Here is a 52,170-nt window from a genome sequence, read left to right as displayed (position 1 = left end):
GATATATTTAACAATAATATTAATAATATAATAATACAGGAGAATCGCCTCAAATGTATTTTTTACTTAAATTTTTTAAACTATGCTACAAACACTTAGCATAAAATCTATTCCCCTTGACAAATGGTTAAGTGTACATATAGCAGGTCTCTAAACTTTAATTATCTCATATAAGAATTGAAACCAGACTCTACATCCATGTTCACCGCAGCATTATTCACAATGTCCTAATACGGAATGAACCTAATATCCCGCAATAAATAAATGGACAAAGGAACATACATATATATATATATATATATATATATATATGCCAGACTACAATTCACCCTTTATTCCTTAAATCATTAATTTTTCTGGGGGAACATTTGCAACAACATTATGAACCTGGATGACCTTATGCTAAATGAAATAACTGAACACAAAGGACAAGACTAGAAAATTTAGATCAGAAGTTGGCCTGCTAGAATGTAAGAATGTAGAGTGTGGAAATTGAATACAGGAAACAAACAAGCAATGGGAAGTGTGGGTGTGTGAAGTAATCACACACCCTGAGAGAAACAGCCTAACTCATCTAAGGACAAAGGGGCAGAGATGTGAGTGGCAGCAGTGGAAACAGGCATGGTGTCAGGGTGTCAGGCTTCGGGAGTTCAGACAGGGCTCTGCACAGGCCTGGAAACTTGAAATGCTTCCTTCTTCCCACCATGAAGTAAGCCTAGTGGTTGTCACTGTTGGTTTCTTGTTTTCTTTTGGATCTGGTTCACCACTGACATTTCCAGACCCTACTTGAAACACAAATTAAATAGGCCTTCCAGAAAACAATTTTGGAGTCTATAAAACAAGATCTATAAAAGGTTTCCACATTCTAGCCAGACACCAATAACTCACTCCTCTATTCTTAGCTACTCTGGAGGCTGAGATCAGAGGCTCAATTCAAAGCCAGCTCAGACAGGAAAGTCTGGGAGACACCTCTTATCCCCAATTAACCACCAAAAAACCAGAATTGAAGCTTGAGTGAAAAACCTAAGTGCCTGGATCCTGAGTTCAAGCCACAGTTCTGGCCCACATACAAAGTCAGTTTTATTTACATTCTAAATAATTCTACTTTGAGGTAGACTTTTAAAGATGACCTAGAATAATATGGGGTGGCGGGATTTAGATGGGCAGAATTGGTAAAGAAACTGCAACTAAAGTCAGAAACAGAAAGTCTGTTTTTCCAAAAGAACTGAAGGAAAAATCATTTTTTGAAGATCTCAGAACAGAATTTTTTGAAGGCATTGTAGGCAAAAGTACTCAGTAAAAACCAGAATGAGGCTGGGCACTGGTGACTCACGCCTGTAATCCTAGCTACTCAGGAGGCTGAGATCTCAGGATCGCAATTCAAAGCCAGCCCAGGCAGGAAACTCCATGAGACTTTTCCCTCTAATAAACTACCAGAAAACTGGAAATAGTGCTGTGGATCATACTGTTAGAACCTTAGCCTTGAGTGGAAAAGCTCAGGGACAGAGCCTAAGCCCTGAGTTCAAGCCCCATCACTGACCAAAAGAAAAAAAAAAAGATAAAACAGAATAAACCATAGCCAGGATGAAACAAAATTGTCCTTGAAAATCCTGAGGGATTTCCCTTTGCAACACAGAAACAAAATCCAAGTAATCCTTATTGTAGGGCTTGCTATTTCAACAGGCCAATGGAACAATTTGAATAAGCAGCCAACATCAGAAGTTCTGTGAGGTCCATTTCACTTTATTAAGGGAGCTTGCAAAATGGGTGTGGTAGTTGCGTGAGAGAGTTTTGGTTTCATTGAGTATATGGATTGCCATGCTCGTAGGGCACCATTCTTCCACTGCTGTTCGTTTCTAAGATGGCATCCAGGTCTATGTTTCAGATAAAGCAGCTTCTTTCACTGAAGTAGTGTTTCTGCGGCTTCTGAAATGCTGTCTTCCCAAAGCAATCATGCTGTTAGGATCAAAAACTTCCCCATGGACCACATTTCCTTCCATTCCCAGTAAAGATGGTCATTTTCTGAGCGCTATCGAAAAAGAAGCCACTTCTTTTCCATTTTAAAACCTTAAAAAAAAAAGGCACAGATATAGACGTTGGGTTTGGCGTTGTTTATTATGCTGATTGTGGGCTGAAACTGTCCCTTTAGAAGCCAAAACGAATGGAGGAATGTATCTCACCTCATATAAGAAAGACTGTTTAACTTAGTACCAGTAATGCACGATGGCTGGACAGAAAATTGGAGCTTGAGTTAACCTTTAGATAACAGTCCAAATTCCAAAAGACACTTGAATTGTGTGGTGACTCAGAATGAGAATTTTAGATTTTTTTTTTTTTTTTTTTTTGCCAGTCCTGGGCTTGAGCTCAGAGCCTGAGCGCTGTCCTTGGACTCTTTCTCAAGGCTAGAGCTCTACCACTTGAGCCTCAGCACCATTTCCGGCTTTTTTCTATGTATGTGGTTCCGAGGAATCGAACCTGGGTCTCCATGCATGCTAGGCAAGCACTTTAACCACTAGGCCAAACTCCCGGCCCGAGAATTTTAGATTTTTATTGAAACAGCTCCTCATGATAAGGAAATCTTTTCCAGTATATAGTGAGTGCTCTGGTGCTGTCAAGAGCCTAGAATGGGGGACCTGTCAAACACAGGTTATCCAGAGGCAAAACACCAGAGTCAATGCTGCAAATGTAAGCAAAACTCATCCCGTGAAGGGTATTGCTGAGAAAGTGCATCCTACCACCTACTCTCATAAAGCTATTGACTGTGTCAGGGATGCTGGTCCAGCACAGATGAGTAGCATGGAATGACTGAGATTGTGGAGGAGGGGGACATGAGAGGTGAGGTCTATCTAGGTGGCCAACATAGGGGATTGCCTGAGGATGGAGAGAATGTGAAGGTCTAGTTGAGTGACCTGGGTTACAATGCACACACCTGCCTGTGCAGGCCCAAAACAGAGTGTGGAAGATCCATTTGACTTTGTTAACTAAGAAGCAGAAGCTGAACAACAGCTCTTTGTGAAAGTGAAAGAAGTCAGGATGGCGCTGACCTTCTGGCAGGGCACAGGATGGAGTTATCAGTGAGTCTCAATCAGGGAAAAGGTCAGTTCACGGTCCCTGATGTCTGGTGGTTCAGTGAGGGCCCAGGCTCCTGCAGCTCCACAGCCAGATCAGTTAGCTCATGTGCTTGGAAAACATCACCCTACATCATGCCAGTGTTCCTGTCGTTGGTTTTTGGGTTTTTTTTTTTTTTTTTTTTTTTAGCATTTCTTTGTTGTTGTGCCAGGATGGGACACGTCACATCAGGGAAATGGAAACCTATGCTGTAAAAGGAGGCCTAACTCATGGCCCAGTGCTCATTTCCTGGTTTGGGGACCCAACCTGCCTGTCACCTGGTTGGAAGGCTTGGCTGTGGTTTGTGATGTAAAGTAAGGCTACCTCTGGGATTGGCCCCGAACCCATCTGCCCTCTGGGACAGCACCTGATTCCATTTCTTTACCTACCTCCCACCACCCTGCCCACCTTTGTGCTGATAGGCTCCTGCAACCTATATTAGCTGAATGAACTTCCTCAATAAATGTGTTCCTGCCTTGACAGGTCTCCCTGACACATCTGATTGTCCTCCGGTGGGGGAAGGCTGGGGTGGGGGCCATCAGTCAGCCCTCTCCTTTCTCTGCTCGTCCTGGTCGGGACGTGTTTTCTCTGTCCCTCTTGCAGATCGGGAGGGACGGAGGACTAAAAACCCCAACATGCCAGCTCTGGGGCTTGAACTCCAGGCCCATGCACTGTCCCTAGCTTTTTTTCTCAAGGTTACCACTCTACCACTTGAGCCACAGTGCCACTTCTGGCTTTGGGGTGGTTGACTGGAGATAAGAGTCTTAATAATGCTCCTGGCCCAGCTAACTTCCAATCACAGTGCTCAGCTCTCAGCCTCCTGTGGAGTTAGGAGTTCAGGTGGGAGCCACCAGCTCGGGGCTAGCTGAGTGTTTCTTCATCAGCCCTCTCAGAGGGATGTGGAGCACAATGAAAGATCCTATCAAGCTGGTATCACTGAGTTACCACATCCACCAAGGAGGATTCTGATGAAGAGTTCTGAATCTCTTCCTGTTCATCCCTTCCAAATTCCAGAATACTCATTCTATCAGGCAGTATTACACCAAAGCTTTCCTCTTGTTATGTTTGGAAAGTGTAGTAAACTTAAGAATGTTTTTTAATTAGTGAAAGAAGCAAAACACAAAATAATGCAAATGTGCATATGTGATGTCTTTTCTATGACGCCCAAACAGGCCAATACATGTAGCTCAGTGATTCTCAGCAAAATAGCTGAGGCCCCCAGTGGACACTTGGTACTGCTTGGAGACACTGGAGGTTACCCCAGCTCCTGGCAGCCTATGGAAAGTAGTCAGGATACCACTAGACACCCTGCCATACACAGAAGAATTATATGGCTTCAGAAGTCAATAGTATGAGGTTGTCCTTTCCTAAATCAAATCCATTGTGTCCCGAACCACACTGAAGTTGTATGAGGGGGTGATACATTGAAAGGAATAGGAAGAAAACATTCGGGATGCTCAGAAATATTTCCTATCTTGACTATGGTGGTCCTTACCCCACTAGACACCCTGATCAAAAATAATGGAAGTGCATATTACATTTTATCATATGTAAGTTATAAAAAGGAAAAGAAAAAGGGGAAAATGTACATGTGGGGCCAGCAGCGTGGTCTAGTGGTAGAGTGCTTGCATAGCATGCACAGAGCCTTGGGTTCAATTCCTGGGTAACACACACAAACACACACACACACACACACACACACACACACACACACACACAACTGGAAGTGGTGCTGTAGCTCAAATGGTAGAACATTAACCTTGAGGAAGCCCAAGGACAATGCTCAGTCCCTGAGTTCAAGCCTGAGTACTGGCAAAAAAATAAAATAAAATAAAAAATGGGAGAGGGAAGGGGGGGCAAAAATGTGAGATAGGGTATCAGTGCTCAAGAAAGAATGCACCCACTACCTGACGAATATAACTGTAACCCCACTATACATTACCCCAACAATAAAAACAATTGTACATGTGTGCACACACATACATACACCCATTTTCTGTGTAGCCAAGTGAAACAGTGCCACCTAGTGGCATGATTCCCAATGTGGCTTCCCAAATAAAAAACAAGAAAAAAAATGAATTCAGCCTAACTTGCAGGCAGATGTCAAAGCTCCAAAGAAATTGTAAATCAAATAGGAAAGCCATTAACTCTCAGGTCAAGTCTCCAATGAAAATGCAGCCAGGCACTGGTGGCTATAACCTGTGATCCCAGTTTCTCAGGAGGCTGAAATCTGAGGATCACAGTTTGAAGCTAATCTTGGCAGAAAAGTCCATGAAACTCTTCTCTTTGATGAACTGCCAAAAAGTCAGAAGTGGAGCTGTGGCTCAAGTGGTAGCCTTGAGCAAAAAAGCTTTGGGACAGCACCCATACTCCGTTCAAACTCCAGGACCACTACCAAAAATAAAATAAAAATTCTCCACTCATCCTAAAATTATCCTTTTTCACAAATATAAAATCAGAAAGCACATACAAAAAAATTAAATCACATAAATAAATTTGGCAAAATTTCAGGACATAAAGAATACCTCCAACAATAAGATTGCTAACAAAGACAAAATAAGAAAATAATTTCATTTGCAATAGTATTTTTAAAAAATTAAGGGACCCCGAGTTTGGCCTAGTGCTAGAGTGCTTGCCTAACATGCAACCCAGGTTCGATTCCTTGGTATCACATACACAGAAAAAGCCAGAAGTGGTGCTACGGCTCAAGTGGTAGAGCTCTAGCCTTGAGAAAGCCTAAGGACAGTGCTCAGGCCCTGAACTCAAGTCCTAAGTCTGGAAAAAAATTAATACTTAGAAATATGTGGAGTCTGGGAGTGGCACACACTGCAATGGTTGAACTTATGTCCAGAAATAAACAGGGTATGTAGTACACTGAAATTACAACATGTCAGTGAAGTAAATAAAAATCTTACATAAATGGAAAACATCTCATATTCCTGAATTTGATCGCTTGGTATTAATAAATACTACTCGGAAGAACAGCGCCGGAGGAATTTCAATTCCAAACTTTAGACTCTATTACAGAGTTATAATTATCAAATCAGCTTGGTACTGGCACAAGAACAGGCCTGAAGACCAATGGAATAGAACTGAGGACCCAGATATTAAACCACAGACCTATGGCCACTTAATTTTGACAAGGGAGCCAAAAAAATAGAATGGAAGAAAGACAGCCTCTTCAACAAGTTGTGCAGGCAGAACTGGTTAAGCACCTGCAGAAAACTTAAGTTGGATCCTTCTTTGTCACCTTGCACTAGAATTAACTCCAAATGGATCAAAGACCTGGAGGTAAAAGCTGACACACTGAAAACTTTACAGGAAGGAATAGGAGATACACTAGGCCTCCTTGGCACAGGTCGAAACTTTCTTAATAAGGACCAAGAATCACAACAAATCAGAGAAAGGCTGGATAAGTGGGACTGCATTAAACTGCAGAGCTTTTGTATGGCAAAGGACATAGCTAGTAAATTAATTAGGAAGCCTACAGAGTGGGAGAAGATCTTCACCAACCAAACAACGGACAAAGGCCTCATATCTAAAATATATCAACAACTCAAAAAATTGAATCACTCCAAAACTAATCTCCAAAGTAACAACCATCCCATTAAAAAATGGGCCAAAGACTTAAAAGAGAGTCTTCTCTGAAGAAGAAACAAAAATGGCCTATAGACACATGAAGAAATGCTTGACATCTCTGGTCATAAAAGAAATGCAAATCAAAACAACTCTAAGATTCCACCTCACTCCAGTTAAAATGGCCTGGATCAGGAAAATGAATAATAACAGATGCTGGAGGGGATGTGGCCAGGAGGGATCACTAGTACACTGTTGGTGGGAGTGCAAACTCATTCAACCACTATGGAAAGCAGTGTGGCAGTGCCTCAAAATGGTAAACATAGAACTCCCCTATGACCCAGCAATTCCACTACTTGGCATTTACCCAACCATCCAGAAACAAGGGCGTACTAAATCCACTAGCACAACAATGTTCATTGCAGCACTATTCACCATAGCAAAGATATGGAACCAACCTAGATGTCCCTCAGTTGATGAGTGGATCAACAAGATGTGGTATTTGTACACAATGGAATTCTATGCTGCTGTCAGAAAGAATGACATCGTCCCATTTGTTAGGAAATGGAAAGACTTAGAAAAAATCATATTAAGTGAAGTAAGCCAGACTCAAAGGAACTTAGGCTCAATGGTTTCCCTCATTCGTCATAATCAATAGAAACCTTGGGCTCTACTAGCAGAGATCTGCAATAGAGCTAAATCTTGATACATAAGGCCATATAGTGTGAAGCTAATTGAAAGGACCTCCAGGATATTGAAACAAAAGCCATGTAATGAATGATTGTTGTCCTTAATGTACTATGTTGTCTCTCATCTCCTTTGCTGTCCCTTGGTTATCTCATATTGGTATAGTATCTCACTTTGTTATCTGATATATTGAATTTATTTGTATTTGGATATTTGAAATTTGATAGGGAAGGGGGGAAAACCAAGACGGGTGGGGGGTGTGGGGGGGAGGGAAATGGGTACCAAGACATGTGAAAGGTATCAATGTATGTGAATTAATGCACCTTCTATCTGGCAAATATCATGTAACCCTTTTACTAATTATAATTAAAAAATGCAAAAAAAAAAAAAAAAGAAATACTACTCGGGCTGTGAACCTGGCCTAGTGGTAGAGTGCTTGCCTAGAATGCACGAAGTCCTGGATTCAGTTCCTTGGTACCACATATACAGAAGGAAAAAAAAAGCTGCAAGTGGTGTTGTGGCTCAAGTGGTAGAGTGCTAGCCTTGAGAAAGCCCAAGGACAGTGCCCAGGCCCTGAGTTCAAGCCCCAGGACTGGCAAAAAGAAAAGAAAAAAAATATTACCCAAAGTAACCTACAGATTTATAATAATAAAAAAAAAGAAAACTCAGGGGAGGGGCACTATTTTACCTTGTTATCTGATATATTGTATGTATGTTTATTTGGTTATTTGAAATAGAATAGGGAAGGGGGGAAAACAAGATGAGGGGTGGGGGTGGGAGGAGGGAAATGGGGACCAAGACACGAGAAAGAGTTCAGTGTTTGTGAAGTAATGCACCTTCTATCTGGTGAATATAATGTAACCCTTCTATTAATTACAATAAAAATATATGAAAAAGCCCCCTTCTTAGAACATGCTGGGAACAAAGACACTAGCACAGGAAAAAGAAGGGACATGTAACAATAAAGAACATTTTTGCAGATGGAAAAGTAAGAGACAAGACCACAGATAGAAAGTAGTTTGGGCTAGCTTCACAGGTCTGTGCACAGAATGCATCAAGAACTCTGAGGTTGGGTGAAAATATTGAAAGTGACATTGATTTAGATGCATGGTTTTCATGAACTGCTTTGTTAAATGGCAACTCCTTTTGAAATGACCTAAAGACAAGTTTAAAAATTAAAAATTAATAAAAGCTATTTATGAGGTTGCAACTACAAGAATGCCTAAACTATGAGATTTTCCAAACACAACCAATCAATCAGCAAAGCCCATCTAGACTGAAGCACAACCAAACAACCATAACAGCCTCCTCAAACCCCATACCTGCACGGTAGAAATACTCCTTGGCCACTCAGCTACCCAGAGCACCCCTTAAGCTGTGTACTAACAAGCCTCTTGCTTTTCCTACTTTACTTTTTTTTTTTTTTGCTAAGTCTAAACTCCAAAATCCACAATACTCAGCCTGTCCATCCACTGAGGAAGCAACATGGCAATACGCAGACTCCCTGTTCTTCTCAAGTTGTCTTTTCACAACTGCCTTGAGTCCTGTAGAAAATGATACTAGAGGTCAAGACACCATTGTGATAAAGAGATTCCAGAGCTATCAGTGTGGAAGAACCCATGGGATAGCAAGGCCACCATCTGACAGATTAGATTAGGAACTCAGACAGAGGAAGCAGACTCCTACAGACACATAGCTAGCTACCTGTTTGGAGCTATGACCCCTGCACAAAGCCTTTTCCACAGTATGAAGTAACTATATCCCATCCAGAGCTGCCTTGCTAGTTGTGTAGTCTTGAAAAAAAGCTCTTGGCCTCTGCGAACCTCAGTTTGCTCATCTGGAAAACAGGGAGGTGTGTAATTGCTACTTCTTTGACTTATCATAAGAAGAAAATGTGGCACACAGCCAGCGACTCAGAGCAAGTGCTGGCTCCCGCCCACACCTGGCATCAAAGAGGTACTGGTTCTGAGTTGACTCCAGATCACACAGGAAGAATGTGGTCTATCCCCGAACCAGGGGAGTTAATGTGTCATGAGACCTTCTTTTTCCTGGTTCTGGCTTCCTACCCCTGACTATTTGACTTCCTCACAGTCCCTCTCTAACCCACAAATACCCTCATGAAGTATTAGATTACTGTGTGACTCTGAGCACAAGTTCAAGGAAATAGGTGATTCTTCAAGGATTTGACTTTATGACAGATCTTGTGGAAAGTCTCTATAAAAAAAAACTATTCTTATTGTAGAACTGCTATACAGAAGGGTTACAGTTATATGGGTTAGATAATGAGTAATGGGCATAGTTCTTTTTGAATCTTCCCTCACTCTCCTGTTTTCCCTCCCATCCCCACCCACAAGATGTACAGTTAATTTTCCACATAGTGTCTAGTGAATGCCACTGTTGTATTTGTTCACCATGTTACACCTTTTCTGTGCCCTGCTCCCTATTGCAGCATTGTTTGCCATAGTCAATATATGGAATCAACTCAGATGTCCCTCAGTGGACAAATGGATTAAGAAAATGTGGTATATATTCACAATCGAATTCTACCCATCCATCAGAAACAATGATATTATACCAGTCATAAGGAAATGGGAAAAAAGTATATTAAGTGAAGTAAGGCATAGCCAAAGAAACAAAGGCTACATTGTTTCCCTCATTTGGGATAACTAGAATGTGCCTATAAATCCACAAGGAAAGTCCCAACTCGCTGTTCCCAGCATTACTCTGTGTGTGGGACTTCCATGAGGGAAGCTAGAGACCCACCTCCAGCACAGGGGTGATGTGGAAGGGCCTGAAAAAGTCCCATTTCATTCTCCTTTCACCTAAGCCAGGTGCTTGTGGCTCATCTCTGTAATCCTAGATACTCAACAGGTGAGATCTGAGGGTCTTAGTGCAAAGTCATCCTGGATAGCAAAGTTTGTAAAGATGCTTATCTCCAATTAATTACCCAAAAAACCAGAAGTGGAGCTGTGACATAAGTGGTAGAACACTACCCTTGAACAAAAAAAGCTCAAGGACCAGGCCCTGAATTTGAGCTTCAGGACGAGCACAAAAATTATTGTTGTTGTTGTTGTTGTTATTGCTATTATAAAATAAAACTAGCTCCTTCTAGAGCTGGGAAGGGTAAGAGTAGGCAGGAAAGGGAAAGGGTGGTGTACAGGTACTACAGGTAAGCAGGAGAACTCAATTCGGCTACTCTACTGCACAGATGGGTGACTACAAGTAAGGACAAGGTACTGAATACTTCAAAATAAAAACTTAAAAGTCTGAGGGGCTGGGAGTTTGGCCTAGTGGTAGAGTGCTTGCCTGGTATGCATGAAGACCCAGGTTCAATTCTTTGGTACAACATACATAGAAAAAGGCCTGGGCACTGTCTTTAGGCTTTCTCAAGACTAGCACTCTACCACTTGAGCCACAGCACCATTTCCAGCTTTGTTTTTCTGTGTATGTGGTACCAAGGAATCAAATCCAGGGCTTCATGCATGCATGGTGAGTACTCTACCACCACTAGGCCGTGCTCCCCGTTCTTAACTTTCACTTTTTAAATTGTACTTATTTACATCCAGAAACAAGGACATACTAAATCCACTAGCACAACAATGTTCATTGCAGCACTATTTACCATAGCAAAGATATGGAACCAACCCAAATTCCCCTCAGTTGATGAGTGGATCAACAAGATGTGCTATTTATACACAATGGAATTCTGTGCTGCTGTCAGAAAGGACAACATCGCCCTGTTTGTAAGGAAATGGAAAGACTTAGAAAAATCACATTAAGTGAAGTAAGCCAGACTCAAAGGAACACAGGCTCAATGGTTTCCCTCATTTGTCATAATCAGTAGAAATCTTGGGCTCTCCTAGCAGAGATTTACAATAGAGCAAAACCTAGATACATAAGGCCATATAGTATGATGCTAAATGAAAGGACCTCTAGGATATATCAGATAACAAGATGAAATACTGTAACAATATGAGATAGCCAAGGGACAGCAAAAGAGATGAGTGATAACACAGTACATTAAGGAAAACAATCACTCATTATATGGCTATTTTTTTTTTACCAGTCCTGGGCTTGAGCTCAGGGCCTGAGCACTGTCCTTGGACTTTTTCTCAAGGCTAGAGCTCTACCACTTGAGCCTCAACACCACATCCGGCTTTTTTCTATGTATGTGGTACCTAGGAATTGAACCGGGTCTTCATGCATGCTAAGCAAGCACTCTACTACTAGGCCAAATTCCCAGCCCTCATTATATGGCTTTTGTCTCTATATCTTGGAGGTCCTTTCATTTAGCATCATACTATATGGCCTTATGTATCTAGGTTTTGTTCTATTGTATGTATCTCCACTAGGAGAGCCCAAGGTTTCTACTGATTATGACAAATTAGGGAAACCATTGAGCCTATGTTCCTTTGAGTCTGGCTTACTTCACTTAATATGATTTTTTCTAAGTCTTTCCATTTCTTTTCTGACAGCAGTATAGAATTCCATTGTGTATAAATACCACATCTGGTTGATTATTTGAAATCAGATAGGGAAGGGAGGAAAACAAAATGATGGGCAGGGGGAGGGGGAGGGAAATGGAGACCAAGACATGAGAAAGGGTATCCATGTATGTGAAGTAATGCACCTTCTGTGTGGTGAATATAATGTAACCCTTCTATTAATTACAATAAAAAACATATGGAAAAAAAGAATGTCACAAACAAAAAAAATAAAAAAGAATTTCTAAAATTTTTTAAATGTATTTATTTATTATTATCTTTAAGTAATTGAACAAAGAAGTCTCAGCTGGCAATATTCCAGAGGTCTCTTGAATCCAACTGAGGTATTCTTCCAGGCAGCCCATAGTGGCTGCAATTTCCTTCCTGTATTACTGCTTTCTTGCCGTAAATCCAACTGCTTCCAAATGGTTCTAAGAACAGATTAGTTCTAGTGATGCAGACATGCAAAGAAGGTGCAGGGGGAACCCACCCTTTCATGCCTGGACATGTCAGGAACCTAGACCTAGAAATAGTGAAGGAGGTAGGAAATTCTCTACAGAAACAGAAGCTTCTATAACCCAGGGGAGGGAGGATGGTTTGGTCTGAAAGAAATGGACCAGTGCTATACCTGTCTTTCTTTCTTTCTTCATTTCTTTTTCTTTCTTTCTTTCTTTCTTTTTTGCCAGTTCTAGGGCTTAAACTCAGGGTCTGAGCTCTGTCCTTGGGCTTTCTCAAGGACAGTGCTCTACCACTTGAGCCAGAGCACCACTTCCACCTTTTTCTATGTATATGGTACCAAGGAATCGAACCTAGGTCTTCATGCATGCTAGGCATGCACTCTACCACTAGGCCAAACTCCCAGCCCAGTGCAATAGCTTCCTACACCATCCCATCTTGCATTCTCCCTGCGCCCTGATGCCCTGAGGCAAGCAGCTTACAAACTGTAGTCATCTGCTAATGATGAACACTTACTCTTTGCCAAGCAAGCATTGTGCCTGGGAAAAAAAGTTCTTTCTGGGAATGATTTGTAACTCTAACAGCCCCCATGTACCCACCATTATCACTCTCCTCGTTGCACAGGTGGAAAAATCGCAGGCATAGAAAATGGAAATCACTTGTCTTGGACCAGGCCTGGAATTGAAGCCATGCCCTCTGACTCTCAGACTATTTCCCCTGGCCACTGAGACATACCTGAGGACATGCACATGACTAGACTTCTCTCAAGCTATGTGACCGAGCTATGGCCAATGGCATACAAGAGTGGCAGGTGTTACTGCTAGGTGTGCTCCCTAGTGCATATTGCACAGGCCTCGAGAACCTGTGTCTTCACTTGTCAGAGGACTATGTAAACAAGACTTGCTTGAGCCCCACAAGATGATGGGACCGTGGATAGAAAGAGCCCGTTTCTTTCTTATTTTTGGAGGGGAACTCCAGACATCTGCCCAGCCAGGAATGGCCCTCCATAGAGTAACTGAGAAATAGATATCTGTTGTAAGATTTTTCCACCTGATTGTAATTTATTCATAATGATGAATGATAGTAAGTAAAATAAGTAAATAAATAAATTAAACATCTAATTTCTAACCTAAGACTGACTTTGACTTTTCATTATTTTTCTTATTATCTCTAAGTAGTTATACAAAGGAGTTGTCATTTAACAAAGTACTTTATGAATGCTATACAATATCTTGTCACTTGATCAGTGTCACTCCTTCAGCATTCTCACCCATGCCTTCTTTACCAAACCCTTCCCTCACTCTTCTTAGCTTTGCATTCTCCCTTCATCTATTTGTTATATGAGCAAAATATAACCTACTTTTTTAAAAAGCATAATAGTGCGATTGGAGGTCTGACACATGCATGAGATAAAGTGTGTGTTTGTAACCGTAGGGACCACCAGTTTTGACCACCTCATTGCATGTGTGTCAGCGCCGGACAGCTTGCGTATCATCCAGAGTCTTGGTTACAGCCGACTTATCCTCCAAATTGGTAGAGGAACCGTGATACCTAAACCATTCAGTACTGAGTCATTTACTCTGGATATTTACAGGTACAAAGATTCCTTGAAAGAAGACCTTCAACTAGCAGATCTTGTTATTAGTCACGCAGGTGCAGGAAGCCGTTTGGAGACCCTGGAAAAAGGCAAGCCGCCTGTTGTAGTGGTAAATGAAAAGTTGATGAACAACTGGAATTGGCAAAACAGCTACACAAAGAGGGACATCTCTTCTGCTGTACCTGCAGCACACTTCCTGGGCTGTTACAGTCAATGGACTTATCAACACTGAAATATTATCCTCCTGGCCAGCCAGAAAATATTCTTCATTTTTGGTTAAAGTTGTTGGATCACAAAAATAAACATTACACTTTCAACACTTAAAAATACCCCAAATATGGGCTGGGAGTTTGGTCTAGTGGTAGAGTGCTTGCCTAACATATACAAAGCACTGGGTTCGATTTCTTGGTATCACATATACAGAAAAGGCCAGAAGTGGTGTTATGGCTCAAGTGGTAAAGCACTAGCCTTGAGCTGAAGAGCTCAGGAACAGCACCCAGACCCAGAGTTCAAGCCCCACCGTGGAAAAAAAAAACCCCAAATGTAATCCATTAAATGTAATTAACTCAGAATAGATGTATACAATACAGAATAATGTATACTTAGCATACCCATTGAGTGCATAGGCTGTTTCATGTTATAAACTTAACACTTGGGTACAAATCTTATTAGGAGATCATAAACATAGCAGATTATCCTAATCTTTAATATAAAGTGAGTCTTCTGAGTTTTGGGCTAGGATCACAAATGGATTTGGAAGTTGTTTTTTTTTTTTAAATAATTGTAGCTGTAAGAGGCTGAAGCAGGAGGATCACGAGTTCAAAGACAGCCTGGGCTCCATTGCCATTCTCTCTCTTTAAAAATAATGTAGAAAACTGTCAACAAACAAATGCAGTTTGGCAGTTTGGGAAGTGGTGCTGTGGCTCAAGTGGTAGAGCACTAGCCTTGAGCTGAAGAGCTTGGAGACAGCTGCCAGGCCCAGAGTTCAAGTCCCATGGCCAAAACAAATAAGTAAATAAATGAAGTTTGACAGTATTCAAATTACAAAACAGTAACACAAACTGTTTTTGCATGAGAGCATCTTCAGTTTCATGATTCACAGAACCATTTTTTAATCAATAGCAACGATGAAGTAAAAAGCTTAGTAATTACCTAAAAAAAAAAGATGGCCACATGTAGTTGATGTACTCAGAGAAACAACTTTCATCTGGAGAAAGAGTGAACATCTACCCTTTTTAATTCTAAGATATAAACATAGCATGTCAAAATAACCTTGTCTACTGTAAAAGCTTTAGAGAGTTGAAAAGGGTGAATCAAATAGTAAATATATTTTCTGGGTGCCAGTGGCTCACAACTGTAATCCTAGTTAGCTACCCAAGGGGTTGAGATCTGAGGGTTGTGGTTCATATCCACTTCTGGTAGGAATGTCTATCAGACTTTTGTCTTCAATTAACCATCAGAAAGCTAGAAGTGAAGCTATGGCTCAAGTGGTAGAGCACTATCCTTGATCCCCAAAAATCCCTCAGGAACAGTGCCCAACACCTGAGTTCCATTCCAGGTCCAGCACATACATAAAAAGTTTGTATTTGTATCAGGAGATGTTTCTGTTAATTTTTCAGGATGTTCTATCATAGTGATAATGAAATAATATACTGTATCAGAGAACTGGACATTGTGTTTATGTAAAACATAGTTTTACAAATGAAAAATGAATGTGTATAATGGCTTAAAAAAGTATAATAGTAACTCTTCACTCCCTTTTACCAACCAATCAAGGATAACACTATCTGTAATATGACAAGCTAGCATCATATAGTTCCTGATAAGATGTGGTGAGAAAGAGTGTATCATGATTATAATATTCTTGCTCCCCAAAAATGGAGAAGTATAAGCCGGGCAGCAGCGGCTCACGCCTGTACTCCTAGCTCCTTAGGGACTGAGACCTGAGAATCATGGTTCAAAGCCAGCCCAGGCACAAATTCTGTGAGACTCTAATCTCACAGAAGTAGTGCTGTGGCTTTAGTGGTAGAGCGCTAGCCTTGAGCTAAAGAGCTCAGGGACAGCAAGTGTTCAGGCCCGGAGTTCAAGCCCCATGACAGAAAAAAGAGAAGGAGGAGGAGGAGGAGGAGGAGGAGGAGGAGGAGGAGGAGGAGGAGGGGGAAAAGGAGGAGAAGAAAGAGGAAGAGAAGGAGAAAGAGGAGGAGGAGGAGGAGGAGGAGGAGGAGGAGGAGGAGGAGGAGGAGGAGGAGGAGAAGGAGAAGGAGAAGGAGAAGAAGAAGAAGAAGAAGAAGAAGAAGAAGAAGAAGAAGAAGAAGAAGAAGAGAAGAAAGAAAAGGTATAATCAAAATGTCATCATAAGAGCATGCATGAAGCTCTGAGTTCGATTCCTCAGTGCCATATGCACAGAAAAATCTGGAAGTGGTGCTGTGGCTCAAATGGTAGAATGCTAGCATTAAACAAAAGAAGCCTAGCGACAGTGCCTAGACTCTAAGTTTAGGCCCCAGGATTGGCAAAAAAAAAAGAAAGAAAGAAAGAAAGGAAGAAAAGAAAAGAAAAGATAAGCTCAAATGAAAGACTTTGCGGGGGAGGGGGGCTTTCTTAAGGCTAGAGCTCTATCACTGGAGCCCACTGCACTGGCTTTTTTCTATGTATGTGGTTCCGAGGAATCGAACCCAGGTCTTCATGCATGCTAGGCAAGCACTCTACTACTAGGCCAAATTCCTGGCCCTCAAATAAGACTTTTTCTACAAGAATATCTTGCCAGTAATCAAGGTCCTGAAAGATAGATTCCAGATCCAGCTGGATTGGAAGGGATTGAGTCAACATGGAAATTAATTATGAAGAATTAGGTCCTGGATCAGAAAACAGGTGTTAGGGAAATGTGATAGAATACAAGAGAAGTCTGTTGTTTAAAAATGGTTTTTCAATGCTCATTTCCTTGTTTCAGTAATTGTAGTGATGTGAAATGTGAGCAGTAAGAGGAACTAGAAGAGGAAAATACTGGAACTTGATTTTTTTAGTAACTTTTTTATATGTCTAAACTTATTTCAAAATAACTGCATAAATGAGGTAATGAGTTACCACAAGATGACCCTTATGATAGCTTTGCTCTTAATGGACTTTGTCGGTAATCCTGGGCAATAAAAATCCACACTGATTTATATATTTAAATATTTTTATTACAACAAACTCAAGTCCAGATTAAGGTTCACTTCATGTATTAAACCTGAACCTCTGTCCTTTCGGTCTGAATGGTTTGCTTGTTATTGAGAATAGAATGAATGAGTTTGTGTTTGATTCTAAGTTCTCTAAGGAAGGGGACTAAGACTTTAGAATCACATTTCATTCTTGGAAATACTATAGGAAACCTCCCTAAGCCCGGATCCGGTGCCCAGTTAGCTGCTCGAAGACTTGATCACATGACTGCCTGAGAAGCATAACAAATGACAGTGTTCTGGCCTTCAGCAGTCGTCCCTGCATGCAGTGGTGGGCCCCCTACTCACAGGCCCTTGAGACAACATTCTTATTTTCTTCCTTACTCTAGGCTTCACACCACAGCCAGGAAGATTACTGAGGCATGAAATATCAGGAAAGACTGAGTGGTAGTTGACATTAAAGTCAGGGTAGGGAATGACTGAGCTCAGCTGGGACACTGCCTGTAAGTGGCTGTGTGGAAGACAGTATGGGGAACCGTGGAGATAAAAGGCTGCAAGTGGGAGATGCTGGCAAAGGCAAAGGTTAGCTTCTCAGAAGCAGAAGGGACTTCTTAGCCCCTCTTACAGGGACTGGTCCAGAGATAAGCATGCACATGTCGCCAAGGGTTCAAATCCAGAGATGGGAGTGCTACTTAGCAGTTCAATGCAGCCCCAAACGCATCAGAACAGATTTGGCCAGAGTAAACCAACACTTTAATAGAAGATGATCAGTGTATCTGTTGTCATCCAACCCAGGAGAACCACGAAGAAAGAGGTCGTGGCATCCCACAGGCACTGGGCACAGGGCAGAGGTCCAGGACCTCAGAGCAGCAGAAGGACCAGAAGGAAACTGGTGAAGGACAAGAAACTGGAGGAGATTCCCAAGCATGAGCTGGAGGTGTTGGGCTTGGTGGTAGGGGTAAGGATGATAGTGGCTTCTTTACATTCAACCTTTATGAACAAGACATGTCCAACAGTCTGGTTTTCAGTTGCCAGGAATTGACAGGTAGAGTTACTGATGTTGGAACAGCCTTTCACAAAAAGCGTTGGCTCAGTTCCTGTGAATGCAGAAGAGACAGTAAGGATATCACACAGCCCTGGGCCCTTCTACACGTCTCCTCATGCTGCGTGCTTCTTGCTTCCCATCTGCTCCGTGGCAGCTAAAACCTCTCCAAGAGCTGGTCTGTTCCTGAGGGATGAGTAGAGCATCCCCAATGCAATTAAGAAGAAGATCCTCAGAGGTCAGAAGCCAAATCCCTTCCTCTGTGTGTCCTAGAAGGAAATAGGCTGCAAGGGGCAAATGGGAACCCATGCTCAAGAATGAGGATCAGAGATGGAGTAGGAATTTGCTCACCTCATTTTCTATGGTGCCAGGTAGGCCGAAGACTTTTGTAAAGAAGACTGGATTGTAACAGCAACTACTTTTAATTAAGTAGTTACTTTGTAGCCTTATTGCTCTGTCAGCTATAACTCAATCCATCCTAGAGGACAACAGCTCTGAGGACTTAAGAGACAGAGCTGCAATTTGAGCTCAAGGCTTGTAAGGCCTTCACTTTGTCTGATATGGAATGAAAAAAAAATGTTACCATATTCCAGTAAAGGGCAAAGTTTATTGTTTCATAGTTATTATCTGTGTAATGCTAGGAGTTTAGGAAGATATGTTTCCTGCCACATCTCAAGAGTAATTTTTTTTAAAAAATCATCTTGGAAGTAACCCTACTGCACTGCTGGTGGGAATGTAAACTAGTACAGCCACTCTGGAAGGCAGTTTGGAGGTTTCTTAAAGAAATGAAAATAGAGCCAGGTGTGGTGGCTCACGTCTGTAATCTTAGCTACTCAGGAGATTGAGAACTGAGGATCAAGGTTCAAAGCCAGCCCAGGCACAAAAAGGACCTGAGACTTTATCTCCAGTTAACCTCTAGAAAAGGGGAAGTGGGGTTTGGTTCAAGATTAGGGTGTTAGCCTTGAGCTGAAGAGCTCAAGAACAATGCCCAGACCCAGGGGTAGGATGATAGCCTTAAGTTGAAGAGCTCAGGGACAGCACCCAGACCAAGTTCACACCCCATGACCTACAATAAAAGAAAACAAACAAACTGAAAATAGACCTTCCATTCAATCCTGCCATACCACTCCTGGGCATCTATCCTGAACATCATAACCCAGGATATGATAAAGACACCTGCTCAGCCATGTTCATCTCTGCACTATTCACAATAGCCAAGTGATGGAAACAACCCAGATGCCCCACTGCAGATGAATGGATACAAAAAAATTCCACACACAATGGCACTCTACATAGCTAACAGACAAGATAAAATAATGGCATTCATTGGGAAGTGGATGAAATTAGGGGGAATCATGTTGAGTGAGATAAGTCAAGACCAAAGACACATGGTCTCCTTAATATGTGGATATTAGATCCAAACAGTACAAGAGCGATGACTCAATATTTGGGTACCCAAGGTTATGGACATGGTCTTGGAGATATAAACATAACTACATAGACATAAAAATCTATGATGGGATATGTAATCTATAGTCATAATGTTTTTTATATAAATCAATATGACATACAAACCCTCAGCTTAATTTTAATTATGTTCTAAAATCTGTGCCAGTGATTGCATATAGAGATTCCCTTTTTGAATATTTGTTTGTTAAACATGAAATTTGAAATATGATTTAAAAATCACTGTTAATAAAATGTTTAAAAAATTATCTTGGAGCTAGGCACCAATGGTTAACACCTGTAACACAGCTACTCAAGAGGCTAAAATCTGAGGATCGTGGTTTGGAGTTTAGCCTGGACAGGAAAGTCCATGAGACTCTTATGTCCAATTAACTACCAAAAAACTAGAAGTGGAGTTCTGGCTCCAGTGGTAAAGTGCTAGCCTTGAACAAGCAAACAAAAAGCTCAAGTACAGTCCCCAAGCCTTGAGTTCAAGCATCAGGACAGGCAAAAAAAAAAAAAAGACCTTGGGCCAAAATAAACAAAATACATTTATGATCTAGCTTGATGTAGCAACTTCAGTGAAACTCTATGTGAAAAAAAAGCAAAACCAAAAAACAATCCCCCCTTTATACTGAAAGATTCTGGGAATAAGATGAACAGAAAAAACCCTACCAATACCATTTTTGTCCTTGGACACAGCTTTAGAATAAAAAAAATTAGTGTAAACATCAGAGAGATTTTAAAAGTTAAGAGCCCAGGGGCTGGGAGTTTGGCCTACTGGTTAAAGTGCTTGCCTAGCGTGTATAAAGACCCGGGTTCAATTCAGTGAATGCCAAAGTCTTGTGAAGAAGGATACATCACTGGAGCAAAGAGAACTCATAGGGCAGTGCAAACACTTTATGATATTAATTGGTGTGTACACCACCAAAGGTGAACTCTGATGAAATGTGGACTTCTGGTAATAATGATGTGTTGATACAGGCTCATCTGTTATCACTTACGTATCACTTTGGTACACGTGAGAAGGATGAGCATACTTGAAAAAAATGTTGTGTCTTTTATTCAATCTTATTCTGAATCTAAAACTTCTCTAAAACATGGAGGGTGATTTTTTTAAAAGAAGTAAGAAGAGGGGCTGGCATTAGCCTAGTGGTAGAGTGCTTGCCTAGCATGCACAAAGACCAGGGTTCGATTCCTCGATAGCACATACATAGAAAAAGCTGGAAGTGGTGCTATGGCGCAAGTGGCAGAGAGCTAGCCTTGAGCAAAAAGTGTCCAAGGACAGTGCCCAGGTCCTGAATTCAAGCCCAGGACTGGCAAAAAAAAAAAAAGTAAGAAGAAATTCAGGCATTCCCGGCTCCATTGAAAACTGTGATTACAGTGAAGTTTTTGAAATTTATTTTTAGCAAAGGCTGAAATCAACTTGTTCTTATTATTATTCTGAGCCATATTTTGGTGGCTACCACTGGACTGTATTTCTCTGCCCCTTAGAGACAGAACGGCCATCTCACTGGTTCCCAGCCAATGGCCTGTGGGAAGGAACTACACATCCATCTTTAGGTCTGACCTATGAAAACCTTTCAGCCTTTCTCTCCTGCCTTCCCAACCTCGCTGCTGGTGAGATACAAAGAATACAACAGACTCTTTCAATTCTTTGGGAGACTTATCAAGTCAAAAATATGAGATGAAAGAGGTCCAGGCCCTGCTGTTTAATAAGTGAGAAGTTAATGTCTATTACAGAAAGCCATAGGATTGCTCTTCAATAGCCTAATTATTAATATTAAGTTGCTTTTATAGAAAAAGGCAATTGCAATTTAATTCTAATTTCACTCTTTCTGTGAGATGACCTAAGCTACTATAAGCCTCTTGGGACAGGTAGAGATGAAAAATATAGGTTTCAAAGGAAATAAAAGTCATGGCTATCCACACCAATAAAAATTTGCAACCTAGCAAAGAAGTAAATGTCAGGAGTGCCATGACGTACATAAGTAAACACTGCTTAGTTATAAGCCACAGGAGAGCAGGTGCAAGAGAAAGGCGGCCAGAAGAAGCAGCTCTAAACAAAGAAGACAGAAGTTGCAACAAAATCAAGGCTTCATTATCAGCCTCTATCCCAGTCATAACCCCATTCCCTCTATCTTCTGATCCCTCCAAAGCTTCTATGTTAACCTAGAACTTACAAGTGAAGGCCTGAATTTTCCACTCAATCCCCATGAACACCAAAACATACCATTGCCAATGTCTGCCGTTAGAGAGACGCACTGCTCGTCATGATTACATGTCTGGGTTTTCTCAGTACAGGATGTTACATTATATCCATAGCAAGCAGGGCACTCTGTGTTTCTGGATGCATCTGGAGAGGCTGGGCAGAGTAAGAATTATTACTCGGGACACTGTTGTCATACAGAACATGGCACTACCCACGGAAGCAAGGAAGCTGCCAAAGAAATAATGAGAATAGAGCGATTGCATCCTTAGGAATCTCAGATCCAGCCTTTTATATACTGTAATATATGTAATTACATAATAATTTATTATATACAACTATATGTTACATAATTATAGATTTAAAAGAAATGTGTATGATCAATTTATTTATATATGTAATACATAAATATATATGTATGTATTCATTCTTCTCACCAAGATTTTTGGGGTTTTTTTGGCAGTCCTGGGGCTTGAACTCAGGGCCTGGGCACTGCCTTGAGCATCTTTTGCTCAAGATTTGTACTCCTCCACTTGAGCTACAGCACCACTTCCAGCTTTTTCTGTGTATGTGGTACCAAGGAATCAAACCCAGGGCTTCATGCATGCTAAGCAAACACTCTATAACTAGGCAACACTCCTGGCCCCTTGCCCAGTAATTTTAAGTGCTCAGTTATTATTATTATTAATGTGTGTTGCTGTTTTTAGTAAACTAAGATTAGTGAATTTTCTTAGCTTTAATTTTTGCGATAGTAAATACTGGTAGATAAAGCCCACTTGAACAAAAAGTTCTTTGGAATCCTCAGTCATTTTTAAGACATAGAGTTTTGGCAGAGGCGCTTGGGTCATGAAGTTTATGAGTAGGCTATAAACATCTACTACCCTTCCGACAGGAACTGGGATGCATACAAAAGCTCTATATTTACTGAGGAAGGGCAAAGCGTGGGGCCTATGCTCATTTGTCTCCTTTGTTTCTCATGTAATTGTAAGTCAGATATTCATGTTCTCCAGATATGCACTGAAGTGCTGGACTTGAGATGGCCTCCCAAGGACAAACAACCCAGATGACACAGGAAGAGCCAGGGCATGGGAAACACAGGACAGGTGGCCCTGGATGAGCACAAACCTGTAGTGTTGCTGATGTCATCACAGTCCTTTCCTTGGCAGCACTGGTCTGCAAAACTGAAGTACTCTTCTTCAGACACCCGGACAGTGAAGGCCATCAAGGTGTCGTTTTGCCCAGTGCAGTTGCTGGGTGAGCAGGATTTAATCTCGTTCACTGTGGTGGTGTTTCCTATACAAAAATAAGCATGGATGGTTAACCCCTGGTGAGGAGAGGCTGTGGGGAGAGTTGCCTTAACGCAGGAGTTACCAGAATTACTGAGAAAGTTTCCTATAAATGTAAAAATCCTTCTCTGTCAGCTATCTCTTTGCTTTATCAGATTATCCAAAATCTGTCTTAATTTTAATCCAGACAAAAGGACAAGGAGAGAGCTTGAAAACAGGCGGTTCTGGCTGACACAATACCTCTACATCTAGCAATGAGTCTAAACATCTCTAAAGCTAACTCAAAAGACCTCTGCCTTGTTCACAGTGTGACATTTGCAACAGTAGGTGTTCCTTCTTAAAAATGGAATACAGTTGAGCTCAGAAAGACAAACAGTGCATGTTTTTCTCTCAAATGCAAAAGCTTGATCTAAAATACCAGGATATAGGAATTATTCAGGTCTACAGGCATTTACACACAGTGAGACCAAACAAAGACATTCTTAGGAGAGGATCCCAGAGGCCCAATGCCTATGTGCCTCTAATCATACAAAATAATATTTATCAAAATGAATTCCAGGAAATAAAAACAAGAGTTTTTTTTCTTTTTTGCTGCGTTTGTTTTCTTTCCTTTTTGTTCTATATGTTCGTTTATATGTCTTCGGGGGTATAAGGTGAAGCACAGAAATGGAGGGACAGAGGGTGAACAAATGAACTGGCCGCTATGTTGAAAATGAACTACACAACTTGTGGGTGAGATGGGAGGGAAAAAGTGGAAGAGAGTTAGGAAAGGGATGACATTGTCCCCCCCCAAAAATATGTACTCTCTACCCGACATTTGTAACTGTAACCCCTCTGCACATCACCTTTACAATAACAATTAAAAAATAAATACATGATGAAAACCAGAACAAAAAGAAAAAGAAACTGAATGTGAATTCAACCCAGTTTCTAGAGTTGAGTTGTGAAATATTGTGAGACACTATGTACTTATAGTCATTGCAGATGATGGGGCAGGAGGATAGCAAGTTCAAGACTAGCCTGGACAACTTAAGATCCTAGCTCAAAATGAAATGGAAGAGAACTGGGGATGAAATCCAGTGATGAGGTGCTTACGAGGCATGTGAGAGGCCACTGGCCATTTCCTAGCATCATAAAAAAATTAATTGAATTTAAAGTTAACTCCCTTAATTACGTAGTCCATATTTCAGATGCTTGACAGAAAAGTATCAACACAGAAGTCAGTACTGTTGGGTAGCACGTATCTAGTTTACAGAAAGTACCAGGAAGTGGAGGACAGGCTAACTGACATCATAAGGAAGCAATCAAGCTAGGTGCAGTTGCTTACACCTGTAATTGTAGTGAGTCATGAGGCAAAGATAAGGAGGACTTTTGCCTGACTAGCGCAGGAAAAAGTTAGTGAGACACCATCCCAACCAATTAAAATCAACTGGACATGGTGTACATACCATCATACTAGCTATGCAGGAAGCATTAATAGGATTTTCATCTAGGCCAATCCAGACATAAACTTAACACCTTATTTTAAAAGCTAAAACAGAGAGGGCCTGGGGAAGCGGGATTCAAGTAATAGACTAGGCAGGCACAGAGCCCTGAGTTCAAACTCTCAGTGCGAGAGAGAGAGAGAGAGAGAGAGAGAGAGAGAGAGAGAGAGAGAGAGAGAGAGAGAGAGAGAGAGAGAGAGAGAGAGAGAGGGGGGGGAGGGAGAGAGGGAGAGAGAGAGAGAGAGAGAGAGAGAGAGAGAGAGAGAGAGAGAGAGAGGGAGAGGGAGAGGGAGAGGGAGAGGGAGAGGGAGAGGGAGAGGGAGAGGGAGAGGGAGAGGGAGAGAGGGAGAGGGAGAGGGAGAGGGAGAGGGAGAGGGAGAGGGGGAGGGGGAGGGGGAGGGGGAGGGGGAGGGGGAGGAGGGAGAGGGAGAGAGCAACTAACCAAAACCAGAAATATGGAACAGCTACAAGAAAACTGGTTCATTTCTCCAATAAATCAATAGGATTTAACAAAAAAATATGATTAACTTTTCTATAACAAATTAGACTTACTGAGCCTAGAAGCAAAATGCAAGTTGGGGTTGTAGGGGGGCATCCTAACTCTAGTATTAGTATTATAAACTCTTAAACTCTAGTATTTGTATTATAAAACCTTATAAAAACTAAGAGACTTTATTTTATAGCCTTAAATAGTCATACGAAAGGATTTCAATTCCGTATGTTTATGAGTACAATGCGTCTTGATCAATATCTCTCACATCATTCTCCCTCGTCTCTCCCAAATCATCCAGCCCTTCAATTAACCTGCTCCAATTTTCACATAGGTACATTGAATATTAACTTTAAGATGGTCTAGATATTAGAAGAAGCTGAAAAGTGTCGGCTAATGTTTTTAGTATGATCATGATATGGTAGATATATCTCAAAAGTTCCTATCAGATATAAATTCCTGAAGCATTTGTGTGGACAAGTATTCTGTGTGTGTGGGGGGGGTCTCATGCCTATATTCCTGGCTACTCAGGAGACTGAGATATAAGGATCGCAGTTCAAAGCCAGCCTGGGCTGGCTGTATACAGAAAAGTTCTAAGTGCTCTCAAAGTACAGTTACTATCCTGGTTACAAGCAAAATGCCTGGTAAGGAAGACTTGAAGTATTTTTTTATCTAGAAGAGAAAGGAACTATATGGAGAAAAATTGTCTGGGGAAATGCAGTCATCTAAGGCACATGGTCTGCCTTGAAATTTAACTAGGACCTGTCTTTGAATAAAGCTCAATCAAAGATAGCGATGTCTCTTTCTTTTTTTCTCTTATTTTGTCAGTACCGCAGCTTGAACCTAGGTTATCGTATTTACTAAGCAGGCTGCTTTTACCTCTGATTCCAGCCCTGATGTTTACTGATTAGTTTTGAGATAGAGTCTTGTTTCCTGCACAGATAGTCACATCAGTACCATCTGCCTGGTAGGTTTCCTGTGACATCTAGAATAAAAGCCATTCACCACCATGTCTAGCTCTTCATAGAGATGGGGTATCACAAACTTTTCTACCTGGGCTTACCTAGAGCCTAGATCTTTCAGCCTCTTGAGTGGGTAGACTTGCTGGCCTGAGCCCCTGGTGCCTGTGTAACAGTAGTGGTTTCTAAGACATCACAAGGTGTTTATTGGCTTGTTCGGTTCTTTTCCTGGTTCTGTTCCTGGGCTCCCACATGATGCCTGCTGAGCTCAGCCATGATTTGCCCCCTGGAAGTCATTTTCATGACCTCCTCTCCTTTTCCCAGGCCAGCCCCATCTTAGGAATCTTCTCTTCTCTGGCCACCCTTCCCAGTTTCTTCCCAGTGCAAGTCCCACAGGGTGGGGTGATCCCAACATAAGCACATATGCACATATCCATATGTCTTACCCAGAAAGGAGGAGGTCAAAGAATGAACACAGCTCTCAGATTCTGCTGAACACGCAATCACAGTGGCACTGGCACAGTCGTCCTCTGCTGAGTTACACCCGGTACAATCCAGGGATTCTGGGAAGTAAAATATCCAACATCAATCTACATTTATAAAGCACGACTTGCACAAAGCTCCTCCTGGGTAAAGGGATGTAGATGGGATGACATCCCTGCCCTCTAGGAATCCCCCAAATTGATGTTGTGAGATGAAGCCACACCTATCCATTTCTCCCACTGTTTACCATTCCCAAATGATAGGGCTCCACCCAGGCCAACAATAGAGCAGCTCTTCTGGATTCACCTCATGCTCCACACTTTGACATGAGAGGTCATGTGAGAGGTCAGAAAATCAAGGGAAAGAAAATTCTGGTCAGGTGGAGAAGGAAGTCTTTATCTCCAGTGGAGGCTTGTGAGCTTTTCTCACCTATAGTTGCAACAGCCAAGGCCATGATGACACCGGCGACAAGGATGCCTCTCATGGTGCTGGAGCTCATGTCTCCCAAGGCCACAGAGCCTGGACCTGCAGAGACACAAGGAAAGCAGCCCCAGGGGCTTGGAAGACGCCTGGTCATTAGCAAGGGGTTTTAATCATACACAAAAAGCCCAGTACCCACCCCATCTCTGCAAGAGAGAAACTCAGTTGTGATTGATATTCCACTCTCTGCTTCCACAAGGTTCCTAAACCTTAATGCCTGTTGATACATCTTTAAATGGATAGAAAGCACAGCCGGGGGCGATTCCAGTGTAGTCATTTCAGGTGCAAAACCGGCAGGTTGATCACTGCTCATTTCTACTTAGGATAAAGCAGGAGGCAGTCAGAATCCCATCACTGTGACAAAACACCTGACCTAATCACCTTAAAATGACAAAAACAACAACAACAAACCCCTTATTTTGGCTCATGGATTCAGAAGCTTCAACTTGGCCCCTTCACTTTGGGCCTGTAGCTGCAGAGTATATCACAGAAAGCACAAAGTGAAGTTCTGTTCCCTTTGTGGCAGCCAAAAGTGAAAAAAAAAAAAAAGTCAGTGTGAGTCAGGTCTCAATATCTCCTTCAGAGGCCTACATCCTAACTTTCTTCCACTAGAACCCACCTCCTGAAAGTCCTTCCACCTTGCAGCAGTGACACAGGCTGGCTACTAAGACCACACATGGCTCTTCAGAGGACATTTAATATTCAAACCATAACAGAGTCCAAGAAAAAGCGCCGGGCTAGGATGGGTGCCTCCCACTCCTTGCAGGGCACAGTGTCTATCTATACATTGGCTGCGCTCTCCCTACTGTCATCTTTTTGTTCTTATGAGTTCTGTCATTGCCGAGACCATCACAGATACACAGATACACAGATACCTATTGAGCACGGGCTCTACAGTGCTTTCTGCCAAATCTTTACATTTCACTTGGTTAATTCATCCATCTCAACAAGTAGGTACCATTACTAGAACTTACAGAAAATTAAGTTCTAGGGCCGGGAGTTTGGCCTAGTGGTTAAAGTGCTTGCCTAGCATGCATGAAGACCCGGGTTCGATTCTTCGCTACCACATACATACAAAAAAAGCCGGAAGTGGTGCTGAGGCTCAAGTGGTAGAGCTCTAGCCTTGAGAAAGTCCAAGGACAGGGCTCAGGCCCTGAGCTCAAGCCCAGGACTGGCAAAAAAAAAAAAAGAAAATTAAGTTCTAGAATCAAGTTCTCACTTCTGGCTGATAGGATATGGGATAGGCCCCCTCACTACTAGTTTCCACTGCCTTTCAGTACAGGACAAATCTCAGAGACCAAGGCTTGGTCACAGGTAACCTGTAGAGTCCTTGCACTTCTAACCAATGTCAACAATCCCTTTGCACCTCGCATTCCCTGCCTGAAAATTAGATCTTTGTAGATAGCAAAATCGTCATGTTCATATGGATTCTAAATCAGAGCTCCCAGAATCTTGATTTGCCTGTGTATCAAAGAATCACAGAGAGAGTCACTATCTGGTTCTGCACAAGTCTTCCCACCCATTCTCTCATTCACTCTATAAACAGTATCCCTGAGCTACAGGTGGCTATAGAAGTCAATTAATTGGGGTTAGAAAAAGTGAAATGGTCTGTCTCTCAGGTTACTGACCTCAAGGCCACCTGTGGTGAATGGCTGCTGCATTGGTCAGCGTGGCACAGAACATCTGCATTCTGTATACTGTGCTGCCAAGAGTTCTGCTATAATAAACATGTTGACTCAATAGCAGCTAAGGAAACTCCAGCATGAGGAAATAATAAAAGCAGCCATTGCTCTCCTAGCTCACAAGGCTAAAGCTAAGGCTCCAGGTTCTTCCAGCTCCAAAAGTTAGATCTGCCATGATAACTGCTATTTACTAAAACAGCGCTAACCTACTCCTCATAGCTGAAGTCCTCCATTACCTCACACTACACATGCACCTCATATCATTTTATCACCAGCACCCAAACATCACTGGGCATGAAAACATGCCATTCATATCACATACATCATAAATGCAAACTACATCTACACACACACCGTATACCATATACTATATCACAATACATCACACACACACACACACACACACACACACACACACACACACACACAGACTGTACTATATACAAATTGCACTGTGCTCCTCTGGTTGACTTATTAGGTATCAGTGAAAAGGAAGAATTAGCCCAATGAGGAAGGCAAGCAGTCCAGATGTTTTTCCAATGGTCCTACTATTTAGAGAACCAGAGGAAAAGGTAAACAACATCTGTGGTGCCTAAGTTGTGAAGTCAACCTTGTGTTCTGAGAACACCTCTCTAGTCTGAGAACCCCAACTGTTTGACCCTTTTCAGGGAGTTTCAGAAACTGGGCCTCCCAAGAAAGGGCCTCTAGTGCTTATTAGTGTAAAGAAAGAGGGAGAAGGAGAAAAAAGTGTAAAAATAGAAAAATTAAATAACCTCATTTTCAGAGGGAAATGACCAAAGGTCAAAGAGGTCAAGACTCAGTTTGTGAAACAAGAGAGGCAGAGTCTGGAGTCAGCCCTGCCGTGCGACTCAGAGCCTGCTAGTCGTTTCTATGGACCAGAGGGAACAGCAAAGTCAGGAGCCATAGCAGAGGCCATGCATAGAATAGGAGAAGTAGGGGCCAGGTGCTTGCCTAACATGCATAGAGACCTGTGTTCAAATCCTTGGTACCACATACATAGAAAAAAGCCAGAAGTGGTGCTGCAGCTCAAGTGGTAGAGCTCTAGAAAAGCTTGAGAAAACCCAAGGACAATGCTCAGCCCCTGAGTTCAAGCCCAAAGACTGGGGAAAAAAAGAATAGGAGAAGTAGCAGCAATATTTATCCCTAAAAATGCAACATTCTACCACGAGCGTGTTCAACAGTCTAAGAATCCTAACCAATACCATCAGCTAACAAGGAAGCTAGAGCTCAGAAAGCTCTGAAGACACAGTATAACAACAGAGAACAGATGGCAAGCAAGCCCCAACCCCAGCCCACATTCTCCCTCCACCCCAGGCTGCCATCGCCTGATGATGTGACAGCAGAGAAAACCCTGGAGGGTTCAACCAAGATAGCCCTGAGCTGGCATGGAATGATTGCTCTCTTGTTTCAGCTTCTCCCAGGGTACAGCATGCCTCCTCACCTTCTAGTTCTGGCCTGGACCCCGTCCTGAGGAAGATGACTCCGGATAGCAGATTGAGCAGGTGTGGGAAGAGGCTTTATATAACAGGTGGCTGTACAGGCAGAAAGCACAGCTATTTGCTTGGGTGGGGCTTCTATGTGAGAGTGTCAAGGCCTTGGGCTATTAAACTTCACCTTGCCCAAACATATCACATACATATACCAAACGCCAGTTACCCGTGGGGATGTAGGCAGTGAGTAAAGGGTTGGTGACATTTTCTTGAGTCATCTGCAGTCCCATAAATCACTTCTATGACCTGTGACTAGCATCCCCTTATACCAGCTTCACAAAACCATTGCTTCATAGTCCCTAAGACAGTCTCATTTGTAGATTTTAAAAAAAGCAAAACACAGAACAAAGAAAGAAGACTTTCTTCTGACTTTCGGACTGACTTTCCCACAGGCACACAGACAGGAGAGTCAGTAGCTCCACACAAGTTAGGAAATGGACTCAAGTCCCTGGGGGGAGGTCAAATAAATGTACCCCTTATTCAATTTCAGGATCCTCTAGCCAAGATAAGCCTACTAAACAGGGTATAGCATCCCAGAGTGGTGAGAGGGGCTATAAAGTAAAATCTGTGCCCACCACTGAGAAGAATCCAAATGGGTGATGTGCGCCTCTCCTCAGTCTCCTTCCATGGTGCTATGGTGCTCTTGGAATGTGGGCTTGGGTTATCTCTCCTCATCTCACTAGAGACCTAACAACTCACATATATGACGGCAAGACGGGCACCTGGGTGAAATGGAGGTACAGACCACAACAATACCCACAGTCTGCATGTCTGAATTCCTACCTTGATATTCTTGGCTCTTAAAAATCAATACTTTTAGTCATCTGCTGTTCTGGCCCGGGATTTGGCATTCTCTTCTCTTCTCCCCCACCCCACTCCCTCTCTCTCCCCCTTCCTCCTTCCCTTCCTCCTCTAAACCCATGCACTCAACGAACATTTTTGAGCACCTGCATTGTTCTTTGCTCAAGACACTGGAAGGCGTGTGTGAGCAAGGAGACAAAAACGTTTACTTTCTTTCGAGTGTGTTCTTACAGGGGGAACAGAACACAGATAGCTATAGTAAATAAGAAACTAAGAGGGGAGTTCAGAATGTGATGATCTGAAGAAAAGAAAGATCGAGGCAAGGCATCCATCAACACGGCTTGAAGGTCCAGGATTCAATTTTAAATCCAAAAGCCATGACTTTCAGTGAGAAAGCAAAACAGGAATCCTGGGCAGGACATTGGGACAGCCATCTCTTCAGGTTCTTTCCTCTTCTCACCAGATACACACTGCCTGATTAACAGAATCATCTCCTGAGTTCCTTCTCTGACAGAATCATTTCCAACCACACATTGTTGTCGCTTCAATCTAGACACATAGCAGGGCACAGTATGGGAAGTCAATGGAGATATGGGGACTGAGGATTCCCGTGCACCTGCGTTTCCCAGACTGCAGATGGAGAATGTAAAGTACCACACAAGACAACTTTCCAAGTAACAGTCCTGGGAGGCCCCCACCAGTATAAAGCTGTGGGTAGATACAGGAAGCCCAGACTAAGCAGTGTGAATTCTTTACCGAAGGCACCAATTGTCCAGGAAAATGAAATATGCAACTAGAAAGGTCTGGCTTGTATTCACATTTGTACACATCATGTTAATTAGTCATTAACTTCACACCCAGGAACTAAAGCTCCCTATCTACAAAATGGGAACATCAGGTTCTTTAAAAAAAAATGGCGACTGTTTATTTACTACCAGAATCCTCATTCCCTTTTTCTTTTTTCTTTGTTTTCCTTTTTTCTCCCCTGAGACCATTTATCAGTAAATGTTGTTAAAGTGTTGGATATTGTGGGAGTCACAGTAATATGTAATCTTAATCAGGAACCTTAGTAACATGAACACTGAAGGTTATAGAAACCCCTAAACTAGGCCCTCTTCAAAAATTAGAAATATTTGCGATACAAATGTCTCAAGAGAAGATGTAGAAATAGCCAGGAAGTAAATTTAAATAAAGAAAAGATCAGAATCACTGACTGCCAGATAAATGCGAATCAAAACCAGATGACCCCAGTTAAACTGGTTACTTAAAGAAAAGACAAAAAAATAACAAAAACAGATTTTGACAAGGTTGTACATGAAAGGAGATGCATATGTTGTTGAAGGAACTGAATTATAACCATTATGGAAAACAAGGATGAAGATCTTTTCCAAAACAAGAAACAAATCTACAATATACTTCAGCTACCTGCACATTCATATTTATTTCAGTATCAGTCACAAAATTTGATATAGAAACAACTAAAATAAGTATTGATAGATGACTTGATTCGGAAACTGCAGTCTGTGTGTGTCTCTGTGTGTCTGTGTGTTTTGTGTGTCTATGAGTGTCTTGTGTGTTGTTTGAATGTTTGAAATACAAATACAAAAAAATGGGGCATGGCAAAGGCACTGTGCACAGGAAAGTTTATAGTTATAACGGCTTACAATTAAAAAAATCTGAGTGATCTCCAGTAACCTAAGAAGGCATCTAGAGCTCTCAGAAAAACCAGAACAAGCTAAATGCAAAATTAGCCAAAGACAGAAATGATGGTCTGAGTAGAAATTAGCGAGAGTGCATCTACAGGGATATATCACCTACTTGAACTTGTAGAGTCATGACAGAAGGTCTTCAGCACACTAATTCTTTGATGCTCAAAACTGTTCCACAAGGCAAAGGTTGTTGTGATTCGAATATGAACTGTCCCTCAAAGATTAGTGTGTGGAAGACCTGCTCTCTAAGACTTGAGCACTCAGAGCTGATCATTAGGGCTCTGACTTCATCAGTGAATTAGCCAATCTATGGGTTCACAGCCGAAGGGACTATCTGGAATATTAGAGAAAGTTGGAGAAAGTAGGTCACTGTAGACATGCCTTTGATTGTCTTATCTCTGATCACCTGCTCTTTCTCATGTCGCTTCCTGTCTGCCATCAGGTGAGCTGCCTTGCTCTACTACTTGCTTCCCACCTGATGTTCTGTGTCACTGTGGCTGCAAAATCAACAGAGTCAAGTGACCATAGACAGAAACCTCTGAAACCATGACCCAGATAGATAGATAGATAGATAGATAGATAGATAGATAGATAGACAGACAGACAGATAGATAAATAGATAGATAGGCAAGCATGCAGACTGGCTATCTCTATTGGGTATTTTGACACAGTGATAGAAAAGTAACTAATACATGATATGCCTGGCATTCTATTCCCTACTCAAGAAATGGTCTGACTCACCACTGCCAGTAACAAAAATTGTCACAATTTTAAAATACTTCCAGCCAGGCACCTGTGGCTCATGCCTGTAATACTAGCTACTCAGAAGATTGAGATCTGAGGATGATGGTTCAAAGTCAGCTCAGGCAGAAAAGTCCCCGAGGTTCTTACCGCCAATTAACCATCAAAGAAGCTGGAAAGGGGGTATTGGTTCAAGTGGTAGAGAACTAGCTTGAGTGAAAGAACTGAGGAACACCTCCCAGGCTCTGAGTTCAAGCCCCAAGACGGGCACAAAAAAATAAATTAAATAAATTAATAAATAAACTCTTATATATCTCTCAAACACTCCTGGGCGGGGGGCGGGGGGAGTGTTGAGGGGAATTGTACCTCCCAGTACTGGCTTAGCACTGAAGCATTTAATAGGAAGATTAAAATTGATTGGTATAAACAAACAAACAATAAGAAGCAGCTATTAGTCCTCATTGGTGGGTGGAAAGAACAATATCATAGATACCTAAAAGACGTCAATAATAGTGAAACATGTCTTAAATTATCAGTCACATGGTTAGATTTTGCTGTAGTAATAACTATCCAAAAGAGATCCCTAGGCTCTAATACAATGACTATTTATTTCTCCTTCCTGCTCCATGTCTGGCATTCTGATCACCTTTATGAAAACACCCTGACAAAGGCTTCATGCTGATATTTCACTTTCACAGCTGCAAGACAAAGAGGATATGGTGAACACCTCTCTACTAAAGCTTCTGCTGAGAAGTTCCAAATGCCACTTCTTGCCAAAGCCAGTGCCATGTCACATTACTGTGCAAGGGGGTGAGGAAGTGCAATCCAATGCACACCCAGGAGGGAAGGAAAACATAAGTACTAAGTGGCTCAAGTGACTACTACAATGGATTCGAACTCAACTTTCATGGACTGTGACATGTGTTCACTGCTTAGTCTTTCTGTACCTTTGAATGTTTGTGGATTTGAGCTCCACATGTCATTAGTCCCAGCTGGTACCAACCTGAACACTTAGACAATTCATCTTCCTTTTTGCCCGATGAGGAATTTGAGGCTTGGAGATAAAGCAAAATTTGCCGGGAGCTATATGAGTAGATCCAGGTTTCTAATTCTCTCCAATAGCCATTCCTCACCAGTTGTTCTCAGCTTGGGAAGATGGAGACAAGGTGTGCTGCTAACGCTGGTTGCTGCCCCTCATTCCCAGTTCTGAGAGGAATAGCCGCAAGCTTACTTTTAGATCCAAGCAGGGGCTGAGAAAATACATGAAGGCAATAGTTCAGGGATTCACTGATACTGCATTATACGGTGCTGTCTCAGTCACATTAAACTTGGTCAAATGATAGGCTCCAACCAATGAAACACTAACAGAATTTTTCCATAAATAGGAAGTGGTTTGTATGCTCTCCTTTCACTCCCCCTGTGATAATCAACAGTTTTTCCTAGAGAACCATTTCCCTAGTCCACAACCTAGGTTAAGAAATGCAAGAATTCAAAACTTGATTGATCCTTTCCTGCCAAAGCATCTACCCTGAGCTTCATAACCCAGGATATGATACGGACACCTGCTCAGCCATGTTCATCTCTGCACTATTCACAATACCCAAGCCATGGAAACAACCCAGATGCCCCACTACAGATGAATGGATACAAAAAAAAGTGGTACAATCTCTTGTCATAAAAGAAATTCAAATCAAAACAACTCTAAGATTCCACCTCACTCCAGTTAGAATGACCAGGATCAAGAAATCTAATAACAACAGATGCTGGAGGGGATGTAGCGATCACTATTACAATGTTGGGTGGAAGTGCAAACTTGTTCAACCACTATGGAAAGCAGTATGGCAGTTCCTCAAAAGACTAAATATAGAACTCCCGTATGACCCAGCAATTCCACTACTTGGCATTTACCCAATCATCCAGAAACAAGGGCATAATAAATCCACTAGCACAACGATGTTCATTGCAGCATATTTACCATACCAAAGATATGGAACCAACCCAGATGTCCCTCAGTTGATACGTGGATCAACAAGATATGTATTTATACACAATGGAATTCTATGCTGCTGTCAGAAAGAATGACATTGCCCCATTAGTAAAAAGTGGAAAGACTTAGAAAAAATCATATTAAGTGAAGTAAGCCAGACTCAAAGGAACATAGGCCCAATAGTCTCCCTCATTCATCATAATCAGTAGAAACCTTGGGCTCTCCTAACAGAGATTCACAAAACAGAACAAAATCTAGATACAGAAGGCCATATAGTATGACGCTAAATGAAAGGACCTCCAGGATAAAGAAACAAAAGCCATATAATAAGTGATTGTTGTCCTTGATGTGCTACATTATCTCTCATCTCTTTTACTGTCCCTTGGTTATCTCATATTGTTACAGTATTTCACCTTGTTATCTGATATATTTTATATATGCTTAATTGGTTATTTGAAATAGGAGAGGGTAGGGGGGAAATCAAGTTGTGCGGGAGGAGGGAAATGGGGACCATGACATGAGAAAGGGTATCAATATTTGTGAAGTAATGTACCTTCTATCTGATGAATCTAATGTAACCCTTCTATTAATTGCAATAAAAATATATGAAAAAATGTACATATTTACAATGGAATTCTACATAACCAACAGACAAGGTAAAATAATGGCATTTGCAGGGAAATGGATGAAACTACAGCAAATCAAGCTGAATCAGATAAGTCAAGACCAAAAGAACAAAAGGTGCATGGTCTCCTTTATTTGTGGATATTAGATCCAAACAGTACAAGAGCAATGACTCAATATTTGGGTACCCAAGGTTATGGGCATAAAGATCTACGATATGATACATATTCTATAGACCTAATGTTTTATTTTATAGATTAATATGTATCTATGACGTACAAACCCTCAGCTTAATTTTAATTATGTTCTAAAATCTATGTGCCAATGATTACATATAGAGATTCCCTTCTTGAATACTTGTTTGTTAAGCATGACATTTGAAATATGATATAAAATTCATGTTAATAAAATCTTAAAAAAAAACTTGGTCCTTGCAGCCACCTGCTATAGAAGGCTTACCTTACCTCTGATGACAGAATAACATATGCATGGGGGCTGGGCATTTGGCCTAGTGGTAGAGTGCTTGCCTAGCATGCATGAAGACTCAGGTTCAATTCTTTGGTACCATATACATAGAAAAAGCCAGAAATGGTGCTGTGGCTCAAGTGGTAGAGCTCTAGCCTTTGGAAAGCTCAAGAACAGTGCTCAGTTCCCAAGTTCAAGCCCTAGGACTGGAAAAAATAGTAATATATGCACGGTTTCATCTGCTACTCACATTGTTCAGTCAAGGCCCTGTCAATCCATCTGCCTTACACAAAAGTAGATGTCTTTTTTTTTGCCAGTCCTGGGCTTGAGCTCATGGCCTGGGCACTGTCTTTGGACTTTGTCAAGGCTAGAGCTCTACCACTTGAGCCTCAGCACCACTTCCAGCTTTTTCTATGCATGTGGTTATTGAGGAATCGAACTCTGGTCTTCGTGCATGCTAGGCAAGAACTCTACCACTAGGCCAAACTCCCAGCCCAAGAGTAGATGTCTTTTTGTTACTCTCTGAAACATTGAAGTTCAGGATGCAGACTTGGAGTGGGAACAGCTAAAAAGCAAGGCAGAACACAACAGAGTAGCTGCATTCCTCAGTATGGAGTTTACTGAAGAACCTGATGGATCCCCTAGGTTATTAAGGGAAGATTTTCTTCAGACAGACTTTTTGAGCTAAGTTAAAATAGGGTATAGAATCACATCCAATGTGCTCACTGGAAAGGAGAGAAGTCCAGTAGGAGGTGAAGGACAGTTCTTAATCACTGTCATCTCATTGCTACCTATGGCTGATAATGCAGATAACCATAGGTCAAGGCTGCTGAATTGTCCAATTCCTGACCTAGGATAACCCACCACTTTTGCAACTCCCAGAAACCTGCAGACAGGAGAGCAAAGCCTCTTGGAATATCTGAAGCCTCTACCTTGCATTAACCAGGGACAGATAGGATTTGCATATTTCAAGGACAGACCTATTTTTGTGTAAAGGTGGAGGAGGAAATAAAGATTCCACAAACATTTAATCCCTCTTTATGGCATTGATTTATTTACCTGGCTGGTGACTAACCCATCAAAATTCTCTTCTTCCTGGATGGGTAAAATAGGGACAAAATGACTTGAGCTAAAACGTGGAGGTAAGATAATTAAGCTGAGCCCGGGACAGTGCCCCTGGAACACTCATTCTAGAGGAGGGCAATCCATGTGCAGCCTCCCCTGATTCAAGATCTCATGGTCCCACTACATTCATTGGGCTCTTTATAAGAATCTGAGTATAAGGGAAGTGTAAAAGCTTATCAGTTTCTTATAGACTCTACTGCCAGAATGCCTGAGCTTGAAGCATCTAGATCAGAACCTGGCATGACTCATTCTGAATGAGTTTTAGCTGCTGCTGCTGCTGCTGCTAAAATGCTCCTAGCCATTGTTTCTTCCAGGAGTATGTACTCAGGAGAGCTGGTCTCAACCTGAGATGTGAAAAATACAAAAGATTTAAATGGAGCCACAGGACCTTGTTCTGTGGAAACCCTGCTTTCAGTGGCAGGCAGCTGTCTGTGGGGAACGAGACAGCAGAAGCATGAGGATTCCGAACTTGAGTCCCAAAGTTTTAGTTCCATTCAAAGGGTAGAGTCTGAACATATCCCAGCCTCAGGACTCATGACCTCAGGACTGGGTGAGTCCATTGGGAGGGCATGGTACAGGGGCTGGTGATGATATGAACAGCTGTGGTGCCTGTGCCTGACAATTGTGAATGACATCATTTATACTACAAAGCCCTAGCGAGACACTGCTGTCACCATGGCTTTTTCCTCAAGACAACCTAATGAGAAAACACACACACAGGCACCACATTAACCCAGCCAAAGTACTTCTTCCCATTCACTGTCACAAAAGCAAATAGTACTTTCTAGCTCCTAGAGAAGCAAGCAAGGGGCAAAAGTGGGGTAAGCATAGCAAAGGTATGGAACCAACCCAGATGTCCCTCAGTTGATGAGTGGATCAACAAGTTGTGGTATTTGTACACAATGGAATTCTATGCTGCTGTCAGAAAAAACGACATCGCCCCATTTGTTAGGAAATGGAAAGACTTAGAAAAAATCATATTAAGTGAAGTAAGCCAGACTCAAAGGAACTTAGGCTCAATAGTCTCCCTCATTCGTCATAATCAGTAGAAACCTTGGGCTCTACTAGCAGAGATCTGCAATAGAGCAAAATCTTGATACATAAAGGCCATATAGTATGAAGCTAATTGAAACAAAAGCCATATAACGAATGATTATTGTCCTTAATGTACTATGTTATCTCTCATCTCCTTTGCTGTCCCTTGATTATCTCATATTGTTATAGTATCTCACTTTGTTATCTGATATATTTGAATTTATTTGTATTTGGTTATTTGAAATTTGATAGGGAAGGGGGAAAACCAAGACGGGTGGGGGGTTGGGAGGGAGGGTAATGGGTACCAAGACATGTGAAAGGGTATCAATGTACGTGAATTAATGCACCTTCTATCTGGCAAATATCATGTAACCCTTTTACTAATTACAATAAAAAAAGTGGGGTAAGAAATTAAACCATAGGGCCTGGAGTTTGGCCTAGTGGTTAAAGTGCTTGCCTAGCATGCATGAAGACCCAGGTTCGATTCCTTGGTACCACATATAGAAAAAAAGCCGGAAGTGGTGCTGAGGCTCAAGTGGTAGAGCTCTAGCCTTGAGAAAGTCCAAGGACAGTGCTCAGGCCCTGAGCTCAAGCCCAGGACTGGCAAAAAAAAAAAAAGAAAGAAATTAAACCATGACATAAAAGAAAAATAGGGGGAGATACAGAAGTTATATAGGCACAGAGAGTAAAGTCTACAATTAAAAAAAAAAAACCAAGGGCTGCCTAGAAGTGATGAAGGAAGGAAGGAAGGAAGGAAGGAAGGAAGGAAGGAAGGAAGGAAGGAAGGAAGGGAAGGAAGGAGGGAAGAAAGGAAAGAGTAGCACCATGCCTGGATTCTATGTTGACATCATAACCTGTATGTGATGGTATTTTGAAATGGAGCCTTTGGAAAGAAGATACATAAGGGTCAAGTCCTCACGAATGTTCCCCTTTCTAGGGGGAACCTCACAGAACTTGTATTTCCTTCAGCCATTTGAAGATACCATGAGAAAATGGAAATCCAGACAAGACTTCCCACCAGAACTCAATTATTCCTGCAACATAGTTTCATATTTCCAGCCTTCACAATTGTGAGAAATTAATTTCTGCTTTCTATATACTGCTTAATCCATGGTGCTTGTTACAGCAGCTAACTATGACATCTTTGTTTCCTAGTCTTCCCTTAGTAAAGTCTATCAATTGGATGGTTTAAACAACAGAAATGGGCCAAGTGTGTGGCGTAGGGGTAGAGTGCTTGCCTAGCATGCACAAAGCCCTGGGTTCAATTCCTTGGTAGCGCATACTCAGAAAAGGCCAGAAGTGGTGCTATGGCTCAAGTGGTAGAGTGTTAGCCTTAAGAAAGCTCAAGGACAGTGCCCAGGCCCTGAGTTCAAGCCCCAGGACTGGCAAAACAAACAAATAAATGAGCAACAGATATTCCATCACAACCCTAGAGACCAGAAATCTAAAATCAGTTGCCAGTTGAACTTGGGGCCTGAATACTGTCCTTGGACTTTTTCAAGGCTGGAGTTCTACCACTTGAGCCATGGCACCTCTCTTCTGACTTTTTCTATATATGTGGTACTAAGAAATCAAACCCAGGTCTTCATGCATGCTAGGCATGCATGCTACCACTAGGTCAAACTCCTGGTCCCTGGGCATGCACTTCCTAAGAGCTGTGTGAGAAAAGGCAATTGTTTCTGTCAAACCAAAATGTTTCCATCCTGTAATTGGTTATGATTCTGTACTGATACTTCCTGGTACTGATTATTTCCTGGAATTATTTCCTTTTTTTGCGGGGGGTGGGGGCTCAGGCCCTGGGCTTGAGCTCAGGGCCTGAGCACTGTCCTTGGATTTTCTCAAGGCCAGAGCTCTATCACTTGAGCCTCAGCAGCACTTCCAGCTTTTTTCTATGTATGTGATACTAAGGAATCAAACCTGTGTCTTTGTGCATGCTAGGCAAGCACTCTACCAGTAGGCCAAACTCCCGGCCTGAATTATTTGCTTTTTTACTCCAGTTATCACCATCATCCATATTGTTTGAAACCACCCAGCTAAGTCAAGGGTGTGAGCCCTTACCAACCGGAGTTGAAGAACAGATACTCCCTCCCCTTAGTGGGAACTGTCCACTCACTGGCTTTATCAACCTCCTCCCACTGTAAGCACCAGCCAATCTGTTCCCAGCCAGCCACAGGAAGAAAAATGTGAGCCTTTGCCTCCATTAAAGGACAGCTCCCTCCCCGGGTAGAGGCCTTTCACTGTGGAGTACAGTGCTTTCTAACTTCTTGCATTAGTCTATCACTAAGGATGTGTGAGCCTGACTCTTTGACAAGGAAAATGGTTAATTTGGATTGGGATAAAAACCCTGTTTTGTGTGCCTGCCTAGCTCTGTGGAGAGCAAGCTATGCTTGCACAGGAGCAAAATGTCTTCATGAAATCTCCTTTGTTTTGTACGTCTATTCATTTTCTGAAACAGGAGTGTGTGTGTTTCCAATAACTGGGATTCAGACAGCTCAGCATATCCATATAACCTTGAGTCATGCTCACATAACCTTAGGTAACCCTGCATGTAGCCTTGAGACTGGGTGAGTGTGTGGCGTGCTGAGATCACTCTTGGCTACTTGCTAATTTGGTCCAGGAAAGCATAAAGAGGCACCAATGCTGGAATGACATGCTGATGCTGGAGGACAGAATGTTACTATGTGGCTGTGTGGCTGTGCTGTGTGTGGCTGCTGCAGCTGAATCTGGGAACAGAGGTGCCCCTGCATAAAAACATAACTGACCATCCCCACTTAATTTTTCAGTCTATATTTACACCTGCCCTATGTTAGGGTTGCCAGGCTAAAATAATGAATGTATCTAACAGAAACAATAGGTGAGGGGAAAAATAAGCCATTGTATTAGGAGTAGCTATATTTTACATTAAATCTCTTTCTCTGTCTCTCTGTCTCTGTCTCTCTCTCCCTCTGTTTTCTTTTAAACACATCTCCTGCAGGTGCTGTTCCCCAAATCTTCCATTTTTATTGACAGATGTGCTTTATTGAGGAAGGACATATTGTATAACTTGAAAATGAGCTTTTTTTAAATAATTTTTATTGTGATTAATAGAAGGGTTACATTATATTCACCAGGCAGAAGGTGCATAACTTCACAAACATTGATACCCTATCTCATGTCTTGGTCCCCAATTTCCTCCCCCCTCTCCCCCCTCTTATCTTGATTTCCCCCTTCCCTATCCAATTTCAAATAACCAATTAAGCACATATAAAATATATCAGATAACAAGGTGAAATATTATAACAATATGAGATAACCAAGGGATGGCAAAAGAGATGAGAGACAACATAGTACATTAAGGACAACAGTCACTCATTATATGGCTTTTGTTTCCTTATCCTGGAGGTCCTTACATTTAGAATCATACTATTTGGCCTAATGTCTCTAGATTTTGTTCTATTGTAAATCTCTGCTAGGAGAGCCCAAGGTTTCTACTGATTATGACAAATGAGGGAGATTATTGGGCCTATGTTCCTTTGAGTCTGGCTTACTTCATTTAATATGATTTTTTTCTAAGTCTTTCCATTTCCTTACAAATGGGGCAATGTCATTCTTTCTGACAGCAGCATAGAATTCCATTGTGTATAAATACCACATCTTATTGATCCATGCATCAACTGAGGGACATTTGTGTTGGTTCCATATCTTTGCTATGGTAAATATGCTGCAATGAACATCATTGTGCTAGTGGATTTAGTATGCCCTTGTTTCTGGACGATTGGGTAAATGCCAAGTAGTGGAATTGCTGGGTCATACGGGAGTTCTATGTTTAGTCTTTTGAGGCACTGCCATACTGCTTTCCATAGTGGTTGAACGAGTTTGCACTCCCACCAACAGTGTAGTAGTGATCCCTCCTGGCCACATCCCCTCCAGCATCTGTTGTTATTAGATTTCTTGATCCTGGCCATTCTAACTGGAGTGAGGTGGAATCTTAGAATTGTTTTGATGTGCATTTCTTTTATGACCAGAGATGTTGAGCATTTCTTCATGCGTTTATAGGCCAGAAAATTAGCTTTTATTTAATTTTTTTTTTCACTAGTCATAGGGCGTTAACTCAGTGTCTGGCTGGTGGCCCTGAGCTGTCCACAGTGCCACTTCCGGTTTCCTGCTGGTTATTTGGAGATAAGAGTCTCAGGGATTTTCATGCTTGGACTGGTTTCAAACTGTGATCCTCAGATCTCAGCACCCTGAGTAGCTAGGATTCTAGGCGTGAACCCAACCTGTTATTCAATTTTAACTTTTTAATTATAGACCTTGGAATAAACACTGCATCTTCACTACAGTGGTTTGTGGGTCATGTAGCCAGTAGCTCTTCCTCTGAAGGCACTGGGGTAGACATATTCCAGAAGTTTTCTTTTGAAATTGTACAATTCTGAGCCCTGGACACTCAACCTTCTTCAGATGGGAGAAACCAACTGAATGGCTTCTAACAAAGGCATCCAACAGTGAATGTGAATCATGTGATGGATACCATCCAAGCATTGTCTCATATATCTCTCTCATTCACATCTTCTGACAAAAGAACCCGTGTCCGAATGAACTAAACCTGACCCTTCACTGACCAGCTCCATTGCTGAACACAAATGTGAATATGATTATGAATCCAACAGTCAAAAAACTGGAATGACACATTTGCATTTGTGCAAATAACTTTCATTTATTTAGAAACAAATTTCCAAACTGAAAGACTACTTAAAACTATTTTTAAGTTGAGGAATTTAAGTCAGGAGCCAGTGGCTCACACCTACAATCCTAGCTAGTGAGGAAACTAGGATCTGAGGGGCTTGTTTTGAAGAAAGCCTGGGCACAGTAGTCCATGAGACCATTAATCCAATTAATCATCAAAAACCAGAATGCAGCTATGGCTCAAGTGGTAAAGTGCTGGCCTGAGCATGAAAGCCCAAGGATGGCAGAAAACAGAGGGAGAGAGAGACAGAGACAGAGAGACAGAGACAGAGACAGAGAGACAGAGGAAGAGATTTAATGTAAAATATAGCTACTCCTAATACAATGGCTTATTTTTCCCCTCACCTATTGTTTCTTTTAGATACATTCATTATTTTAGCCTGGCAACCCTAACATAGGTTTTGAGGTGGGCAGGTGTAAATACAGACTGAAAAATTAAGCAGGGCTTCTCAGTGAGCCCAAGCTTTGAGCTTGGGCGAGTAAGGGGACACCCACTTGACAGCCTTGGAAGATACACAAGAAGCCAGAGAACTCTTTTAGCTGCGAGCTATGGATGTTATCTCGAGGGAGGGGTCCCCAAAAGGAAATGAGTGGTATGATGCTGGGACTCTCTCAACACTAAAACTTGCCAGCCACACATCCTAAAAATGCACAGGGCAGAGGATGTATAAATGCTAGACTTCACTGAGTAAATTTCCAGTTAAAGAACAGCTTGCTATGAGCTCTCACATGTGAGCAGCAGGTGCAAACAGCCTTCTCTAGAGTCACCTGCATTTTCTCTTACCTTAGAATTGTTCATTGTACATGGGCTTAGGAGGGTATAGATGGCTGAGACAAATCACTTCACATCTGACCTGTGAAGACTGAAATTGTCTGTAGCCAATGCTATAGATAACAGCTGTTAATCTAGGAATCTCTATTAAATATGTGTATTGGCGGGGGAGGGAGATCCTGTGGCTTGAACTCAGGGCCTGGGCACCGTCCCTGAGCTTCTTTTTGCTTAAGGTTAGTGCTTTACCTCTGGAGCCAGCTTTCCTAATACTATTTATGATAAAGGCTGTTTTTCCCCCAGCATATATTTTAGGCCACTCTGTAGAAAATCAAATTATTGAGTGGCATAGGCTCGTCTCTGGGTCTACTCTGTTCCCATTGATCTGCATGTTTGTTCATATGTCAATGCCGTGCCATTTTTATTGCTAAGCCTTTGTAATAAACTGAGGTCAGATGTTGTGATACTTCCACTGTTGCTTTTTTGCTCAGAATTGCATTAGCTATCCATTCTTCTGTGCTTCCCAATTAATTTTAGGATTCATATTTTTAAATGACATTGATTGGACATTAATAGACATTTCATTCAATTTGCAGATCGCTTTCAGTAGGATAGCCATATTAATTCTGCCAACCCATGAATGTCTTCTAGTGTATTCTTTGATTTCTTCTTTCAGTGTTGCATAGTTTTCATTATAGATGTCTCTCACCTCATTGGTCCTGTTTATTTCTAGGTAGTTTATAGGGTACTGAAAATGAAATTGTTTTCTCAACTTCTTTCTCAGCCTGTTTATCATTAGCATATGTAAAACAACTTGATTTTTGTATGTTTACTGTCCGTTGATAGATTTAATGAATTTTGGAGTTTGAAGAGTTTGAGAGTTTAAGATCATATCATCTGCAAATAAGGATAATTTGACTTTTATCTTTCTTATTTGTATTGCTTTTCTCTTATTGCTCTGGCAAAAAAAAAGTCAAGGACCAAATTAAGCATGGAGCAAATGAATGTCCTGTTGCATCCAAGATTTTAGAAGAAATAACTATTTGGTATGAAGTTAGCTATAGCATTATCATATGACATTTAGTATATTGAGGTAGATTCCATTTCTAATTTCTTCAGAGCATTTATTATGAAGGGATGTTGAATTTTGTCAAAGGCTTTTTCTATATTGATAGTATGTTGTTGAATTTTATTTATACATATTTTATTGAAAATTTGTATATGTATGTTCACCAAGTAAACTGGTTTATAATTTTTATTTCTTATATATTTCTCGGGTTTGTTATCTGGGTAATAATGGATTCATAGAATGAGTTTTGCTGTATTGCTTTCCTTACTACTTTACAGAATAACTTGAGAAGCATTGATGTTAATCATGAAGTTTTTTTAAAGGCCTGGTTTAATGCAGCAGCAAATACATCTGGTTCCAGACTTTTCTATATTGGGAGCCTCATTATCACTGTTTTAACTTTCTTGTTTGTTATAGATCAGTGTAGCTGGTTTACATCCTCTTAACAAATTTTAGTAGATCATAATAAGTCTAGAAATTCATACATTTCTTCTAGATTTTCCAGTTTATTAGAGTATAGGTTTTCCAAGTACTCCCTAGTGAATCTCTGCGCTTTAATTATAAACGTTTCTCATCTCCAACATTTTGTCTCCTTCATTTCTTTTTGTTGTTGTTGTTAGTGTGACTAAGTTTATCTGTCTTTTCAAAGAATGGATTTTTCTGTTACATTGATTCTTTACTGTCAAGTTTGTCGATTTCTTTGCACCCACTGATCTGGGATTTGGTTTGTTCTTTTTTTTCTAAGGTTTAAGATGAATCCTTATGTTATATCTATCTTCAAAAAGCTCCCTTATTTGTTAATTCAGGCTCCCATATCTGTAAATTTTCCTCTTAGTATTGCCTTTGCTGTCTACCAAAGTTCTGGTAAGTTGTGTTTTCATTTTTGTTTGGGTGTAGGATTTTCTTTTTTTTTTTTCTTTTTTTTTGCCAGTCCTGGGCTTGAGCTCAGGGCCTGAGCACTGTCCTTGGACTTTCTCAAGGCTAGAGCTCTACCACTTGAGCCTCAGCACCACTTCCGGCTTTTTTCTATGTATGTGGTACTGAGGAATCGAACCCGGGTCTTCATGCATGCTAGGCAAGCACTTTAACCACTAGGCCAAACTCCCGGCCCAGGTGTAGGATTTTCTTAAATTCTACCTCTTATTCCTTCAATGATATACTGATACTTAAAAAATGAGTATTCCACAAATCATGTTGAATGAGATAAGCCAAGAGCATTTAACACCTGATATGCAGATGTTAAATGTAACAAGATACGCCAGAATAAACAGGACTCAAGAAACCCATATAGTGAGACCATAGGAGAATGGTCTCAGAAGAAAGGCACCAGACCATAATGCCCAAGAACCCCTTCATACACACAAAAAATAATATACAGAATGAAGGGAACCTTAAGAATGAGGCAACAAAGTATCTGCTCTTAATTTGTCCTATTGTCTTTGGGAGGACTCTGTATTCTCTACCTCATACATGGTGCAATCAAGTGCATAACTGTAGGAAGATGGGAGAAGAGCGCAGAGTAAGTGTTAGGTGAACTGAAAAATTCAAGGGTGGTGAAGGGAGGGAGGGAACTGGAGGAAGAGAGGAAACAGCTGATGCTAAGCAACAGGAAAGAAAGGTACCTATCTCCCCATCAGGAAGAAATAATTTTATCAGTAATGTTCAGAGAATTTTTTCCTATGTAAAACTTGAGTTCTTTATATTTTATATTATTCATAAGCTTCGTAAATGAGAATGATGATTCTTATCAGTGTGAATATTAAAATGATTATGCATGTAATTACCCAATCCCAATAAAGGGGGAAAAAAAAGAATGTTCCAGTCTCTACGTATTTTAGCACTTTATATGGTTTCTCATGTTATTGTTTTCTAGTTTTATCTCATTGTAGTCTGATGGACTACAGGAAATTATCTCAAGTTTCTTGCATTCGCTAACACTTGTTTGTGTCCTAAACTGATCTATTTTGAAGAACGTTCCATGGATACAGAAGGTAAAGGTGCAGCTGGTTAGGCTGCTTCAATGACTATCCTTTGTTCTGGGTGGGGCACCAGATGCCAGATATCTTCCACCCCAAACAAGCTCAGAAGCCTGTGATTGCCTTTTGCAGAGAAGGAAGTTGTGTGCATGTGTATGTACCGGGCTGGGTGAGGTTAGGTATGCGGCCACTTGGCCAGGCTCATGCCCATTGTTTGCCCTGGGAGATGGATGAACACAGTCACTGGTGATGTGGTATCTATCTAGCTGGGATGAGGCTTGCTTGCCCCCCTAGGCTGAGCCTAGCAGGCAGTTGTTTCCTCTGCAGGGTGACAGGTGAGGTGGCTCTTGCCTGGCCTGGCCTGGCCTCTGTGGGGCCCTTCTGGGCTCTGCCTGAGCAAATGCTTCTCTTTGTTTTGTTTATAGATCCAAAAGTCAATTTTGTTTCTATATCTGTTTCCACTAGATGTCTGGTCTTTTTCTGGTGTCTTCTCCTTGCTCACTAGTCTTTTTACCTTGAAATCATGTACCTGAGACCTTTAGCTGGTTTGGCGAGAACAGGAATGTGCAGGAACGTGGTAGGTCTCTGCACTTTTCTGTCTTGGAAAACAACACACACACACACACACACACACACACACACACACACACACACACACACGCCACCCAAGATTTTTCTTTTTGGTCAGGAAAAATATTTTTATTTTGTACCTTATAGCATTTAAAGTATTTTAATTAAATTAACAACTATTTTTGTTTTGTTTTTTATTAAAAAATTTTATTAACACTGATTTTTTTTTACAGTCCTGGGCTTGAGCTCAGGGCCTGAGCACTGTCCTTGGACTTTCTCAAGACTAGAGCTCTACCACTTGAGCCTCAGCACTATTTCTGGCTTTTTTCTATGTATGTGGTACCTAAGAATCGAACCCGGGTCTTCGTGCATGCTAGGCAAGCACTCTACCACTAGGCCATACTCCCGGCCTTAACACTGATTTTTACATCATATTTCAAATGCTATGTATTCAAGAAGGGAGTATATACAATCACTGGCACATAAATTTTAGAACATAATTAAAATTAAGCTGAGACTTTGTATGTCATAGATACATATCAATCTATATAATACAACATTATGTCAATAGGGTATATATCCCATCATAAATTTTTATGTCCTTGTACTTAAATTTGTATCTCCAAGACCGTGTTAATAACTTTGCCATTCAAGATTCTTTTATATTCAGCAAATTTATCTTTCAGAAATAAAGTCAAAATAAACACACTCCTGGATAAACAAAAACAAGAAAATTTACTGCTAGCAGATTTGTTTTTATAAGAAATAGAAAAGGGCTGGGTGCCAGTAGCTCATGCCTGCAATCCTTAGGTGGCTAAGACATGAGGATAATGATCCAAAGCCAGCTCAAGCTGGAAAATTTGTAAAATTTTTATGCAAATTGATCACCAGAAAAGCTGGGAATAGAGCTCAGGCTCAAGTGGTAGAGTGCTAGCCTCGAGCACAAAAACTCAGGGACAGTAGACAGTGCCCCCGCCCTGAATTCAAGCCCCAGGACTTGGAATAGGAAGGAAGGAAAATGGGAAGGGAGAGAGGGAAGGAGGGAGAGAAAGAAAGCAAAAAAAAGAGACAGACAAAGAAATAGGGGGGAAGGAAGGAAAGAAAAGAAAGGAAAAGAAACAAGAGACACCAGATTATAATTTGAACTGATGTCAGAAAACAAAGGACCGCCAAACCAGAGGCTCAAACCTCTAATCCTAGCTACTTAGGAGGCTGAGATCTGAGGATCATGATTTAAGCCTGCTTGAGCAGGAAAGTCCATAACATTCTTTATCTCCAATTCATAATCAAAATCCTGGAGGTGCAACTGTGCATCAGAGATAGAGCACTAGCCTTCAGTACAGAAGCTCGGAGACACAGCCCAGGCACTGAGTTCAAGCCCTACACCTGGCCAAAAAAGGAGGGGGGAGCATTGGTAAGTGTAATTATAAAATTACAGAAAACAAAATAAAATTTAAAAATTAGTCACAAAACAATATGTAAGTAATACATGTTTTACCCATAACACGTAAACTGTAATATGTTTACCAATAACAGGATAAATAAAATTGTTCAGATCAAAGCTCTGTTGGGCTAAATGGGGTATTCAAAATCACACAATGTACCAGGTGCTGTTGGCTCACTCCTGTAATCAAAGCTACTCAGGAGGCCAAGACTGGAGGATCCAGATTCAAAGCCAACCTGGGTAGAAAAGTCAATGAGATTCCTATCTCCAATTAACTGGCAAAAAGCCAGAAGTGGAAGTGTAGCTCAAGTGGAAGAATGCTATCCTTAAGCAAAAAAGCCAAATGAGAACATGTGCTTACACACACACACACACACACATCGAATATCACATAGCATACTACTACTACAGACAGAAATAAAACCTATGAAAACTGCTTGCTCTCACATTTTTGTTTCTTTAAAACATTTATAATTACATACAGTAAAATTAAATTAATGTATGGTTGGGTTTGTAGCACTTATAGGGAAAATATATATAAAATTACCACCAGGTTGAGCACTGATGGCCTATAATCCTAGCTACTCAGAAGGCTGAGAACTGAGAATTGCATCTTATATAAAATTAATCATCAAAAGGCCAGAAGTGGAGCTATGGCTCATGTGGTAAACTTTTCACCTTGAAAAAAATGCTCAAGGACAGAACCCAGGACCTGATTTCAAACCCTAGAACCATCTTAAACATAATTAAGTAAATAAATAAATAAAATTTAAAAACAATTACTGCCAAGAGGAGAGAATAAAATTAGAATGGTGGAGGTGGGGAGAAGAAAGCAAGGGAGGGGGTAACACAGTTCAACAAGAAGTATACTCATTACCTTACTTATATAACTCTAACCTCTCTGTTCATCACCTTTACAATCTTTACAATAAAATAGTATTTAAAAATTAGAACCATGGGGCCAGGAGTTTGGCCTAGTGATGGAGTGCTTGCTTAAGCATGCACAAAGACCCGGGTTCAATTCCTCAGTACCACATATATAGAAAAAAATCCAGAAGAGGTGCTGTGGCTCAAGTGGTAGAGCCCTAGCCTTGAGAAAAACCCCAAGGACAGGATTAAGCCTTGAGTCCAAAGCCCAGGACTGGCCAAAAAAAAAAAAAAAATTTAGAACCATGAGAGAAGTGTGTTTACACTCATAGGGATTTAGTAATGTCAACCTGAAACTAACCATAGTAAATTAAGGTGGCTCTAGGAGAAGGCCTTAGAATGACAATTTAGGACATGATTTCAAAAAAATACATTGAAGAGATTTAAAATGCTCTTTTAGATATATTTATGTAAAAATTAGTAAAAGGTTCTGCATATCACCTTATAAAAAAGAAACATAATTTTGTGCATATATATATTTTTTTCTTGTCCGTCATGGGGCTTGAGGGCCTGGACACTGTCACTGACCTCTTTTTTTTTTTTTTTTTTTGCCAGTCCTGGGCTTGAGCTCAGGGCCTGAGCAATGTCATTGGACTTTCTCAAGGCTAGAGCTCTACCACTTGAGCCTCAGCACCACTTCCGGCTTTTTTTTTTTTTTCTATATGTGGTACCGAGGAATCGAACCTGGGTCTTCATGCATGCTAGGCAAGCACTTTAACCACTAGGCCAAACTCTCGGCCCTGTCACTGACCTCTTCAGCTCAAGGCCAGCACTCCACCACTTGACTCACAGCATCACTTCCAGTTTTCTGGTGATTAATTGGAAATAAGAGTCTCACAGACTTTCATGTCCAGGCTGGCTTTGAACGGTGATCCTCCAATCTCAGTCTCCTGAGTAGTTAGGATTACAAGCATGAGCCACCAGTGCTTGGCTAATTTTGTATGTTTTGTACATACCTATGCAAAAAATGAAATTTAAAATAGCTAATACAAATATTGAATGTGAATAAATTAAAAATGGTATTGATATGGGGAAATACATGAAGAGGTGGAAAGGAATTTAATTGAGTGATAAAGAAGGTGAGATGAGCAGGGTGTGGTGGCTCGTGCCTACTACCCTAGCTACTCAGGAGGCTGAGATGTGAGGATCTCAGCTCAAAGCCGGCTCTGGCAGTAAAGACTGTGAAACTCTTTTTTTTTTTTTTTGCCAGTTTTGGCTTGGGCTCTGGGCGTGAGCACTGTCCTTGGACTTTCTCAAGGCTAGCACTCTACCACTTGAGCCTCAGCACCACTTTGGCCTCAGCACCACTTGAGCCTCAGCACCACTTTGGCCTTTTGCTATGTATGTGGGGTATCGAGGAATTGAACCTGGGTCTTCGTGCATGCTAGGCAAGCACTCTACCACTAAGCCAAACTCCGGGTCCAAGACTGTGAAACTCTTATCTCCAATTAACCAATAAAACCGGAAGTGGCGATGTGGCTCAAGGGTAGGGTGGTAGCCTTGACCTGAAGAGCTCAGGACAGTGCCCAGGCCCAGAGTTCAAGCCCCACAACCAACAACAACAACAACAACAAAAAGGTAAGGTGGCACCAGGAAGAGAACCAAAAGCCCAAGCAAAAAGTTTATTGGGGAAGCATCTTGCTTAAGGAACTGAACAAATGAAAATAACTTTACTGAAAATTTACAAGGTAAGAATTTACACGTTTACTCCTGAGCTCTTTTCCATTTTCTATGTTAGTATTTTTCACAGGCAGCTTCAATCATGGGCAAAGAACAATGGGCTTGGTTGGAATCTCAGATTACAATTTATGAGCTATATGCTAACTTTTCCCAGTGAGTCCTAAGTTCCTTACCTATAAAGTGGGATTTTAAGAACAGTTATACCTTACCACCCCAAGGCATCCACCCTGAACATGATGAGCTGAGAGAAGATAAAGATGCCTGCACATCCAGATTCATTATTGCACTCTTCACAATAGTCAAGATATGGAAACGACCCAGATGCCCCACTACAGATGAGTAGTTCTTAAAAATGTGGTACTGTGCATGGTGGAATTTTACATAGCCAACA

General features: G+C 41.4%; 1 protein-coding gene and 1 pseudogene across 3 annotated transcripts; one reads left to right on the top strand and one right to left on the bottom strand.

Moving 5' to 3' along the window:
* Nucleotides 1-13,711: 13,711 nt before the first annotated feature.
* On the top strand, nucleotides 13,712-14,210 carry LOC150057374 (UDP-N-acetylglucosamine transferase subunit ALG13 pseudogene; annotated as a pseudogene).
* Nucleotides 14,211-17,108: 2,898 nt separating this feature from the next.
* Nucleotides 17,109-30,122, bottom strand: Lypd8 (LY6/PLAUR domain containing 8). 3 transcript variants are annotated; one of them, XM_090339697.1, is made up of 6 exons: nucleotides 30,087-30,122; nucleotides 26,892-26,987; nucleotides 26,426-26,542; nucleotides 22,886-23,053; nucleotides 21,785-21,916; nucleotides 17,109-18,160 (listed from the first exon to the last, which is right to left on the bottom strand). In XM_090339697.1, the coding sequence occupies exons 2-6, from the start codon at nucleotides 26,959-26,961 to the stop codon at nucleotides 17,925-17,927; spliced, it is 723 nt and encodes a 240-aa protein (XP_090195823.1). In that variant the 5' UTR covers nucleotides 26,962-26,987; nucleotides 30,087-30,122; the 3' UTR covers nucleotides 17,109-17,924. The 3 variants fall into 3 exon arrangements, with proteins under 3 accessions (XP_090195823.1, XP_090195822.1, XP_090195825.1); XM_090339696.1 differs by having other exon boundaries at nucleotides 26,892-27,019; nucleotides 30,087-30,118; XM_090339699.1 differs by having other exon boundaries at nucleotides 26,892-27,031; nucleotides 30,087-30,104.
* Between the last annotated feature and the right edge of the window lie 22,048 nt (nucleotides 30,123-52,170).

This window comes from Megascapheus bottae, chromosome 10, assembly GCF_031878675.1.
Source record: "Megascapheus bottae isolate mThoBot1 chromosome 10, mThoBot2.hap1, whole genome shotgun sequence".
Classification (NCBI taxonomy): Eukaryota; Metazoa; Chordata; class Mammalia; order Rodentia; family Geomyidae; genus Megascapheus; species Megascapheus bottae.
This window is presented reverse-complemented; position numbering and strand designations above follow the sequence as displayed.

Bases quoted from the DNA above. Each gene is read 5' to 3' on its own strand.
- Lypd8 (XM_090339697.1), bottom strand. From the start codon at position 26,961: ATGAGCTCCAGCACCATGAGAGGCATCCTTGTCGCCGGTGTCATCATG. The intron at 23,054-26,425 runs GTAAGACATATG...ATTTTTGTATAG, and splicing joins TTTGACCTCCTCCTTTCTGG to GAAACACCACCACAGTGAAC. The intron at 21,917-22,885 runs GTTTGTGCTCAT...TACTCTGCCCAG, and splicing joins TGACATCAGCAACACTACAG to CCTCTCCAGATGCATCCAGA.